General features: G+C 37.1%; 4 protein-coding genes and 1 long non-coding RNA gene across 5 annotated transcripts in view; 2 read left to right on the top strand and 3 right to left on the bottom strand.

Annotated features, from left to right (window-relative positions):
* Nucleotides 1–915, bottom strand: part of LOC115951888 (KH domain-containing protein HEN4-like) — a 2984-nt gene extending 2069 nt beyond the window's left edge. The window contains exon 1 of the mRNA XM_031069015.1: nucleotides 1–915. This exon is cut by the window's left edge and continues 301 nt beyond it. The gene's annotated coding sequence lies outside the window, so the exon portion shown is untranslated.
* A 7691-nt stretch (nucleotides 916–8606) lies between these two features.
* LOC115952812 lies at nucleotides 8607–9101 on the bottom strand. The gene is made up of 3 exons (XR_004083575.1): nucleotides 9064–9101; nucleotides 8925–8995; nucleotides 8607–8670 (listed from the first exon to the last, which is right to left on the bottom strand). It is a non-coding gene; the product is annotated as an uncharacterized LOC115952812 (long non-coding RNA).
* Nucleotides 9102–19984: 10883 nt separating this feature from the next.
* LOC115953879 (protein LURP-one-related 8-like) lies at nucleotides 19985–20846 on the bottom strand. Its single transcript, XM_031071699.1, has 2 exons — nucleotides 20493–20846; nucleotides 19985–20395 (listed from the first exon to the last, which is right to left on the bottom strand). Exons 1-2 carry the CDS (start codon nucleotides 20730–20732, stop codon nucleotides 19985–19987), a joined length of 651 nt encoding a protein of 216 aa, XP_030927559.1. The 5' UTR covers nucleotides 20733–20846.
* A 15525-nt stretch (nucleotides 20847–36371) lies between these two features.
* Nucleotides 36372–41970, top strand: LOC115952859 (probable serine/threonine-protein kinase PBL8). Its single transcript, XM_031070190.1, has 6 exons — nucleotides 36372–36813; nucleotides 37107–37447; nucleotides 37558–37693; nucleotides 40272–40408; nucleotides 40502–40625; nucleotides 41174–41970. Exons 1-6 carry the CDS (start codon nucleotides 36762–36764, stop codon nucleotides 41659–41661), a joined length of 1278 nt encoding a protein of 425 aa, XP_030926050.1. The 5' UTR covers nucleotides 36372–36761; the 3' UTR covers nucleotides 41662–41970.
* A 227-nt stretch (nucleotides 41971–42197) lies between these two features.
* Nucleotides 42198–43190, top strand: LOC115953846. Its single transcript, XM_031071662.1, has 2 exons — nucleotides 42198–42427; nucleotides 42613–43190. The coding sequence occupies exons 1-2, from the start codon at nucleotides 42355–42357 to the stop codon at nucleotides 42891–42893; spliced, it is 354 nt and encodes a 117-aa protein (XP_030927522.1). The 5' UTR covers nucleotides 42198–42354; the 3' UTR covers nucleotides 42894–43190.
* Nucleotides 43191–72089: the final 28899 nt, after the last annotated feature.

Here is a 72089-nt window from a genome sequence, read left to right as displayed (position 1 = left end):
TAATCAACAGGTAAAGCAGTAAAACAAGTTCAGAAGTGTGATATCATTACATGAGCAATAGATATTATTCAATATCCAAATCAAAACATTATTGAAGTTTATATTCACCATATTTTCTGTCCAAACTATGAGACAAAACATGGAATATCATTATTGTCCTCAAGAGCTTCCGACTCAATTAAATCCACAGAGGTTGGGGAGAAGGCATAGGTGATATTAAGTTAAAATGTATTGACTTGCACTGTAATTCTAAAAGGTTCTCAGTACAAAATGGTCACTGTTCAAATTTTTATTAATAAGACATTCTGGCCTCAATACTATACAATGTACATGTTGAATCCTTATCAAATGAATGAAATTTGGATTAGCTACCTTCTGTTGAAGCTAACTAAGACAAGAATTGTTGAAAAAAACCTTTTATCCCTACCCTTGGCCTTGAGGAAATCTTTGACCTTAGCAATTACCTCAAAACTCTAACTTCAGTTGAAGAAGCAAACTAAAAACATCTGATTATCAGTAAATATAGATTAAAATGTTGACCAAAACTAATATTCAGTCAACAAAATTATGTTAAACTATCAAACCTAAGTACTAATAACCAACTCTATTCAAGTTACAGATGTCAAATTGTAGTCCTTTCTAACATATATGATTGAAATGGTCACAAGAGTGTTAACTCATCAAGTCACAAGCTTGGGATTCTTCTTGTGCACAATAAGGACTGCTATTACTAATTGATAATTAAACAGTCCATACAAACAATATTGTATCCAAATATGTACATGGGCAGATTAGTGTATATGATATGCATGACATTGTAGAGGGGCTCTCACATTAATATTTTGGTAGGTTTAAAACATACAATAACACAAGAAATTGAATAATCATCATCAACCAAAGCATCCGATAATTCTAGTCAATAACCTTTGAAACTGCTTTCTGCCTAACTTTTTCAAGCTCAGGTTGAACGTCTTTCAGAGCTTTTGAAGCTTTGACCATAGGATCCACTTCTACAAACTTCAGCTTCTTACTTAGAATCTCAAGAGTTCTCATGTATTCATTATTGACCTGGACAAATTCCACTGCAAGTATGTTAGCAGCAATAAAAGAAATGGAACACAAAAATCTCCCTAATCACTATGTTAACCAGGAAGCAACATGGACCGTACACCATGCACATTCAAGGACGTATGTTGTAGCTCAATTGTGTTATAGATATGTCCTGCATATTAAAAAATCAACTTTAACCTATAATGTGAATATCAGAAGAGCCTAAATCATGTATATAAGCATAAAACATCTAGAAAGTGCTACTCTATGTTGCAATTTAATCAAAAAAAGATGGGCAGCAAATGAAGCAGATGACCAGATCTTTCCACAATCAATCCACAATAACCCCATCATGCAATGATTTTTTTTTTTTTTTTTTGATAAGTAACCCATCATGCAATGATTGAATCACTAATACAATAAGGGAGGGGCGAGAGAGAACATGAGCAACATTTAATCATTTCAAGTAAACACATTTTTCCACACATTAAGTTCTCCCTCAAACCAACCTAGCAAGCCTTACAAGGACATAACAATGATATAAATCAAGCATAAAAGAGCATATGTAAATCCCATTCTGCCATCCAAGGCTTGATGTGATTGGTATCAAGGCAAAAGGGTAAAGCTTGTAGCAAAATATTAAAAAAGGAGCCTTCTTAATTAAGGCAACTGTAAACCAAAATAAATGAAGCACAAATAGACCTCTCTTAGATTAATGTATCAATGCTTTTCTCATAATTCAATTCCCAAACATTAAAGAATAACCAAAGTCCTGATAATCTCATTGGAAGGGTAAATCACTGAAACTCTTCTTCTTCTTTTTAAGTAACGGACATGTAAACGAATGATAAACAAAAACAACTTTTTGGATGAGGACATCAATGAGCAAGTTTGTAAGCCAAGACCATCTGTGAGCAAGTTTGAAAGCTACGACAAACATGTAATAATAGCAATTATGACAGTAACAGTAAAAAAGCAGGCTCTACAAAAATTAGAAATACCTCTCTGTCAACGACTATGTTAACCATCCTTGGAGGGACTATAATGTCTTTGACAAACTTTGCCAATTTTGATTCTGCTGACTGTTTATAGAACATAGAACAATCATATATTGTATAGAACATAAGAAAAACGAAAAGGTTTATAAACAATAATTTAGAGATGTCACTTTGGCATTACTCAAATGGCCCACTTCCAGGAAAATTGTTCAGACAGAAAAACTTCCAAAAAGTTTTTCCCCACATTTTCACACTTTTTTCGGTTGTGTTCTTTTAACTCCAAAAAGAAGTAAAATGTTATCACAGCACAAAAACAAACAGCTCAATAATAATTCAAAAATGGTACCCTTTCTTTTTTGATAAGTAATAAGATTATATAAATCAGAAAAAAGAGTCACCCAAGTATACAGGAGATATACTGGTGTAGACAATCAATTACAAAAACTGCATAAATCTAAAAGAGAAAGAAACTTGTCATTGAAAAAGAAAAGGAATGCAATCCAACTAGGTCATATCACAAATCACCAATTGAAGAATCATTATTCAGCTAGCTTTATCCCCTGCTGAGAAATTGTTGCCACAAAATATCATTGAAAAAGCACATATAACCCCTAAGAGGAACTTCAAACAAATACAAATTTTCTTATGTTTTTGTTTTACTAACTAGCGGTCATTAACATCTAATAGATATACAAGCATGTTTCTGTGGTTCTCAAAATTTAAACTCCAAACAAACACTGAAGCGGAGCTACTCATACAAACAATGATACCTTACGATTCTTAAGCTTCAGGCCCATATCCATCGACTTCTCTTGGAGGACTTTTATGTCTGAACTTATGGAACCAATTTCAACTTGGGACAAAAAGAGGTAAGGAGAAAACCTTCATTGAAAAGTAGAATTCAAACCCTGGGGTTTTACTGAAAGAAGAGGATAAAAAACAAAACAACACAACAACAAATAATTCTGCAAGAATCAATGTAAAAAGAAAGTTAAACAATGAATGCATCTAAAGTTTGTGATTCATATTCTCCTTAGTTACATATAACAGTTGAATTAAAAACACTATCAATTTTGACAAATGGATGTATAGGAGAGGGAAAAAATGACTGCACTAGTTATGACATCCTTAAAGCAGCAGTGATATAAAGCTAATTCCTACAATCTTTTTCAGCTTATAAATAGCGTACTTGCAAAAAGTAACCAGCATTGGGAAAAAGGGAAATTTTACTACCATAGACTAATGGAAAACATGTATAACTTATGGTATTTATGTGAGGTAGTGATTTATATCCAGGAACTGCTACTAAAATCAAGAATGCATATAATCTTGTCCCTATGCAAAAACAATGTATATAATTTTGTCAACATATACAAGAATTTGAAAAAAAAAAATTATGATCATTGCAAAGTGACAAAGATATATGCAACTACATTTTCAGCCAATATGTTTTATTAGAGGGTGATCAATTGTGTATATCCATCAAAATATATTTTATCAAGTAATAAATTTTTTTTTTTAAGGAAAGAATGTTAAAAAGCAAAATAATTTGAAAATGGAACAAAGAGACACCCACCAGACGTGAAAAGGAAAGACCAGAAAGTGCAAAACAGAAAAAACTCAAACAGAAGAAGCACCCACCTTTACCTAACAAACCCCCCCCCCCCAAAAAAAAAAAAAACCTTCAATACAAAGCTTTTAACTTTTAACCTCCCAAAAAAAATTTATTTATAAATAAATAACATAACCCATGATTCTTTGAGATTCAGGAAGCTTATATCCAAATCCTATTACCATGTTTGGATACCAAGAAAAAAAAAAATCAAAATTTTGATCTGGCTCCTGAGAAAATTACAGACTGTACCAACTTTTATGAAACGATCACACCGTTTGGTGATCTCTGAAGATTTTCTGTAAATGAAATTCAGATTGATAAGTCTTCAAAATGTTTAATTAACTAATCAGCACGTTTAAAACAAGAATCTTTAACCACCTGAAGAATTAATTGGCTCAGTTAAGTTCCAAGTAATTTCACAAACCAAGAACCACACCAAAAAGAGAGAGAGAGACCTGGTGGCGAAGATCGGCGTGGTGGACTTAGACTCCGACAGTCTCCAACGAAGCCTGCGAGGCAATTTGGGCGGAGAAAGGGCGAAGAAGAAGAGGAGGACGAAAACGCCGTCGCACCACTGTCATCCAACGGAAAGTCCATTACCATCGCTCCTCCAACAACCACCACTTTCCCTTCCCCTCTTCCCTTAGGTGGCGACGGCGACGGAGACCACGATTCCACTCCCTCGGCCATCATCGATACGCGAAACAGATCACAACGACGTCGTTTCAGTCTCTTAAGACAGTGAGAGAGCTGAGAGGTCGCCGCCGACGAAAGTCTTCTGACGCCGACGGGTTTTCTGCCGCCGATGGTGTGAGGGTTTGGGGTTTGTATGTTTAGGAGTAAGTGAGAGTGAGAGTGAGAGTGAGAATGTGTTCTGGGTAGGTGAGAGTGAGAAGTGAGAGATAATAGTAGGGATAGCAACGGGTCGGGTTCGGGCCGGGTTTTTGCATACCCAGGCCCGACCCGCGGGCCAAGACCCGCAACCCGGATTCGGTCCGAATATTAATCGGGTTTTTTTTTCAGGGCCCAGACTTGCCCCGTCGGGTCCCGCGGGCCCCGTTTAATCTGTTGGGCCCAAATCTAGCCCAACTGATTTTTTTTTTTTTAAAGCCCATTGAGTTGTTTTTTGCCAGATTGAGGCCCATTCATTTGGCAGTCAATTTAAGCCCAATCAAGGCATTATTAGGTAGCCAATTCAAGCCCATTCAAGGCATTATTAGGCTGTCCATTCAAGCCCATTCATTGGGCAGCCAATTTAAGCCCATTCAAGGCATTATTAGGCAGCCAATTCAAGCCCATTCATTGGGCAGCCAATAAATCATAACTATAAATCAATAAATCACCAAACATCAATACATCTATAAATCAATAAATTATAACTAAAATCACCAACTAAACATAAAAATAAAATAAATCCAATAAGTCCAAGAACTAAGTATCAAAAGTCCAACAAGTTCAAGAAATTCAAAAATAAAAAGTTACAAAACAAATCCTACAAGTGTAAGAAATTACAAAATGTCTTATCCTCCACAAACCAACAAATTAAAAAGGCTAAAAAATTACAAAATGCTAAAAAGGCTTAAAATAATTACAAACCAACAAGTTTAAAAAATTAAAAAGGCTACTAAATTAATACAAAATGTCTAATCATCCATAATTGTGACACAACTCCCATCCTCTTCATTAGGCTCCCCATCATCAAGAATTGTTTGAAGGGTACAATCTCCGGACATAGTTGAAGAACCTACAATAACAATGAATTAAAGAATGAAATATCAAATTGTAACTAGCAAATATAAAACTACAATTTTAATTTTATAAATAGAAATTAGACAATTACTAACCGTTGATTTCACTCCATAACCAATTCTGAGCACACATCATTGCCACTGTAGTCTTGGGATGTAGTTTACTACGGTGTGGACTTAAAAGTCTCCCACTAGTGCTAAAGGCCGATTCTGAAGCAACAGGTTGTAACAGGAATGGCTAAAATATCTCTTGCAATCCTTTGTAAAGTAGGATACTTTAAACTATTACTTTTCCACCATCCCAAAATATCAAAATCTTCACTCCTCTTCAACACTCCCTCATCAATGAAATGATCAAATTCCATTCTAGCACTCCCATGTTTCTTTGAACTACTTGAACTATTATTCACAAACTCATCAAAAGATGACATTGCCCCACTCAACCTAAATCTCATTTGTGCCACAGGGCTTGAAGTACTAGCAGGAATATGGGAACTTCCTTCATTATCCACAGAGGACTCATTTATATCTCCATACTCATCAAGTAAATCATAACAAAGATTTTTAATTTTTTCAATCTCCAAATTAGAATTATCACCATAAATGTTAGGATAATAAAATTCTAATAACTTTATCTTATATCTTGGATCTAAGATAGCAGCAATAGCCATAACAACACTAACATTAGCCCAATAAGAATTAAACTTAACAAGCATGCTTTTTGCCATCGTACTTATCATCTCATTTGAATACACACTCCATTCATTCAATGCAATTTTCAACTCACATACTACATTAAAATACATATTAGTTGTGGGGTACTTACGACCAGAAAAAAACTCAGTCGCACTATGAAACAACTCCAACCTCCCACAAATATCTTTGGCTAACTCCCAATCATAATCATATGGTAAACAAGTATAAGATATTTCACGTTTAGCCAAACATGAGAAAACATCTTTATAAATCAATGCAGTAGAAAGTATTAAGTAAGTTGAATTCCAACGAGTTTTACAATCTAAGACTAACTCTTTGGTGCATTGAACACGCAATTGACGTGCATTTTCTTCAAATTTTTGCCTTCTTTTTGGTGATCCAGTCCAATAAATCACACTATCACGAATCCTCTCAATACCATCACCAATAAGAGACAACCTATCTTGAACAATCAAATTCAAAATATGTGCAGCACACCTCATATGCAACATAGACCCACCGAACATAAGAGAACTAGTATCAAGCTTATTCAAAAGAAGTCTAATCATGGCATCATTAGTACTACAATTATCAACAGTAATTGTAGACAACTTCCTATCAATGTTCCACTCTAAAAAACAATCAACAAGGACTTCAGCAAGAACTTCTTTTGTGTGTAGAGAAGGAACATAAACAAACCTAGAAAAATAATATGAATAATTATAACATAATTCAAAAATCATTCTAAATGTAAAGTCTTTAACATTCAATTTATACATAAAAAAAATTACCTTAGAACCCGGCTTTGCAACATCCAAGTATGATCAATGAAATGAGCGGTAATGACCATAAACCCTCTCTTTTTGTTACTTGAAGTCCACATATAGGTTGTAATGGCCATCTTACTTCCATTCTTGTCTGTCATCTTCAAAGCTTTCTCCTCTCATTATCATAGATCTTAAGAATGTCACTCTTCAAAGTATTTCTTGTGACAAGTTTAAACATAGGTTGAAGATCGGCCACAAATTCTTTAAACCCAATATGGTCAACCATTGAAAGAGGATATTCATGTAGGATGACCATACGAGCAAGCTTATTCCTCACTCTAACTTGATCAAATTGATAAGTACTTAAACTCATGGTTCCATCCACCTTATTTTGTTGTTTGATCAAAACTTGTTGTCTCATATCCCTTATATCTTTAAATTTCATCCGTGGACATCTTGCTAAATGATTACGTAAATGAGTTGTACCTTGGCTAGACTCACCCAAGTAAAGTTTGTTACAATGATGGCATTGGGCTTTAACTTTTCCGTCAACTTTCTTCCTTGTAAAGTGAGACCAAACATCTGAGGTAGTCTTTCTTTTTCTACTTGTATCCAAGTCCTCATTTGTAGGCTCTTGCTCTCCCTCTGTCCCTTCTTGTTCCTCTACCTCTAAGTGTTCTCCCACTAAGTCCACCGTAGGAGATTTCGGATTCCTAATTGGTTCAAAAGTTTGGGAGTTAGAATCAAAACAAATTATCACAAATTTATTATTACACATACTCATTGATTAACTACAAATTCAAACACTTACTCGTTTAATGGTGATCCTGAGGGTGAACTGCCAGGTGACAATGGTGAGGGTGATCGTGAAAATGGCGAAGGAGACCGCAAAGTCGGCAAGGGACAACGTCCGGTTCTCAAAGGAGAACCACTTGGCGAGGAAGAACCAGATTTGTTTGTGTCTGTGTTTGTGTCTTCCATCTCCATTTTAGGATCTGCATTCCCAACAAACACAAAAAACAAACAATTTCTTCCATTAAACAAACTATGCAGAAATGAAGAAAACACCAAAGTTATCACATGAAACAAAGTCACAAAACCCTATGGCATTGACCCTTTGAAACATTTTCTTGCTCCTCAAAGCAACAACAATTCATGTAAATTACTAAATTTTAGCTCCAAAAGTAAATAACACCAAAAAGCAACCAAACCCAATCCCAAAACCAAAATATTAATCCAAACCCACACAAGTGGGGATGCATATTCAGAGCTGTGTTAATAACAATATTAATCAAAACAGAAAGAACAAAATAGAACAAAAATTTGATTCGGCTTCCTTACCTTATGCGAAGAAAGAATGGATTTAATTGGAATCCCAAAACCACAAGTAGCCTCAGTCCACACTAACCAACACAAATCTGTACAGAGAAAACAACGGAGACAAGAACCGGTTAGAGAACATGTCTACAATTTCAAATCATCAAAACCCCATTTTTAAAAAATCCAAACCCTATTGAACTCCAAGCTGATTAATAAATAAATATATAAAAAAAAAAAAAAAACCCAGTTCATATTATTATTTGTTTTGAACTCCCATAAACTTAAAATTAAAAATACAAAAACAATGAAGCTGAACTAGATATAAATGTTAGGATAATAACAATATTAATCAAAACAGAATGAACAAAATAAAACAAAATTTTGATTCAGCTTCCTTACCTTATGTGAAGAAAGAATGGATTTAATTGGAATCCCAAAACCACAAGCAGCCTCAGTCCACACTAACCAACACAAATCTGTACAGAGAAAACAACAGAGACAAGAAACGGTTAGCCAACATGTCTACAATTTCAAATCATCAAAACCCCATTTTTAAAAAATCCAAACCCTATTGAACTCCAAGCTGATTAAAAAAATAATAATAAAACCCAGTTCATATTATTATTTATTTTGAACTCCCATAAACTTAAAATTAAAAATACAAAAACAATGAAGCTCAACAACATTACAACAAAAAAAAAAAAAAAAAAAAAGAACCGGTGACACAAACCTGGAGATGAGCTGCGGAGTGAGGGAGAGCCGGTGACTGGAGATGAGCTGCCGAGTGAGGGAGAGCCGGACCTGTGGGTCGACGGTCAGCCACATTACAACAACCAAAAAAAAAAAAAAAAAGAACCGGTGACACAAACCTGGAGATGAGATGCGGAGTGAGGGAGACTGGGAGAGCCAGTGATTGGAGATGGGCTGCGGAGTAAAAGAGAGCCAGTCGGAGTGAGGGAGAGGTGAGTGAGGGAGAGCTGTGTGAGGGAGTGCTGCGTGAGGGAATGAGGGAGAGCTGAGGGAAAGTTGCGTGAGGGTGTGAGGGAGAGCTGCGTGAGGGAGGCTGAGTGATTTCAGATTTGGGGATTACCGGGTTAGGGATTTAGGTTAGAAATTATAGGTTTATATATATAAAGGGCATTTTAGTAATTTAGGGTACCGGGTTTTAAACGGGCCGGGTTTCGGGTTTTTTCAATAAAACCCGGACCCGACCCGGATCCGCTTGGGGTTTTTTTTAAAAAAAATCCATACCTGACCCTATTCTTAATCGGACAGGGTAAAACCCGGCCCATTAGGGTCGGGCCGGACCGGGTACCCGCAGGTCGGGCCGAAATTGCCATCCCTAGATAATAGTGTGTTTTTAGGGCTATGTACCTCACATGTCAGCAGGCCAGTGTGGATTAAAAAAACATGGTACTCGAGCTCACCAAGCTCGAGTACCAGAAAAAGTGGTAGATTCCTATATTGTTCGGAAACAGTGTTTCTGGGCAAATTATTTCCAAAATTGATGGTAATGGGCCATTTTTCCCTTGATATGCGTTTGCTCATTCTTTATGCCTATGTGTAAGGGGACTTAGGATGAATTCATCAGCCATGACAAAGGCCTCATCCTATTTAAGGACAAACTAAGAAACTCGTCTACTTTAATAAATTGAGGCATCAAACTTAGTGAGCTCGTTTACTAGTGGGTTCTTGCAATAAACCCGTTCATTTGGAGGCTTAATTTAACAAACCCCTAAGTTATCCTGAACTCGTCCACTTGTGGACTTAACCATGAATCTGTCCACTTGTGGATTTTATATATATTAACTTATCCTCACGAGATGAACTCGTCCACTTATGGACTAATCATGAATTCGTCCACTTGTGGACTTAATAAATATTAACTCATCCTCATGAGATGAAGTCGTCCACTTATGGACTAATCATGAATCTGTCCACTTGTGGACTTGATTAACTCGTTCACTTGTGAACTTTTATTGAACTCGTCCACTTGTGGATACTCTCAAAGCATCCCCAAAGGATGAACTTGTCCATTTGTGGACTTTATAACTTCAAAGCATCCTTATAGGATGAACTCGTCCACTTGTAGACAATAATTCAAAGCATCCTCATAGGATGAACTCATCCACTTGCGGAAGGAGACAAGCCAAAGATGACCTGTGTGACAAGCAAGCAACCTTACTAATAAAGGGGTGTTTGATTTGGTTATGCCTTTTGGACTCACCAATGCCCCCGCCATGTTATGCACCTTCCACAATGAGCTATTCCATCCTTGATGGAGGAGATTGACCTACCTTTATTGATCCATAACTTTTGTAGGTGAGGGAGGAATTGGGACCAGTAACTTTATTGTTGAAGGAATGCCCAATCTAGAAAATTGGGACGGTGTCGTGTCCTCACGAATGCCAAACTTTGGAGCTAAGCTTAGCTTGGAGTAGGATTTCACACTCGATGAAAGAGAAAGATAAAAACTAATTATTCAACTATTAAGGCATTAAGGAAGATCATAGGGAGTCATAAAGGGAAGTAGTTATATCTCCTAGCTTGGGGAAAAGCCCCATTCTCCTAGCTACGACCGCGTATTGTGTTCCGTTAAATGAATGTAAGGATTGGGCTTTGAGCCTAGAGATAGAGAAAGGGAAAAGGCAAGGGGAGAGCTGATCTTCCAGTTCTATAGTAAAACTATACGTGAGAGTTTCCCTTCATACGGATCGAATCATTCTCAGATGCCTTGAGAGGCATCCTTTCCTTGTTTGCTAGATTGGTTCATGCACGCGCAAATGAGCAAATCTTGCTCCAATCTGACCTAGCTGGCGAGTGATCCCAATTCACGATAGAGAACAAGACAACAAGCGAGCGTACCTTTGTTCGCTTCTTCTCCACCAAGCACAGAAGTTTAAGGATAACTGTAGGTCGGTGGCTACCTATGGAAACTCCGATATTCTCTTAATAGGTGGCAAAGCTGAATAGTAAAGGGGCCGAGTTGACTGATGAGTGCCTTTTTAGCCTTTAGAAAAAGGCTCTCATTTGAAGCTAACAAGGCTGGCTACATACAAGTATATCCAAATCAAGATGAGACGGGATGAACGATTAGAGGCCATAGCGGGATTACTATAGGAAAGCCCGCCCCCGCTAGCTAACATAGAAATCTATTCTCGGATAGCAATAGTATCCAATAATTCAAAGCATCCTCATAGGATGTACTCGTCCAATTGTGGACTTGATAATTTCAAAGGATTCTTATAGAATGAATTTGTCCACTTATGGATTTGATAATTTCAAAGCATCCGTATAGGATGAACTCGTCCATTTGTAGACTTAATAACGAAAGTAGTTTAGTAAAGACAAATATATACATAACTTGTATCTGAATAACTCCTTTTATTTTGGTAAATGCGTGCATAAGTAGAAATTTTTTTTTTTTAAAAAGGGTAAAAAACTTGCCCTTTGGGCTTAAAAAGTACTGTAAGCAAAAATTTAACTAAAAGAAATAAACTGGAAATGAGGAGTATCGCTTTCCCTACTGTGTTTTACTGGTAGTACTTCTTGAGGTGCTCGATGTTCCATGGATGGTGCAACTTCTATCCGTCCAATGTCTCTTTCCCCTGCCAAAAAGTGATTCTATAGGGTCTTTACCAGTTAAGACCGAACTTTCCTTGGGTAGGATCTCTAGTAGCGCCCATTTCCTTTCTTAAAACGAGGTCTCCCACCTTGAAGTCTCTGTGTTTGACTCGGGAGTTGTAGTGCTTAGCCATGAGATCTTGGTATCGTGCGAGTCTTTGTTCAGCTATCGCCCCGACTTCGTCTAGTAGATCGAGTTGTAGATGCATAGCCTCATTGTTCTTTCCTTCATCATGATTGTCCACCCTGTAGCTTGTGAGCTCAACTTTAGCTGGAATAACCACCTCGCTTTCGTATGCTAGCCGAAACGGTGTCTCTCCTATAGGTGTTTTGGCTGTTGTCCTATATGCGCATAGTACGTTTGGCAGTTTTTCAGGCCATATACCCTTTGCCCCCTCGAGCAGAGTCTTGATAATTTTAAGCAAGGATCAGTTTGTGACCTTAACCTATCTATTGGCTTGAGGGTGGGCGGGGGAGGAGTAGTGGCTTTTGATCCCCAACTGTGAGCAAAAATCCCTAAAGGAGTCGTTGTCGAATTGTTTCTCGTTATCTGAGACCAGGACTCTATGGATCCCATATCTACAGATGATGTACCTCCAGACAAAGCTTCGCATGTTTTTTCTGTGATGGTGGCCAAGGCTTCAACTTCCACCCACTTCGTGAAGTAGTTTATGCCTACTATAAGGAACTTTAGCTATTATACTGCTATTAGGAATGGGCCCATGAAGTCTAATCCTCACTGAGCAAATGGCCACGGGGCTGTCATTGGGGTCAATTCTTTCGATGACTGTCTGATGACGTTGTTGAACTTTTGACACTTGTTGCAGGTTTTGACATAAGTCTGGGCATCCTTCTGCATAGTGGGCCAGTAGTATCCAACTTGAGTCAGTTTGTGTACCAACGACTGTGACCCTGAGTGGTTCTCGTAGATCCCTTCGTGGGCTTCTCTCATGACATAGTCTGCTTCCTTAGGGCTCAAACACCTAAGGTATGGGCGAGAGAAGTCTCTTTGGTAATGCATCATTTTTTAAGTAGGAGATTAATGGTGTGGCCCAATTGCTCTCAGAACTTATCTCCTTCACATCGACGAGATCTATTAGTAGTGAAAGCTGAACAAAGGAGAGTACCTTGTTGGGGATGACCATATGTTTTGCCGAAGCAGCTTTGGCAAGATGGTTGGCTTACTCATTCTCTCCTCTAGGGATTTGAACAATCTTGGCTTGTAAGTCATTTACCCTTCTCTTTACTTGCTCTAGGTACTTCTTTATCCTTTCACCCTTACATTCGTAATCCCCGTTTACTTGGTTTGTGACGACCTGAGAGTCGCAATGAATAACCACACTCGTGGTCCTTGCTGCTTTAGTGAGATCAAGTCCTGCCACTAGAGCTTCGTACTTCGCTTCATTGTTAGTGGAAGGGAAGTCGAGGCGAACCATGCATTCAATCTTGTCTCCATCTAGAAAACGAAGCACGATACCCGCTCCACCAGCCTGTTTATTGGATGATCCATCCGTATGTATACTCTATCGAGGATGCTCGTCTGCCCCCTAGCCTTCCCTGTTAGTGAATTCCGCAATGAAGTCAATGACGATTTGTCCCTTGATGGTAGTACGCGGGCAGTACTATATGTCAAACTTACTTAACTCTATTACCTATAGTGCTAATCACCCGATGGCTTCAGGGTTGCTCATTGCACGCCGTAAGGGCTTATCGGTCAAGATGATCACCGTGTGGTCTTGGAAGTATGGCTTGAGCTTGCGGGCCACCGTAACCAAAGCGAAGGCGAGCTTCTCCATTGGTGGGTACCTCTCCTCTGCACCACGAAGTGCCCGGCTGGAGTAGTATATGGGCTTTTGCACTTTGTCTTTTTCCCTGAACAAGGCCACACTAACGGCAACTAGAGAGACGGCCAAATAGAGGAATAGTTCTTCCTTTGGTTATGAAGGACTCAGTAGCAGTGGGGAAGAGAGGTAGGCCTTTAGATCCTCGAATGCCTAATGACACTTGGCCATCCACTCAAAAGACTTCTTCAGCATGTGGAAGAAGGGTAGACACTTATCTGTTGCCCTTGACACGAACCTATTCAAGGCGGCTATCTTGCCGTTAAGAATTTGTTCTTCTTTTACGTTCTTTGGAGGGGCCATCTTTACTATGGCCCTATTCTTGTCCGGGTTGGCCTCGATACCTTTTTGAGATATCATGAATCCTAAGAACTTTCCTGCCGTCATTGCAAATGCATACTTACCTGGGTTGAGCTTCATGTTGTAAGAGCGAAGGGTGTCGAAGGTTTCCTTGAGATCTTCCAAATGGTCATCCTCCCTTCGGTTTTTTACCAGAATGTCATCAACATAAACTTGGACTTGGACATTCCTTCCTATTTGATGTGTGAACATCTTGTTCATGAGCCTCTGATATGTCACGCCTTTGTTCTTGAGGTCGAATGACATCACTTTGTAGCTGAAGAAGCCTTGGCTGGTAATGAACGAAGTTTTCTCCTGATCTGCTTCATCCATTCTAATCTAGTTATATCATGAAAAAGCGTCCATGAAGCTCAGTAGCTGGTGCTGGGCCGTAGAGTCTACTAGGACGTCGACCCATGGGAGAGGGTAGCTATCCTTGGGGCATGCTTTGTTTAGGTCTGTAAACTCCACGCACATTCTCCATTTTTCATTGGCTTTCTTGACCATTACCACGTTCGCTAGCCAATCGAGATAGTACACTTCCCTGATGAAGTTTGCCTTTTGTAATTAGCGGACTTTTTCTCTTACAGCTCGATCTTTTTCCTGAACAAACACCAACTTTTTTTTGACAAATTGGCGGAAAGGAAGGGGACACATTCAACCTGTGCACCATGATTGAAGGGTCGATTCCTGACATGTCTTTATGGCTCTAGACAAATACATCCTAGTTATCTTTAAGAAAAGTTGTAAGCGCTTAGCGGGCCATCGAACTAGCGAGGGTACCGATCCTTGTTGTTTGGTCTAGCCTAGTGCCATCGAGAGGTATTTCCTTAAGACTTTCTACGGGTTCTACCACTGTCCGCTGCTCTTCTATGTTCATTGTCTGTAGATGATTGTCCATCTCCAACATCGCAATATAACACTCACGTGTAGCTACTTGATTTCCTTGTACTTCCCCTACTCTATACTCGGTGGGGAATTTGATCATCAGATGGTAGGTCGAAGTTACGACCTTCCACAAGTTAAGGGTAGGTCATCTTAGGATGGCGTTATAGGCGAATAAGCGATCGACTACAAGGAATGTGATGTCTTTAGTGATTTGTTGCGGATAATCACCAACCGTAATAGGCAACGTGATTGCGCCGAGGGGATATACTTTGGTCCCTCCAAACCCAATGAGCGGGGCATTGGTCGGGATCAACCGTTCTTTGTCAAGTCTCATTTGTTGGAATGCCAGGTAGTAGAGGATGTCGGTAGAGCTTCCATTGTTAATCAAGACCTGGTGCGTGTTGTAGTTTCCTACCCTGATGCTAACGACGAGTGCATCGTCATGTGGGTGGTGGAGATGTCGGGCATCTTCTTTCGAGAATCCGATAATGGGATTGTCGATCCACGCCATCTTTGGGACGAAGCTCGTTAGCTGGACGTTTTGAACCATCCTGAGGTAAGTTTACCAAGCCTTTTTGGACGCTGTGCCTCCCACAATCATCCTTATCTCTCCGAGGGGCAGCCTTAGACGTTCATTATTGAGGAGCTTGTTCTTGAGGTGGGTTTGCTTTCTCTCGGCTGATGAACCTTTGCAACTTTCCTTGCCTGATGAGTGCTTCAATTTGTTGCTTCAAGTTGTAGCAGTCGGTCGTGTCATAACCGTGGTCACGGTGGAAACGACAGTATTTTTCTCTAGACCTTCTATTAGGATCTCCCTTCAGCTTGCCAGGAAAGGTCAGGGCTCTTTCGTTCTTGATTTACATCAAGACTTGGTAGATCGGGGCAGTTAGCGGGGCAAAGCTCGTGAACTTCCCTATGGGGGGCTTGGAGCGCCTGTCTTCCTGCCGTTCTTCGGTTCTAGCCATCTTTCGTCCCTTATCCTACCGTATGTCTTCCTGTCTTTCCCTTTTCTTGGGCTTCTCTTCTCGAGCCAGAAGTGCATCTTCCACGTTCATGTACTTAGTTGCCTTGTAAAGCATATCTGACATAGTCCTTAGGTTGTTCTTATATAGAGAAAATAGGAACTTACCATTCCGCAGCCCATTCGTTAATGCAGCCATAAGTATCTTATCGTCAGCTTCATCGATTGAAAGTGCTTTTTTGTTAAAGCAGGCTATGTAAGACCTCAGCATTTCATCCTCCCGTTGCTTGATTCTCATCAGGCACGCAATGGATTTCTTATACCTGTGCCCCCCGATAAAGTGTGAAGCAAACTGGGTGCTTAACTCCTTAAAGGTACCAATGGAGTTAGACGTCAACTTGCTGAACCAAATCCTGGTAGGACACTTTAGCGTGGTGGGGAAGGCCTTGCACATGATCTCGTTCGCCAACCCTTGAAGGTTCATCAGGGTCTTGAAAGATTCCAAGAGATTTAAGTGGTCATTGGATTCGTCTTAACTTTCCACCTGCGACATGCGAAACTTTGGTGGAAGGGGGAATGAATTGACGGATGTAGTGAATGACGAATCAGTTCAGTGGACCAAGTCATTGGGGTCGCTAGACACCCATTCTCTGAGGGCGTTCATCATAAAGTCCATCCGTTCCTTCATCATCTGTATCTCTGCGACCATGTGAGGTGGAGTCGTATTTGTGACGGACGGACAACTCGTGTCTTGTCGTTCTGGTTTGCTTGGGGCGTTGCTACCCTCTAGCCCTTCTTGGTCCCTTCTCTCAGCGTTGGTCCCTTCTTGGTCTTCCTCTTGAGTGTTAAGCCTTGTGTTCTTTTGGCCCAGCTGCTCTTCTAGATCATGGTTTTGCTTGGTGAGGCGCTCCACAACAGTGGTGAGAGTTTGAACCTGTCTCTCGAGGGCGGTTGTGCGTGGCTTGTCTCCTTGAACATTGTTGGTGGTCGCCATTGAGCGAGTAAGTACCATTCAACTCTTTGTTCAGGAAGCGATAGTATGGCTTACAAGTCGCAAATTCCCCACAAATGGCGCCAACTGATGATGCCGAAAATCACCAATAAGTCACACGATCCTTGCATGCTTGAAATGACACCTGCGCAACATAGAAAAAAGAGAAGACCTTATAGAGAGCACCGGTATGGTACTGGGCAAATACTATTCGAAGGTTAAGTTAAAGAACTTTCACAACTCTAAAGTGCCAGAACTGAGGTAAAATTATGCGTACCTTGGTTTGTGAGGGTTCTGGGATTTTTATAGTAGCATAGGGTTGACACTAGTTCCTTGGCTAAGAAGATGTTTCCTTGTGGGAGAGATTCTCTTTAATTCGTGTATTTTGCGGAATCCTTTCCTTATAGGAGTCTTCTTGATTAGGGTTTATTGTGGGGTGCAAGGTATAGTCGTACGTGGAGCCCAAGTTAAAGACATGCTGGACCCGTCAAGAATTCCTTTCACCCCTATTAGCTTCATCCTATCAATTACTTATTCCGTCTATGCTTTCTGGTTGTCTCGTCCATGCATAAATGATCTTGAGGCACACTCGTCAACCTTGAGATGGACCGTCAACTTTGTGGAGTCATTTATGGGTACATTAAAGTTATTAGATACAACAAGTATGTCACCTTTGCTTAGACTTCAAGAATTACCCTTATCAGTCCTTTACTAGTGAACCTTTGGACGTCAAACCTTGACCTCAATTGGAATCCTTATTGCTAATTTATTTCCCTCTAGCCACATGGCAGCGCTCTATGCATCAACTCTTTGTTCAGGAAGTGATAGTATGGCTTACAAGTCGCAAATTCCCCACAAATGGCGCCAACTGATGATGCCGAAAATCACCAATAAGTCACACGATCCTTGCATGCTTGAAATGACACTTGCGCAACATAGAAAAAAGAGAAGACCTTATAGAGAGCACCGGTATGGTACTGGGCAAATACTATTCGAAGGTTAAGTTAGAGAACTTTCACAACTCTAAAGTGTCAGAGCTGAGGTAAAATTATGCGTACCTTGGTTTGTGAGGGTTTTGGGGTTTTTATAGTAGCATAGGGTTGACACTAGTTCCTTGACTAAGAAGATGTTTCCTTGTGGGAGAGATTCTCTTTAATTCGTGTATTTTGCGGAATCCTTTCCTTATAGGAGTCTTCTTGATTAGGGTTTATTGTGGGGTGCAAGGTATAGTCGTACGTGGAGCCCAAGTTAAAGACATGCTGGACCCGTCAAGAATTCCTTTCACCCCTATTAGCTTCATCCTATCAATTACTTATTCCGTCTATGCTTTCTGGTTGTCTCGTCCATGCATAAATGATCTTGAGGCACACTCGTCAACCTTGAGATGGACCGTCAACTTTGTGGAGTCATTTATGGGTACATTAAAGTTATTAGATACAACAAGTACGTCACCTTTGCTTAGACTTCAAGAATTACCCTTATCAGTCCTTTACTAGTGAACCTTTGGACGTCGGACCTTGACCTCAATTGGAATCCTTATTGCTAATTTATTTCCCTCTAGCCACATGGCAGCGCTCTATGCATCAACTCAAGAACAGGCAGCCTCACATACGAATTGGGCATTCTCAAATTAAAAGCCCAAAGACCCGGCTAGCTGAAAAATGACCATGGCCAATTTTTATCTTTAAATTATTGGGCATTAAAACCAGAAGAAATAAAAATTGGACTAGATGACCCATATTCCTTTTTTTTGCTGCATGGACTAGATGACCCATATTCAGTCGCTTTTTTTTTTGGGACCATGGATCACGTTCTTTCAATTTCTATGGGTTTGACTCCACAACCACAAGGTCAAGGACCACAACCAATAAATTTGCTGGAATTGTAGTATTCAGTCTGTTACCTTAGTTATAACATGAAACTCTCTCTCTCTCTCTCTATATATATATATATATATATTGAATTTTGGCGTCACATTATTAAGTTTTATTATCTGATTTTTAGCTATCATAATAATCGTGGAGTTAAGATAACAATTGGGACTATATAATTATATACTAAATATTTTTTTATAATTAGATAATTACAACAAGGAGAGAGATGATTTTAACCTTGATTTTGCTTGTAAAGACTAAAGAAAAACATACAATTTCATTGAGTTAACGAGTCTTTTATCTAAAAAAAAAAATCATAATTATTGCCTTTTATGTTTGTGTTGACCAGGTTCAGTAGTTTCTGAGATGACTAACTGCTCCACATTCTTATTCTTCTATTTAACTAGGTTGAGTTGAGTGTTGTCTTTTCATTTGTATCAGCTATGATTCTTGATGGGATCTCTCCATATTTTGGTAATACTACTTGATCTTTGATCAGTACTGTGGCCACATGTATCTTGATTCTTGTCTTGAGTACTGCTCTATATTTGATGAATTTTCAAACTAACTACTGTAAGAGGCCTACTGATCAATCAAGAATTTGGATTGGGACAAACAATGACACTAATTAATTGAGAGAAATCATAAATTGATGAGGGAGACATTTCGTTAAATCAGAGAACCCTTCATTGAAAGAGAAGCTCAGAACCATTAGATAATGAAGTACAGAAGTAGAACAAGAACCTCTTAAGCATTTATATTTTGCTTGCCCTTGCTTAATTAATTATGAAAAATACAAATAAAAGTAAACACTAATTAAAAAGAAAAGGAACGTAATTCTTATTACTTGTTTAAGGATTTATTCGTTCTATCAAGGAAACCATACATGGACTGAAAAAGCTGGATTATCCCAGCAATACATCACTCAGGATGAAAAAACTGAAAAATAAAAACTTTGCCTTTTTTTTTTTTTTTTTTTGAATAATTATATACATCCCCACTTTGACCTTGGTTTTTTGTATAAAAGGAAAAAAAACCAAGCTCCTAAGATTCTTAAGGAAAAAAAAAATAAAAAGAAGAAGTTGGGAGTGGGAGAGAATCCAGAAAGAAAAAGAGAAGGATGGGTGAAGCTGTATTATATTCATACATTCAAAAAAAAAAAAAAAAGACAGGAAAATTTGGCTGAGGAGGGTGATGGTGCTCTATAGGGTGATGATCGTTTTGATGTTGATCATCTGGTGCTGGCTTTGATGGGAATTACTTATCATTAATTTAGGTGGAAAGGCGTCTAGAAGAACCGAACATCTGGTCGAGAAGGATGACAAGTGTCATGGCAAGAGCAGCGTCGATTTCAGGCTGTACAATGAGGCGAAAGACGTCGACGCCAAAGCCCACTCCTCCGACTGCCTCTTTCTGCTTGATCTCCGCCACCCGCCTCCTACTTTTGTCTAACACCGCACAGCATCGTTGCGTGTACGATCCTTCTATCTCATACATCACGTTCTTGCTGTTGGGCGATGAATACCCGCCACTTCCTCCTGTTCCTTCGTTAGCCTTGTTGTAATTACTAACGTGAGCCAAACACTTTGTGTTGAGGATGTTCACGTGTTTCCTCGCCGCAAATCGAGGATTCGCCGCCGTCTCTCCGTCGTACACCAGCCAGTTGTCGCCAAAGCTTAACCTCTGATCATATATATACATAGCACACATTAATTAATTGCCATATTAATTCATCATGATAATTTAAAATGGAAGCAATTAAGAATTTAACAGTCTGTACCTTGCGGCGAATGGTGTAGAGAGGCTTGCCGGCAGCGTCCATAAGAACGATCTCGCCCTTATTACTGGCCATATAGTTATCTACTCTAAATATTAAATCCCCTTTGCTGTCGAATACCGTAAATCCATTACAGCTGAACAGAAGTGACTTCTTCCATACGGTTAAGATCGCCGCCGCGTTCCCCTTTCCGTCCGGGGAGGATGTGACTAAGGTTGTCGTGTTGGGATATACTTTTGTCATTACCAGAGCTAAGAATGAGTGATGTGAGCTCAATCCCAAATCTTACAACTCTTTTGCTGAGTTCTGATTTATCAAAAAAGCTCTCTCTCTCTCTCTCTGAGGCAACTTGCCAATATAGCGTCCCCCACAAACCTTATATATTTATATTGGCTGGGTTGGAATTTTAGGTGAGTGGTCTAAATTCAATACGAAAATTAATACCCTACGGCAACACAACACAACAGTACACACGTTAAACGACACTCAAAAAGGCCGCACCAAAAGTTTTAAAAAAAGTCTACCTCCATTAAAGTGAGTGCCCTACCCCCCTCATGATGTCACGCGCATTTTTTTGATTGGACGGAAAGAAATATCACCAAGGAAATTAAGAGAGAGAGAGAGAGATGGGTGGTGGTGGGTGATGGATAATGGTCCTGATGAAACATGACAAGGAATTTGGATTAAGTAACAATGATATGAAATCATTTCGTACGCCTATCTTTACTTTCAAGGCTGACAAAGATAATTACATTAATTAATAAATTATCAATGTAGAATACTAGAACAACATTGTGTGGCTGAGGACCATTTTGCGGTGGTGATATTTCTATTTACAACTTTATTTTATACCTCTTTTTCTGTATATATTATAGCATCATAACTGTTCATATATATTTTAAAATATACTAACTTCGTCATACGCACGAAGCGCGCGTGCAATGAGATTTAAAAAAAAAATTTATAAGTAAATAAAATAATTTAAAAATCAAGAGAATAGTGATTTTATTTATTAGGTAATATTTTACTGGGACATAAAATTATATTTTTATTAAATTGTTCTTTAATTTTGTCTCTATTTATACATAAAAATGTAAGAGTATTTTTAAATAAAAAAATAAATATCTTATTTAAGAAAATTCCTTAAATAATAATATAGATAAGATCATAACACTATCCTGATTGGGTCCTTAAAAAAAACTATCCTGATTGGTTTGGGTGGTTTGTGCGAGTCACTCCCGTCACCTAGGGTCCTATAATATCGATTGACCTCTGACTTTTTCTTTAATTTATACAATATTAAACATTACATCCAGAGAGATAGATAACATAAATTAAAATTTTCAATAAAAAATAATACAGAGTTTGGTTTTCATTGCATGATCATGACTCGTTATAGAAAGAAATCCTATAGCTATATTGTTTTCATTGCATGATCATGACTCGTTTCTTTTATCTATTTGTTTGTTTATTAATTATTGTTCATTACATGTTCTGTTGAGAAGGGAAGAGACAAAACACTTGGGCGGTTTATATGCCTATTTTTTATTGTCTATTTACATGTTCTTTTGTGAAAGGAAAAAAACAAAATAAATGGCCTAATCCAGAGTTAGTCTCCCCTTAACTTGAAGTGATCTCCCATTTACTATCTGATTTATTATTAATTTTTAAGTTTTTCTTGAGTAAAAAATGCAACTTCTATAATATTTTTACAACAAATCGTATGTGGTAAGTTATTATTGGTTCAAATTTAAACTTACCATTGATTTTTTTTTTCACCAATAACAGTCTACCACAAATGATTTGTTGTAAAACTGTTGTGAATATAATATTTCTTTTATTGCATAAATCTACCCTAAATTATGGGTTACTCATGAGTTGCATCATAAACTCTGAGAACAAAAAGACACTCTCATTCTTACTTTCTTTTTTTTTCTTTTTTTCTTTTTTCTTTTTTCTCCTCACCCATTCCCTCGCTATTATTAAGTTAATTATTATGTTTCCCCTAAAAAAAACAGAAAAGAAACTAATTATTATTTATGTAAATATATTTTACTATATATATATACATAAATTACTATTTGATATTGTAAGGACGCGTTTCGTGGCGGACCGTAACAGTGTCGGGTTCGCGCGTGAAAAGGCCCCTAACAATATCATTTGTAGAGCGTGGGTTTGGAAGGCTAGGCCTTGGTTGACAGGCGGTGGGCTTTTCGTGGTGTACATACAAGTTTCGGTTTTCCTTCACCCCTGGAGTCTTTCTCCTGGAGGTGGGTTGGGAGGCTCTGGTTTCTGGCCATTTTTCCCAACCCCCTCCTTAGGTTACTTCTTTTTCCTTTTATATTCGCCTGTGTTCATTGTCCTTCGTCCACGTATAGGGTCAATCTTTCCAAAATTGATACTTGTCCCATCAGCCCATATTCAAAGTCGTTGGGAGTGGTTGTAAAAGCTAAAGACTGCGGCTCTATCAGGTTCAGAGCATTAAATGATAATAACAGCAGCTTTCCCCGGATATTTTAGATCTTTTTTCCGAGTTTCAGTTTTATACCGTTTTTACCCTTCTTTACGAGGGGGAACTTTGGGTCCGCCGAGGACTGAACTACCCTCGGCGGTACCCAAAGTCTATTTTGTTGAACTTGGGCCATAATCCTCCTCGGCTTGGCCCATAAGTCATTTACGCCCTACATTAGCCCCTCAAAACCCGGCTGTCCAACCTCTGGGCTGGACAGGGGGGTTTTGGTGACGCCAAACCTCTTCCTGTGGCCCAATCCACTCGGCCTATTTAAACACGCTGGCGGTTCCTCATATGCCCAAGAGATTCACCGGTCTACGAGATAGTTTTTAATTTCGCGCTTGAAGCGTTCTCATTGTTTGGGGCATCCAAAACGAGCTTTGAATAATTACTATTTACGAGACTACTTTTAATTCGACGGTTTATTTTGATGGGGTGGGGAAGTGGAACCGGCGTGTTTGGGTTTGCTGATTCCTTTGGAGATCTGAACCCATTAAATGCCCCCCGCTCCGCCCTCTGTATAAATAGGACAGGAGGAGGTTATTGTTTTTACCAAAAATCCCTTTTCATCCCCCTGTGACTCTGGAATACTTAGTCTCCCTTAGGATTCGGTTTACTCGCTGGTTTATACACCTAATCGTAAAATACTTTACCATAACAACAAGGGATGCAAAAGCCCCACCCCTCCCAAAAACGCCACGTTCCGATAAAGCTTATCATGGCTCGATCGGGACAAGGATGGCGAAGACTCAAAATCAACCTCATCCTTCTTTCAGTCAAAATCCGAAGCAGGGACTCGTCACGTCAAACTTTCGACGTGACTGAGTCGAGAACACCCAAGATCGTTACCATCCGGCTCCTCACGAGCGTACCTAATATGGCACCGGCGTGTTAGGAGTCAGGGCTGAGACAGGGGCTAAGTGCTTCTGTTTCTCCCTCTTTTGCTCCTTGGTGCCCTCCTCCGCCTTCTTCTTATAGTCTTCCCAGCACCAGTTCCGCCCTGATGCTGTTTCTTTTCTATCTTTTGTTCCTCCCTTTGTCTCTTCATTTCTCTCTCCTCTTCTCCTCCTTCTTTACTCATGTCCTCCATCTTCTTTATTCATTTTCTTTTTTAAAGTGAGTCCCTCTCTCAGTATGAGCATCAATGAGGAGAGATTGGAGAAACTTTGAAGACGAGTTTAAAAGACGCTTGACAGTTTACTTTTCTGTACTACAGATGTAATGGTTGCTTAGGCAGTTCACATTTTGTATAGGCTCGTTTGAGCCCCTTTTTGTATGTTGTAGCAATTTTTCATATTAATAAAGGTTGTTGTCTACCTTATTTCGCATATTTTGTTCATGTTTTTTTTTAGATCTACAAACGCTGCTTGACACGATTATATAGTATCTAAATCAATGACGACTAAGACCAAAAGACTTGATAATAAAAAGACGTCGCCATAACTTTAATAGAAATGCCTGGCCTAATAAGGCCGACCAACGAAGAGTAATACTTACCCCATGCTAGCCGAGGTGAAAAACGAAGGCTTGATGCCGTGCGAGAAATAACCGTCCAAGGATATATCCTCCGCCAAATGAATAGCCCTCTTATATGATTAAATGCTGAGGCGTCCCACCATCTTCCTTACCCCTTTATTGGCCTTAACCTTTTATGGTGTTTAAGCCGTAGACGAAGTGACTTAACGTTTTTATCAAGTAGCCCATCTTACGAAATTCAAGTCTTTACTTACCCAAGTAGTTGGTTTCCCCATAGGCTTGAGTCCGAGGACCACGCAAGACCTAGGTTCTGTCCAAAAACTTGTAATTTCTATAATTCTTTGTACTTGGTTTCCCCACAGGCTTGAGTCCGAGGACCATGCAAGGCCTTGGTTCTGTCCAAAAACTTGTAATTTTTGTAATTCTTTGTACTTGGTTTCCCCACAGGCTTGAGTCCGAGGACCATGCAAGGCCTTGGTTCTGTCCAAAAACTTGTAATTTTTATAATTCTTTGTACTTGGTTTCCCCACAGGCTTGAGTCCGAGGACCATGCAAGGCCTTGGTTCTGTCCCTGGGCCCATATGCTGGATGGGCCTGGGCCGCTGATTTACTGGGCCCACAAATTAAGAGGTGTTACCATACCCTTTAACCACGCGGTACCTTTTGGCGTCCCAATGTTCGAGGTGCACCTTCTCGAGACTCTTTTAATCTCAGGGTTGCAGACGACGTTGGAAATCGAGCCAGAGACGTTTTGTCTGTAGCGTTCCTTGGGACGCTGCGCGAATTAAATGCCACTGGTTCACTTCTGGGTATAAATGGGCTAGGGGATCACCTCACTTGCACATGAACTCTCCCTTTCCCTTCAGAACTATATTTCTTCGATATCCGCGATCCCTCTCCCTAGTGCCACTGCCCCAAAGCAGGATGTCTGAGGCTTGGATAGGGATGAAAGGTCTCCGCGCGCTCCAGAGGCACCGAATCCTCAAGGTGATGTGGTACGGACAAGGATGGCACAGATTCAAGCCAGTCCTCCGTCTTGATGGAGGGAAGATGGTATTCCTCCCTCTTTTAGTCAAAATCCGAAACAGGTTCTGGTCATGCCCGATTTTTGGTATGTCAGAAAAAGGGATTTCCACCATCAGCACTGTCTACTTTGTGGCAGGCAGATTTTTGCGGGGGCTTCCCAACTTCCGGCTCCCTGTACCTTTTCTGTAGATGGTGTTAGCCTGAGGTCAGGTTCTTTTGCTGCCTGAGTTACGGGCGTGCAAAAGCATGGAGGAATGGTTTCCTTAGACAATAACTCGGCGCAGTAGCCAACCTCTCCTCTGAGCTGTCCCCACGGCCTTCTCTCCACTCGCTTGTATTTTCCTTTACTTATGCAGTCAGCTTTAGTGTAAGCTTGTTTCAGCTTTTCATTGTACACTGTACTGTTCCTTTGTCTTAATAAAATATGTGTCTACTTCTCCATACATATCTTTCTTCTCCATAACAACTACTTTATGCATGAACATTAAATGCAAGCCTACCCTTAAGGATATTCCAGGCAGAAAAAATACTTTAACACAGGTTCCTACTAATTTAAACTCACAAATATTATCAAGTACAGCAATGGTAACTTCCAATAAGTTAAATTCTTGGAACTAACCGGGATAAGCGCTGAGTACTACGTGATGCATGCTAGACCAATGTCCGAGAACGATAACCTCTAAATAATTCGTCTGAAAGGGTAACTAGGTAGCGAGGGACTTTGGTTGTGTTTTTGGGGTAATATGTTGCACCGTATCGCACCAACCCCTTTGATACTGGGGGTCCGAGGGTAGGCCGAGGAACCCGCGCAATCAAGGTATTAACCCATCTGCTAACGCGGAGTTCTCTTCGGAGGGATTTCGAGGTTTACAGGCCATAGTTTTTTCTTTAAATAGTTGATTCCTCATCCAAGTAGTTGGTTTCCCCTGAGGCTTGGGTCCGAGGACCATGCAATGCCTTGGTTCTGTCCAAAACCTAGTTTTCATGACATCCAGGTAGTTGGTTTCCCCTGAGGCTTGGGTCCGAGGACCATGCAATGCCTTGGTTCTGTCCAAAACCTAGTTTTCATTACATCCAGGTAGTTGGTTTCCCCTGAGGCTTGGGTCTGAGGACCAACAATGCCTTGGTTCTGTCCAAAACCTAGTTTTCCCACAGTCCGGATGTAGTCCAAAACCTAGTTTTCCACATCCAGGTAGTTGGTTTTCCCATAGGCTTGGGTCCGAGACCATGCAATGCCTTGGTTTCTGTCCAAAACCTAGTTTTCCACATCCAGGTAGTTGGTTTTCCCATAGGCTTGGTCCGAGGACCATGCAATGCCTTGGTTCTGTCCAAAACCTAGTTTTCCACATCCAGGTAGTTGGTTTCCCCTGAGGCTTGGGTCGAGGACCATGCAATGCCTTGGTTCTGTCCAAAACTAGTTTTCACATCCAGGTAGTTGGTTTCCCTGAGGCTTGGGTTCGAGGACCATGCAATGCCTTGGTTCTGTCCAAAACTAGTTTTCATTACATCCAGTAGTGGTTTCCCCTGAGGCTTGGGTCTGAGGACCATACAATGCCTTGGTTCTGTCCAAAACCTAGTTTTCCACATCCAGGTAGTTGGTTTCCCCTAGGCTTGGGTCCGAGGACCATGCAATGCTTGGTTCTGTCCAAAACCTAGTTTTTCCTCCAGGTAGTTTTCCAGGCTAGTTGCAATGCCTTGGTTTGTCCAAAACCTAGTTTTCCACATCCAGGTAGTTGGTTTCCCCTAGGCTTGGTCCGAGGACCATGCAATGCCTTGGTTCTGTCCAAAACCTAGTTTTCCACATCCAGGTAGTTGGTTTCCCCTGAGGCTTGGGTCCGAGGACCATGCAATGCCTTGGTTCTGTCCAAAACCTAGTTTTCCACAGGACCATGCAATGCCTTTGTTCTGTCCAAAACCTAGTTTTCCTCATCCAACTAGTTGGTTTCCCCATAGGCTTGAGTCCGTGGACCATGCAATGCCCTGTTTCTGTCCAAAACCTAGTTTTCCTCATCCAGGTAGTTGGTTTCCCCAAAGGCTTGAGTCCGTGGACTATGCAATGCCTTGGTTCTGTAAAAAACCTAGTTTTCCTCATCCAAGTAGTTGGTTTCCCTGAGGCTGGGTTCTGGCGTCGCAATTTCCTTGGTTCTGTCCAAAAACCTAGTTGTTCCACATCCACTCTCCTCTTCCCCCCTGAGGCTTGGGTGCCGGAGGGACCATTGCAATGCCTGCGTTCTGTCCAAAACCTAGTTTTCCACATCCAGGTAAGCTTCCCGGTTTCCCCTGAGGCTTGGGTCCGAGGACCATGCAATGCCTTGGTTCTGTCCAAAACCTAGTTTTCCACATCCAGGTAGTTGGTTTCCCCAGAGGCTTGAGTCCGGTGGACCATGCAATGCCTTGGTTCTGTCCAAAAACCTAGTTTTCATTACATCCAGGTAGTTGGTTTCCCTTGAGGCTTGGGTCCGAGGACCATGCAATGCCTTGGTTCTGTCCAAAACCTAGTTTTCCACATCCAGGTAGTTGGTTTCCCCAGAGGCTTGAGTCCGGTGGACCATGCAATGCCTTGGTTCTGTCCAAAACCTAGTTTTCATTACATCCAGGTAGTTGGTTTCCCCTGAGGCTTGGGTCTGAGGACCATACAATGCCTTGGTTCTGTCCAAAACCTAGTTTTCTCTTTGTGCGGGATCTTGGCCTTAGGGGAGTTAGCTCCTCAGCCAAGCTCCTAGAGTTTATCCATACAGTTAACGTTACAAAGTGCCTAGTTTGCTCTTTATGGGGGACCTTGGCCTTAAGGGAGTTAGCTTCTCAACCAAGCCCCTAATCAAGAAACGTAGTTCCAAACGGAACTTTATACTAGAATTTTATAACTAACGGTTAGATATAACGAAGAAACTCTACCGACCCACTTCCTATACCAACACACAAGCCCTTCCCACAGACGGCGCCAATTGTAAGGACGCGTTTCGTGGCGGACCGTAACAGTGTCGGGTTCGCGCGTGAAAAGGCCCCTAACAATATCATTTGTAGAGCGTGGGTTTGGAAGGCTAGGCCTTGGTTGACAGGCGGTGGGCTTTTCGTGGTGTACATACAAGTTTCGGTTTTCCTTCACCCCTGGAGTCTTTCTCCTGGAGGTGGGTTGGGAGGCTCTGGTTTCTGGCCATTTTTCCCAACCCCCTCCTTAGGTTACTTCTTTTTCCTTTTATATTCGCCTGTGTTCATTGTCCTTCGTCCACGTATAGGGTCAATCTTTCCAAAATTGATACTTGTCCCATCAGCCCATATTCAAAGTCGTTGGGGGTGGTTGTAAAAGCTAAAGACTGCGGCTCTATCAGGTTCAGAGCATTAAATGATAATAACAGCAGCTTTCCCCGGATATTTTAGATCTTTTTTCCGAGTTTCAGTTTTATACCGTTTTTACCCTTCTTTACGAGGGGGAACTTTGGGTCCGCCGAGGACTGAACTACCCTCGGCGGTACCCAAAGTCTATTTTGTTGAACTTGGGCCATAATCCTCCTCGGCTTGGCCCATAAGTCATTTACGCCCTACAGATATAATATAAACTTTTATTTCAATATGATATAAATTTTGTATAATCTAAAATATGGAATAAATTTCATAAATTGTTAGATATATGTACCAAAATATTCAGTTCCAATTGATACACTTGCTTAAGAGCACTCGCATCAGTATTAATATAATAGAAAAGGTATCACATTTTAGCCAAACTCAAAATTCATCCATACCAGACTATGCAAAGTTGTATATAAATACATAAATGCTAGTTGCTACTAGGGGTGTTCGTGGTGCGGTTTTGGAACATTTTTAGCATCGTACTTTGTGGTGCGGTTTAGCTAAAACAATAATTGCACAACACCTTATTTTTGCGGTTACACGTGTGGTGTGGTGCGATTTAGAGTTTAGTCAAAACTATAACCGCACCGCACTTCATTTTTGCAGTCACATGTGCGTTGCTATGTATAAGATGAGATTTGAAGTTGGTATATTTTTCAAATTTTGGGCTATTCCTACCCACCCCAAAACTAATTTTTCCTTTTTTTTTTTGCCAAGTTTTAAATTATTGAACTAGTTTTTCTTTATTTTGGGTTGGCTTTTCATTTAACACTTGCTAGGGTTATCAAACGTTTTTTTTTTTTTTTTTTGAAAACTAGGGTTATTAAACTATTAATAATATATTTAATATTAAAAATAAATAAATATATTAATATATAGAGAGGGTGCGGTGCGGTGCGGTTTGTGTGGTTTTCTTATTATAAAACCGCAAACTGCATTGTTACTTGTAGTGCAGTGCGGTTATGTCATTTTGCAGGCAGTTTTGATGCGGTTTTTACAGTTTGTGTGGTTTGGTGAACACATCTAGTTGCTACAGTAACTGCGTAAATTTACACTAACACTTCATTTTGCATTTAGTTTTTTTTTATTCTTTCTTTATGTATCTTGAGGATAAAGGAAAAAAGTGGATGATGGTCGTTATGGGTGTAGAAAAATAAAAAATTAAAAAAAATCAAGAAAAATTGATATTTTAATAAAATGTAGTGTACAAAAATAATATGATGTGAAGCGTTTTGAAAATTGAATATGTAAAATAGAAAAAAGAGAGTAGGTTTTTATAATAAGATAGATTAAAAGAAAAATCACAAGCTGATGTGAATGCTGAGGTTATCACAAAAATGCTTATTGGGTTGACCAATGGCCAATGCTATCTTTGGACAGTGACACAACTGGGGCTTCTCACTTACACCTATATTTGTTTAAGACAGGAAGGGAAGAGAAGAGAGAGAGAGAGAGAAAAAAAAAGAAAAAAATGTGTTTGGATGTAAAGGAGAGGAGAGATGAAATATATGTAAAATAGAAAAAAGTTGGTTTTTATAATAAAATAGATTAAAAAAAAAATCACAAGCTGATGTGAATGCTGAGGTTATTACAAAAATGCTTATTGGGCTGACCGATGGCCAATGCTATCTTTGGACAGTGACACAACCGGGACTTCTCACTTACGCCTATATTTGTTTAAGAAAGGAAGGGAAGAGAAGAGAAGAGAAAGAGAGAGAGAGAGAGAAAAAAAAAGAAGGTGTTTGGATGTAAAGGAGAGGAGATGAAATATATTTTACTCCTTTATTCTTTTAATATATAAAGAAATAAGGATATAAATGTAATTTTAATAAAAAAAGTAAAAAATTTTAAGGGTTTTGGATTCCACTTAAAAATGAAAATTATTTCACTATTCAGCTTATTTTTGTTTCTTTTCATGAGCCCCACTGCACTTTTTGGTACTATTTATGGGCTCCATTGTACTATTTCAACTAACTTTTACCTTTATTTATAGTTATTTCAACAATAAATTTTCAGTTTCAACAAAATAAACGATATCCAAACAAACCCTAATTTTATAGATTTGGAAGGAAAATTAAAAAAAAAAAAAAATCAATGGGACCCATAGAAATATTTATCCCCGTGTTTTATTTCTCCTCTCTATTCTCTTCTAATCAAATAAAGGACAATGAGTTATTTCTCTTTCTTTCTCTCTCTTTTCCTCAAACCAAACATATATAGCCTAAGAGTTAAGAAAGTGGAGGTTGCCATAGGCAGTGCTTCAAAGTTTAAGTCATGTTGCTAATGAGACTAGAAAAGGTTGTTACTCACGTGCCACAACTTTGCTGTCTAAGTTCAGCCAGGTCTCTGTATATTTAGTTTATCACTTATTGTTTGATTGTTAATTAAAGGAATGCATACTATGAGTTGAACACTTATTGTTTAATTGTTAATCAACTATTTCTTAAAGGATGTTTATGTACAAACTTTTTATTTTGTGGAGAGAATTTACAACCATTATAAACATATACCATGAGTTGAAATCTGTTTTGTCATAAATATATTATTGTTTACTCAAAAATAAAATAAAATTGGTCAATAATAAAAATTATCAAATCCAAAGGTTAGCAAATCTCCATATTAGTGATTAATTAAATCTAAGATGTAAATGAAAATTTTATATGTTTCTTTTTATTATAAAAAAAAAATCTAAAAAATGCAAGAAAACATTTTGAAATTAATAAAGAACGTGGATGACTTTAGAGATGGCAATAGGATGGAGGCAGTGGCAGAGCCACGCACAAGGGTGGGGGGGCCAAGGCCCCCCCAAAGTTTTTAAAAATTATTTTATAATACTTATATTATTTACATTTTAAAAAATGTAGCATGTAAAAATTGAAGTTGGCCCCTCCAAATTTTGAGTTATTTCAATGGTGCTCTTAAAAGAAAGAGAAATTATATTAAAATCATATAATTTAAGAGGTTTAACAAATTAAACTATGTAAAAAATGATAATTTATTGTACATGTCTAATAGAAGAAATACATAACTTTTGTATGCTCATTAAAATTTAGAAGATGATAAATTCTCTTAGTAAATTAATTTTTATGTGCGAGTGTAGAGTTTTGTCTTAACTAATATATTAACATCACAACTTGGCCCTCCAAACCAAAATTTTTGGCTCCACCCTTGGATGGAGGGTCAGATTATGAGTATGCATTGTTTCTTCTTCAAGGTGGGGTAGGAAAAACCTTGTATGGAACAAAATGAGACAAATGCTAAACGAAATAGGATAGCAGCAAGTCCTAGAAGGTGAAAGTGGTGTTTGGTATGATTAGGGTATATAATTGTGAGATTTGTAATCCGCAAAGCATTTTTTTTTGGTTTGAGGATGAAATTTCCTAATAACTAGGACTGAGAGATTTATACAACGGAATTTTTGTAAACATAAAATTATTTTTTTACCCCTAGACTTTAAAAGGTGAAAAATAATGAAAATAAAGCGTTGCAAAAATAACAATCCCCTCACATGGAAATATACAATACATAAGTAGTGTTTATTACACACATTCTGTTACATACACATTTACACACACATGAAAAGGCAATTGTAACTATGAATGCGTAAATTTGCATGAAGCATCATTCTTTAGTCCATCTCATATAAGAGTGTTGTTGCATGCAAATGTGATAGAAAATAATATATCCATGTGCGTGTAAACGGGGGGAGGTTTTATGTCTCTTTAACACCTATAATATTTTGGTAAAATGGGTAGTTGCTTTTGCCATCCCAACTTGATCTCATATTCTAATGGCGACATGCAGCATAAAGTAGGGACAAGTGGCTAGTGCCAACTGAAAGTGGGATCGAGAGCCCACCAAATTCCAATTCCCACACCCAGGAACTCGTCTCCAACACAGATATAAAGGCGATGATTCTATTTCCATTAGTTCCCGTTCACAAATCAAAAATTCCCAATCCAACATCTAATATCTCTTGTTTCTTTAATTAATTATATATACCATTTCATCATCCATATCCCTTTCTCTCTCTTCGCTTTGTCAACTGTCCATGTGCGGGGGTGTCTATATTAATGAGTTTTATAGGTCGGAGAGGGAAGATACCCAAACCAATTAATGAACATGGTCTCTTTTTATTTAAGCTTTCACTTCAACTATTTTACTTTTATTAGAGCGTTCTTTGAGACCAGAAGATAAAAGAAGAGTTTTTTTTTTTTGGCGGCTATAACTTGCCAATCGCATTTTATTGATGCTCTTTCATTTTCAACTTTCTCACTTCGTGTCTTTGTTGTGTACGTACGTAAACAAGTGTTTTTGCGGCTATAACTTTATTTTTTTTTGAGAAGGTTGCGGCTATAACTTGTCAAAAGCAATTTCACTTATTCAGAATAATCTAGCTTCGTTCCATACCACGTGTTTATCCTACTAGTGGTTTTGTAAAATGTCGAATCTCATAACATTCCTTTTTCTCACTTTAAATTTGTAAAGATGAATGTTCATTTTGCAAAGATTGATTTTGATTCTCCAATTTGTAAAGATTAAAAATACTCTGAATGTTTTTTTTAAGCAAATAGTTTGTTTATTAGGAATCATATCACCTTTAAAGATTAGACGCTTTCCACTTCGTAAGATCAATAAACCCAAAATGCTTATTGGGAGATACAACATACAACTATACAAGCGGATAACTGAAGCTTATGAGAGAAAAATAAATCAACTTAGTTCTTCTGGTAACCATTATTGTGAAATTCATAGCAAGGCCTTCAAAATTCATAATCAACTAAATAAGATAGATGGGTCTAAATAAAAGGTGAACAATAAAACTTTTGCAGATATTTATCAATGATATAGAATTTATGCACTGAGGAATAACGGGTATTAAACTTTCAAATGAGTACAAAAATCACTTTGAGTCATTTGTTACCGTTGAAAACTAGAAATCACTGGGAATTCAAGGAAAAACTGGCATCTACAATTCAATACCGAAGTGAAAAGGGAAGTTGACATACTACTCTTAGACGTGATTTTCATTCTATAAGTATTTATGAGGTGTAGAGGAGGTTCAAGTATTCAAGAAAAAGCTTCATACACATATACTTAAGATTAAATTAGCACCCATTAATTAGACCCATAAAAAAAAGATTTTTCCTACAACTTAAAAAATATAAAAGGATGAAGTTTGTGTGCAGTATTTTTTTTGCCGACACATGTTTAACACTTTCTTTAATTATTAAAATTTAAATTCAGATAATTTTAACTCTTGGTGACAGCTCGTAGAGGTCTAATGTTGTCATCACTCATCAGTCAATATTGTAGCCCACCAGTTAGGTAAATGGACATTGCTTTATTAGCTCCTCTCGTAGTCTCTATCGTCTGAAGTTTGAATTAGCCTTCACAAGTTTTGGATGCTTTTGCCTATTGTGAAGGATCTCTTTATATGTTGGTTGGTCTCCTTTGTAAATGAATCTTGTTCCAGCTATAAAAAGTACCTAACCCAGCGCAATTCCTCATATAAATTCATAATTCCTTGCATTGATTCCCATACTTTGAATTTGTTCTGCCTACTTCTTATACTTATATTTGGAGTTCCTAATTTAAATTAACCAATATCCACCATCTTAAAAACTTTTTTCAAAAGTTCATACAAGGTAAAAGTAAAGCACTCCATGATTATCAATATAATACATATCAGTATATCACTCCTCCACGATCAGCCAAATAATATAATATAATACACTCCTTTCCAGATCATAACGATGACCCAAGTTTAAATCCCAATATACTCTCTAACTGCCATCCATCAAAATGTCAATTATGCCTTGAATAATAATCACAACAAACCTTCCAGCATCTAACAATCTTACAGACGCCCTGTGTCGTCTGTGTGAGTGAATAGAAATGATGTGAAGTCTATGGCCATGGTTTCTAGTTCTAGCTACAATCTCACAATGCTAAAAGAACCCCTAAATATTCTTGATATTTTATTCCCACATCAAATCCTGCACGTGCATATTAGCTTAAAAGAAACAAAATACTACTATTTATCAAATGGCAAGTGCCACGTGATTTTTGCTAGGTATGAGTGGAACATGTACATGCTGATGACAAGAGCTTTCATAAGGCAAAGCTGAATGCCAATATATAGTTCAGGAGAGTTAAAAATCTTTTGAATTATAAATCTATATATATACCCCTTTCCTCAATTGGAAAACATAGCCGAAATGAGGAATTACATATGGAGTGATAGGACTATGAAGAGATGTGCAAAACCCGTTGGGATCAATCTGTAAAAAACATGAAATTGAGACGGTCTGAATTTTTTGGGCTTGGCTTGGGGGTTGAGATGGGTACACCATTTTTTAGGTTCTAGTCTTTTTAATGAAAAAGAAAGAAGGAAAAAAAAGAAGAAGAAGCATATAATTCACATTAGAAAAGTTAGGAGGAAAGAGAGGACTAACATTAATAATGAAACTGTGAAAGAAAACATGCTCTTCTATGACTCGTAACAACTAAGGATAGAGCAAATTAAAACGTAAAAACCACTTTATATTTCCAAACATTGTTTTTTGAAGTTGTACGCTTCCTACTATCTACATATGGAATAAGAAGGAACTAAAGCAAATGGTGGGTGTGGGTGTGGGTGTAATCCATGTCCATAGTCATTTTTGTTAGCTCAAAGTATGGATATGTATTAATATTTTTAATGCATTACAATTGCGAATTACAATGGGGAATAATCCAAAAGTGGAAAAAAGGAAAAGGAAAACTGAAAAATATGGGAGACCAAAGCAGGGTTTTGCGTAAAGATGGAAATAGCCAAATAGGATAGGATAACCCAATTCTATAGAAGGAGAGGATGTAGAGGGAGAGAGAGAGCCGTGTAAGAAAGAAAGAAAAGAAAGTCCCAACTCCAGTCCAGGTTCGTTTGTTGGGTTTCTGACTTTCTGACCAGATCTGCCTCAGCTTCTCATTGTTTTTGCTGAAAAGAGAAAGGCTTCTGTTGGGCCTCCAGCTCAACTCCGATATTGATCCATTACTTCCATTTTGGGCCTCTTATTAAATTCTATCCACTACCAATGCAATGCAGCCTTCTTTTCTTTTCTCTCTTCAAAATATTAAATTTACTTAGCCCATGTCCACGCCCAACCAAGAAAAGAAAAAAGTAGGAGAAAAGATCCAAGTCCAACAAATAAATTTATAACTCTCAAAAAAAAAAAAAAAAAATAAATTTATCCCGGAAATTCAGTCCTTTCGTCTCGTGAGTACTGAAATTGATGCCACGGACAGAGACAGAGAGTGACATTTGGGGAACGGTAACAGAAACATAATTTGTTGCTGAGTTTTATTTATTTCAAATAATATAATTATTATTTGTTTGTAGTGTATTCTGCAATTATATATACTTTAGATTTTAGAAAAACAAAAATGTATTGTATTGTTTAATTTTATGGAGTACTGAAAAAAAAAAAAAAGTCTTAGGAGAGAGAATTTTATATTATTAGTGATAGAAAATTAGCAATACGTCTTTTTATTTAATTTATTATTAAGCTGGGGAAAAATAAGGGGAGTGAAAGAGAGAGAAGGCAGCGAAGAATGAAACCCTGGGTCTGGGCCATTAGGAGTACATCGACCACAACCACAACCACAACCACAACAACCACTCCGACTCCGAGCGCTACTCTTGTTTGTTGTACAACAACCACACTACTCTCACTCCCATTGCTACTGCCACTAGTTTTAGTACCATCCTTACTGATTCGTCGTTATAAAAAGTCAGCTTCAGCTCAGCAGCTGCTGCTGCTATTGCTATTGCGGCTACAGCTACAGCTAAAGCTAAAGCTAAGCAGCATCACAAAAGCACGTCACATTTTGCACAAACAGCCACAGCCACAGCCATAGCCACAGCCACTATGGGCAATTGCGGCACTAGAGAGGAATCTGCCGTTGTTTCTCATGCTCAAGGTTACTTACTTACTTGCTCCTCTCTCTCTCTCTCTCTCTCTCTTTGCTTTATTAATTATTACTGCTTTTCCTCACAATTTCTCACTGAGTTCAGATCTACTCCTTGCTCTCTTTCATTTCTACTCTCTCTAAGCTCAATTTTCATAATCTCTCCTTTTTTTTTTGCCCTCAAAAATGTTGCATATTAGTATTAATTCAAGTAATTATAAAACAGTAGCACTTGTTATAAAAATTGTTCAATTCAAAGTGCATTATTGAGTGTTGACCTTTGAGAGATGTAAAATTGGAAGCAGTTCCTCAGCTCCACATGTTACCAACAACTCACGGTCACACCGACAAGGACAAGAAGTACAATCGGTCCATATCAGATCTGAGTGATCCTTCTTCAACCCCTCGCAACTTCGAGGACTCCAGAAAGAATGCTCTCCTCTACACTCACGTTATTGCCTTCACATTGTACGAGCTCGAGACTATCACCAAGAGTTTTCGCTCCGATTACATTCTAGGTGAAGGTGGTTTCGGCACTGTCTACAAGGGTTACATCGACGAGAATGTCAGAGTTGGCCTCAAATCCCTCCCCGTTGCTGTTAAGGTTCTCAACAAAGAGGGCCTTCAGGGACACCGAGAGTGGCTTGTATGTCAATGTCTCACAGACTCTCTTCTCCTATTATGATTATGATTATTATTTACATACATGTATCTTTCATTCATATTATTATCATCACCTGCTGCCTGCTATCACAGACCGAAGTTAATTTTCTCGGCCAGCTTAGGCATCCCAATCTGGTGAAGTTGATTGGATATTGTTGCGAGGATGACCACAGGTTACTCGTTTACGAGTTCATGTTCCGGGGCAGCCTTGAGAATCACCTCTTTCGAAGTATGCAACATCTTCTTTCTTTCATTCTCTTTGCAGATTTCTATACTACTCTCATAGGCAGTAAACCATAGTTAGCTGTTATTGTAAATGTAACTTTATCAAACGCAGTGTTCTTGCAACTGTGAAAACATGTTCTGTGCCCCTAATTCTTACTCTCTGTTTCTCTTCTAAATACAGTTCTAGGATTTCTACTTTTGTTTTGCTACGTTTCTGTTCACCTTCTAGACTGAGTTAGAGCGTAACAAAGATAATAATAATGTGTGGCGGCTACTTCTTTTTATGACTGCATTGTCAATATTGCTATAAATTTGCTTGCTTCAATGCACTCAACTTGATGTAAACACCTGCACTTGAAGGAGAAGGTGCATTATAAGAAGCTAGATGACATGGTTGATAGCTGAAGTTTGAGAGGAGACTGGAGAGTGAGGTAATACTGTGGGGGAAGAAGACTAATTTATAGATATCTTGTTCTCATTCCCTTCTTTAGGAGACCTTAATTGAGTTCATTCAATTCAACCCTTTCTTTTGCCTTGGGGAGCGTTTTTGTGAGTTTGGGAGGGCATAGCTAATGACATTCTGTCATGCTATGATCCTGTTATCGTGAATCATTTAGAGCATGGGCAACCTATAAGAGGATATTTTAGTGGGAATTGTGGTAAGGCAGCAATTGTCCTAGTAAAAAAAGAGCAACATGTGTCTTGCACGATTTGTGTGTGAGAATGATGCCTCGTGGTCCATAAGAGGTCTGATCATAATTGTCAAAGAGATTATTGTATATTCATTTTGGAAGGAAGGAGTTGTCAATTTATTCTTTTATTACATTATAAGATAAGAACTTTATTGTTGTTGTTAAAATCAGTCCTTGAAAACCAAGTGGCAGTTGTGAGATAGGTTATATAATAGGGAGATATCACTGACCCAATTTGCCCAAAGAGCCTGTCTGTATTGATGAAATGTAGCCTTTTCAATATCAATTGAATCAAGCAGGATAGGCACAACAATGAATAAGACAGGATAAAACATAACTAACTAAAAAAAAAAAGAAGCAAGTAAAAAATAATAATACTTTTCAAAAACAAAAAACAAAAAAAGTAAAAAGAGTAGATTGGGTTTGTTGGATTTTGGGTTTGATCTTTTCAAGTTTCATACATTCCTCACTTGACAGAGAATCAGACCACATGTAATTCATTGAGTTGAAATTTATTAGAGCCTCAAAATGCTTAATTTTCAAAGGAAGACTCTAATTCCTAAACCTGAAAGACTTGTATGATAGTAAAGGCTCAAGACTGTGGTTCTAGGTCTTGGACCAGTGAACTAATGGGCCTTGTTTCTCATTTGTGGAAAAATGATGCAATGTGTGTGAGATGTATATATTTGAGTTCTCTAAGCAATTGAAAACTCCATAAAAGTTTGTGCATTTGATCAAGCTATTCCAAAACACTTTTAGGGACCACCAAAATTTCCATATTTGGTAGCAAAGTCATGAACTGCCTCTGTGATTAAGTGTTTTAAAAGGGGGTTTCCACAAGATGAGCATTATGTACTCTCAAAGGTAGCAGGTGCATGGCCATGGCCCAAGGGGTTGGTACAATTTGTCAGTCTCCAAAATTTAACCTCATCTCAGGGCACCGAGCCAAGGCCCTCAACATTTCTAAAGAGTGATGATGAACTGAACCCTCACTGTGTTTTACTTGTTTCATAAGGTTTCTTTGTTAGCTATCCAAAGTCCTTGTGAACAGTGTTAGATATATTCCCACTACACTTCCCTTCTTATGTAATATGATCTAGCAACATTTGGGTGCTACTTCAGTACTTCTTAGTGTAACTGATGAAAAGTTTGATAGACATATGAGCCTGATCCTTATTTTCTGCTTGATCTTTGTGAAATTTATGAGGGAAAAAATGCAAAAAAGTTCGCTTGGAATTTGGGTCAATTGCTAATTGATCCTTGTACTATCAAATTTGTATTGTTGACCCTTGAGGTTTAAGAATTGTCCAAATTGACCCCTACATCTCAATTCTGTTAACTATAATTGACAAAAAATATTCATGTGTTGCGCACATATTTTTGTCAAAATGATTTTTTTTTTTTTTTTAATAGTAAAGTGGTCATGTGCACACCATGTAACCATTTTCTGTCAGTTATAGCACAAGGGTTGGTTTGCAACTAACCCAAACCCAAAGGATTCTTTTTGCATTTTGGCCAATTTATGAAGTACATAATATGAGAGAGCATCAAAAGCCAACCAGGTTAATCTAATATGTGAATTTTTATGAAAGGGCTCAGTCTACTAATAAATATGTTAAAATATTAACCTTTTGGTGCACTTAAATAGATTATTGGTGACACTGCTGCTGGCATTTGGTGACTAAATCTTTTTATATTTATGAAAATAGTTATATTTGCTGTGTTGATTCTGCCTGTTTTGGTTCATGAGTTTTTGATGATTTATTGGGGGGACGATAGTGCTAATCAAGATTTGTCATATACTTTTCTGACAACATTATGACATTTTACTTGGTTTCTGGCAATAATTTCATTAACTAAAGTTGATATGATTTTTCCTGAGGGCTTCAGAGGCTGCTGTATCATTATCATGGGCCACAAGAATGATGATTGCTCTTGGAGCTGCAAAAGGGCTTGCTTTTCTTCATAATGCTGAAAGGCCGGTCATCTACAGGGACTTCAAAACCTCTAATATATTATTGGACTCTGTAAGTGGTGTTTCTTTTTTTCCCTCCCTCCTTAGTGGTTCATGAATGTAGGAATTCTCTTATTACCATCTTTCTTGGCCTTTGCATCTACAGGATTATACAGCAAAGCTTTCTGATTTTGGGCTTGCTAAAGCTGGACCACAAGGTGATGAGACCCATGTGTCAACTCGAGTAATGGGAACCTATGGTTATGCTGCCCCTGAATATGTGATGACCGGTAAGGTTTCTGCACATCTCAAAAAAGCTTGATTTGTCAGAAACTAATTGATCTAGGAATAAGAAGTTAGAAAAACTTTTTCTATGATTGAAAGATTAATCAACTGCAAATTGAAGCCAACGAGCTCTAGCTCAAACAGCATCTCCTCCTCCCATAAAAATGGGTGGAGGGTAAGGTAGCAGGTTCAAAACCTATTGGGTGCATATATGAGCTTCCCAATAAAAAAAGTTAGAAACTGGGAATTGGATTTGGATTTGGATCTGTCTTTTATATTCAATGGTGGAATGACATTTTGTTGCAACAGTTCTAAGAAATGACTGACAGCAAGGTTATTTGGAGTGGGGTGGCTGGTGGGTGCCATATTGTTATTAGTACTATTTAAGGCTTGTATTGGATCAATACAATTCTTTTTTCTTTTCATTGCTCTTATTGAATTACAACAGCAATGATTTTGTATGTTGTGTGTCTAGTTTTCATGAATTCTATGCTTCAGGAGTATTATTTGTGTTTGCGGGCTTTTCTGAATGAAGTCTATATGAAATGAGCAGGGCATCTGACTGCCAGGAGTGATGTGTACAGCTTTGGAGTCGTTCTTCTCGAGCTTTTGACAGGAAGAAAGTCTGTTGATAAGACAAGACCGAGCAAAGAGCAGAATCTGGTAGATTGGGCCCGGCCAAAACTGAATGACAAGAGAAAGTTGCTTCAAATAATCGACCCAAGATTGGAGAATCAGTATTCAGTAAGGGCAGCACAGAAAGCCTGCAGCTTGGCATACTATTGTTTGAGCCAGAATCCCAAAGCAAGGCCCTTGATGAGTGATGTAGTTGAAACTTTGGAACCTCTACAAAGCTGTGGTGATAGTGTGAATGAATACTCATCATCATCGACTGTTGGTGGCGGTGCATTTGCCATGGGTGGAATCCCAGATTACCGGATGCATCACAGGTTTGTCAATAATGTTGGTCCAGGTGCTAGTTGCCGATCTCCCAACCCAAATTGTTCCCCTGGGGGACCTGCAGCATGCAGGGTTAGATGAGAAATCTGACCTATCTGTATACTTGTTTGGTGTGCTTTTCCTCCCAACCCCCGTATTGAGATGACAATATGGCTTTGTTTGCGTCTTTGTAATTCATGTACATCTTATCCTGGTGACCCCAAGCCTTTGTTGATTATTTTTCTTCGGCTTGGTGCTGTATCAGTTTGTTGTCGCATTTGCTTACCAAACGGGAATTGCCATGTGAAAAGCTATTTTACCGTGTAAACATTAGTTGCAGAATTGCGAGGTGAATGCCAAAAAATGTATTGTGCCACATCCTTATCATCATTGTCATGATTATTGTTTTTATTTTTTGGGTAAATGTCATTATTATTGTTATTATTATATTTGTGAGCTCATGCTAGTATGGGCTCAGGTGAACCGATAGATATTGACGCTTTTTGAGTGGGCTTATCCTGACAATTTAGTAGAATAGAACTTGGTTAACTTTTTAAATTATTGGGCATTGGCCATCAGCATTTGAAAAGGAGGTGCCCATATAAAGCCTGAAAACTTGAGTTGTCTGGTCTGGTGGTTGATTCCCCTTGTCCCCGGAGACAAAAATATCAATTTCATTGCCCCACTTCCCCAACAAGCCTATTCTCCACTACTCTCCACCGCACAATTCTATTAAAACACTGTTATCTGTCTCTCTTGTGCACTTGTGCATCCCTGTGTGTTCATCCGTAAGCCATGGACAGCTTCGCAATTAATTACAAGTTATTATTGTCACTATTCATCTTGGTTCAGTTCATCATCATTCCAGGTTAGTATTAGTTGTGATTTCTGAGCAAGGCTCCAATTCAATCTCTCTCTCTCTCTGTGATTTCTGAGCAAGGCTGCTGCAATTCAATCTCTCTCTCTCTCTGATTTCTGAGCAAGTCTCGAATTCAATCTCTCTTGACCCAAACATAGAGTCAAGGTTAGTTAAAATAAATTATATGCCTGCAGGATCCTACGCGGAGCTGATGCCAAATGAGCAATCAACCGCAATATTACAGCCCATGGGTCCAACCAAGTACCAGCTGTTCGAGGCTAGTTCTCATGATGCACGACGAAGGCTAGCACCCTTTCAGCTTTGTTTGCCATGCAAGTGTTGCGCTGCTGCCACCAATACCAGCTGCACCACCTTGCCTTGCTGCTTTGGTATCGACTGCCAGCTTCCCAACAAGCCTTACGGAGTTTGTGCTTTTGTGCCCAAGAAATGCGACTGTATCTCTTGTGCTGTCTAACCTTTCCGTCTTCACCTTCCATTCCATCCTCTTATCACCTCAACTCTCCCACGTAAGCCCAACTAGTCTTGGAACCCCTAAAAAAAAAACAGTTCTAATATCAAATCTGCTATGTGCCGGCAGACAAACCATTTCACAAACTGTACAAGTTTTTTCAGTTTTTATATACTCAAACATATCTGTTACCAAAATTTAACTTGAACATCTGTTCTTGGTGCTATTGCTAAATATAATCACCCTTGTATACTTGTTATTGTTGTTATTTATTAATACTATGTTGTTTTGCGTACGATCATCCATTACATTGTCATCTCTCATTTCTATGTACATGTTTACTAAAATCACTACGAAGCCTTTGGAGTTTGAATAAGTTGTTCCATTACTTTATAGATGCAATTGACATATAATATAGCTTTATGCTCTATAGCAATTCTTATGGTATTGTATTTTTCGTTTTAATATGTAGCTGTAGTTCACAAGCAAAATATATGTTCGCATCTCCTATAATATATATATATATATATATATATATTAGGCAAACTTTTATTTTCTAATTAGGTTGTTTTATAAATGTTGGTTGGATTAGATCAATTTAATTAATTAATTATTGTACGAGCATTAGGTATGGGCCCAACTCATTAGCCTTTGTATGCCTGAGAACTATGGGCCCAGTAGCAGATTGTGGGTTATATCAATTTGGAAATCAATGGCAGGTCGGAAATTGAATTGATTAGTAACGATAGTGCCTTGGGGGAAATTGCCTGCCGAGCACCGTTTGGCAGCGGTTGCAAGTTTCAAGATAAGTCAAATTTGTTGCGAGAAGTGAGTCTCATCTGGTTAGGAATATATCCCAAAAGGGCCCTACCAAGATAAAAAGCCTCTCCCATCATCATGACAACTCCACTAAGGGAAGTTTATAAATAGGAGCCAAAGGGGTGAAAAGGGGGGTTGGAAAATTTGGAGAGAGAGATATTGATACACTAGAAGAAAGAAGAGAGATATAGCTAAAGGGGAGGGAGCTCAATATGCAGTCCGAGACTTCACGAGAAACACACAGAGGGGGATAATATTTTAGTTGGGCCTCAAACTCCATCACTTGGGCTATTAGGTTGGCCTCAAAAGGTTTTACCATTGTAAAAAACTCTTCACCCCCTTAAACAAATAAATTGAGAGCCCGACTTCAGAGTTCATCAGGCATTTTGGGCTAGGCTACCATAATTATTTTTTTAATTGACGGGAGGATCAGTGTTTGTTGAACCCAATAAATAATACATGTTGATTTCATGTTCATGAAAATGTCCAAAGGAAAAGTTCAAAATTTTTACTTCGTTATCTATGCCGGAAAGAGTTGGTGGTCGTGTCACTCTTTTGTCAGGTGCTGCACTTGTGCGGCGGTGTGCCACTATTTTGAAAGCAGAAGCTAGCCACAGATAAAAAAAACGCTACATTTAAGGATGATTATGTTTACTTTCATGAAGATGAGGATGATTATGTTTGCTTTTCATGAAGACGGATTTCATCGGTAGATAATTACACTTGAAAAGGAAATATTTATCATCCAAGGAGTCTATGACAAATTGGTTGACTGGAAACAATTGTCATCAAAGGAGTCTTTTCCTCATATAGTGAGTTAGAGGACATGGGTTATAGAAAATTATGCTTGGATTTGAGATGGAAAGGAGTAGTTTAAAAATAACGATAGCGTAACCGAGATATTATGAGGAAAAGTAGTTGGATGTCTTAATGTTTGTCTTTTGTTTAGAGGGTGCACACTATTCTTTTCTCTATGAGGAAGTGATGCTTGTATAAATTTTTAGCTGTGCATTTAGAGTAGCCTTGAAGAATAATACCTTAAAAGGTGATGGCTAGCCTATACATACTTCTCTTGAGAAACATGGTTCTACTCAATCTAGCCCTCCATAGGAATCTGAATGGTTATCTCATTTATTGCTAGTAAATGAAAGAGATTTATGGAATGTCTTATGGTCGAAAGAATGGGCTTGTTGATCAAAGCCAAAATCATAATAGGAGTTGTTTTTTTTGGGGTGGGAATTAATTAGCGCGTTTTGGTATTTCCTTATTAATAGAGTCTCTTCAACTATTAAAGCGAACTAGAGCATTCACAATGGGAATGCTAAATGTCATATGTTGCCTCTATTTAGCATTTGTCTCTCAAAAACCTCCACCATCCGGAATTGTAAAAACTTAGAATTGTAACATTTTTTTCAATACTGCTACAATGCCATCCTACTTTTATGATGGCACTGTAAACTATTGTATTTGTTTTATAATCTGTTTTATTCTTTCTCTCTCCTCTATGCCAGACACATTTTCTTTCTCAAGTCTCTCTCTTTCCTCATCTCAGTATTTCGTCTCCCTCTCTCTTTGTGAATTGCTCTCAACTCTCACTCTCTCTCTTTGTGCTGGTGGTTAGGCCTCCACGCCGGTGTGTGGGTTGTGGGTTAGTGGATCAGTGGGTTTGGAGTTCTGGGTTCTGTGGGTTTTTTTTTTTTTTTGGCTATGATCGGTGCTTAAAGGAAGAGGTGGGTATGGTTGAATTAGGTATGGCTAAAGTGGGTCGTGGGTTGTGGGTCTCTCAAGCCGGCGTGGGTTTGATGAGTTTGTGGGTCTCTCAAGTCCGGTTGTGTTGGTTGGGTTTTGAATCGATGTGGATCGTGGCAAGTTGTGGTGGGTTGTGTGGCTCTGGGGTAGAGGATCGTGGTGGATCAGTGGGTTTGGAGTTCTGGGTTTTGTGGTTTTTTTTTTTTTTGGCTGTGGCCGGTGCTTAAAGGAAGAGGTGGGTATGGTTGAATTGGGTATGGAATTTTGCTATTGGTTTGATTTGATTTTGGGATGGATTTTTTTTTTTTTGGGTTCATGGTGGTGGAGTTGGGGGTTGCCGTGTTGGTGGTGGAAGTGGGTGGGGTTTTTATTATGGGTCATATGTGGATTCATGGTGGTGAAGGGGGGGTTGCCATGGTGATGGTGGTGGCGTGGCCATGGGCTTTGGTGGCTGAGGTTTCTGGGTTTTGTTTTCTCTATGGGTTTCTAGGTTTCAATGGCCATGAGTTTGTGGTTGGGGTTTCAGGGGTTTCAAGAAAACAACATTATGGATGGGTATACTTAGAGGGAGCTTCTTTATGTGCTTGAAGATGACTTTGGTTTTCAACTGATAAAAATCAATTTGGGTACTGAGTTTTGGAGATAAAAACCAGTTTGGGTATGTTCTTTGTGGTGGTGGTGGTAGCAGGTGGTTGCAGAGGTGATTTGGGTTTTTGTTTTTATTTGGGTTTTGAGTTATATTATTTTATTGTGTAGAAATATCATTTTAATGTGTTGTATTATAAACAAAAGTTGGGATGCTAGAGTATTGTAAAATGGTATGGTATGGTATGGTATAATTGATAAAGTAGCTTTTTGAGATGGTAAAATAGGATAGGATACAATTTTCAGATGGGGATGCTTAGAAGAGTAGTTTCAAATTCTACTTGAATATTTAACGAGCCGTGAACAATGTAAGTTTTGTCATAGTTTGTAATTTGCTTTGATTCCTCCTCGATTCTTGCTTCAATTGCAATTGTTGATTCCTGATCAACAATATATCAAGTTATCATGATAGTCTCTAACAACGCTTAGTGCTCCCAAAGTTTTATGCAGTTGTACTTGAAAATTACACTACCTATTTGCCAGGTATGAACAATGTCAGCAGTTGATGTGAGGAATGTCTAGTTGTTTTGTGCTCACAACGCATAAGTGGGAGATGTTAGAACTTAGAAATATTGTGCAAGACCAAGCCCAAATAAAAGTGGGCCCATAGTGGGCCTAATTCAACCAATTGCCAAAATGTTGTGCCTTTTGCCAAAAAAGCACATCTTTGGTTTTGTACCCTTTGGTTGTCTATATAAAGGAGTGAGGGCTCATTTGTGCAGCTGTTGAATAGATTACTAATGAGTGATGTTGTAGAGCAATGCACAAAGTAACATTCTCTTATATTTCATTAGAGCATTTAGGCTATGGATACCACGTGTTTTGTTCTTGTAACAAACACCATCATTTAAATCTCAATTCATGTGAGATATTAATTTCATTTTTCAACTATATTGCAGGTGGATGCTAAAAATGTTTAGGTCATATCCTCATAGTCATTATCAGGCTAAAATGGGAAATTAACCCTGATTTTCAAACATTATAATTAGTAGACCACGTTTTCAAACTATATTTTTTACTAGCATCTCGAGGCTAAGAGGCTCGATTTTGGACTATAAATCGAGTCTTTGAGGGTCGGTTTTCATGTTCTGATCTAGTCCGAGGTGGCAGTTTGTCCACTTGGAAATCGAGTCTTAAAAACTCGATTTATATATCGACGCTCAAAGACTCGATTTGTTCTTGAAATTTCAGCAAGTGTTGGAGTACAAAACACAAACACAGATCAGCCAGTACAAAACATCCAACCAAATCTACCCCTAACAACCACCTAAAATCCAGATTAAAAAAAAAAAAAAAAAAAAAAAAAAAAAAAAAAAAAAAAAAAAAACCCATTAGATCAAAGAAAGAAAGAACCCATCAGATCAGAGAGAGAAAGACCCAGATCGTGCGGGGTAGCGCGGCCTGGGTCGACTTGAGCTTGCATCTCCATTTCTTCTTCTTCTTCTTCTCTCTCTCTCTCTCTCTCTCTCTCTCTCTCTCTCTCTCTTTTTTCTTTCCACGTTTTTGCTATTTTTGCATTTTGGGTCTTCTGAGTATGAATGTTTGTAATTATTTTTGGGTTATAAATCAAGTCTTAGAGACTGGATTTCCAGGTAGACGCCACGTGGAAAAAAAATACCATATCAGACGTGATCAACCCATGAAAATTGAGTTTCAAAGACTCGATTTATAGGCCTTAAATCGAGTCTCTTAAACTCGAGATGCTATTAAAAAATATAGTTTGAAAACGTAGCCTACTAATTATAATGTTTGAAAATCAAGGTTAATTTCCCATTTTGGCCTCATTATCATGATTATTGTTATTACTAGCCTATGTCTTGCCCATAACATGTATTCATTTACCTTGTGATAAGAGTGATCTCTTTTGTATTCATTTATAACATTTTTTTTGGATTTCTAATATTTTGGATAATGGAGAAATGCTATTTAATTATAGTGGCTATGTATTATCACATTAATCATTAATGCAATGTAAGCGACTTGTTGTCTCTAAGAACCTAAATTCAAATCCTCTCTCCCAAGTTATTATGGTGAAATAAAGACCATATAGATTCCCTATTGATATTAATAATTGGTGCACCACCTTTTTTTATTTATTTAAAAAACCTTAGAAATGAATGCATGCACCTCACTTAACACATGACAATAGGTTGATATTTTTCCATAAAAGAAAACACTATTATGTTTTGCCGAATAGAAAAAGAATACTAAATAATAATTAAAATTTTCGATGTGGTAGAAGGCTAAATGAAAAGTATTATATTTTCTTCTCTGGAAATAGGTAACATGGAAAAACCTTAGATTATTGCTGTTTGGAATAAAATTTGTGGAACTAAATTATTAGTTAAGAACTTGCAATAATATCTATTAGACACCTTTTATTTTGAAGATTTATAATCCCATTCATTAGTTTACATACTTTGCATTTATACAAATACAACGTATTTATAGTGCACAATACCACTATTTATTTTGAAAATTTTCTACGATATATATCATTTGAAAAATAAATGTAGTCTTCGGTGGTGGATCACTTACAAGATCAATTTGGAGTGGCTTTGATTCATTTAGAAAATATGATTAGGGGAACTATAGGTGGAGCAATTAGGCATTAATTGATATCAACTACTCAAAATTTGGTAACTTCAAATTCATTAATGACCACCTATGAATAGTTTTTTGGATTATACACCCACCATTTCAAGTTTTAAATCAAACTAATCAATTTACACAAATAGTACATGGGAGAAAATTGAGTAATTTGGGCCCTAGAGGATTGATAAGAGGAACTCCAAGTTTTCTAATATATATCCTCCCAAGTGGTTGCCAAATATTTTTATTAAATGTTAGATACTAAGGAGATAAAAAAAAAATATTTTTGAATGCAAATAAATAATAAAAATTAAGTAATTCATTAAAGAGTTTGTTTGAGTGGAAGGTTAATTGCTTAAATAATTAACTGGAAGGTTATATGAATCAACTAATTCATTAAAACCTTTACTTAAGTGGAAGGTTAAATGAATCAATACATTAAAACCTTTCAAAAAGAGTGGCATGTGGTTCCAATTAAAAGATGAGGTGGAAGATAAAATGAAAGAATATTCAAAGAATATATCACATGATAGAATCTCATGTTCTCATACAAAATAAAAATCAATTAATGTTAAGGAAATAAAATTATTATTATTATTATTATTTTTAGAGTTTCAGCCTATGGTGTCCGCTTTCGATGATTGTGCTCTATATCATCAGACCAAGACACCAATCGGGACTTTACTAATTAAGCAAATTGGAACCCACTATTTATTGTTGAATATAAATAATAATAACTAAATAATTAACTTCCTAAAATCTTTGTATAGGTGGCAGGTTAAAATAAATGAATTGATCCAATAAAATCTTTTCTTAAATGGAAGGTAATTACATAGGTTGAAGGTTCAATGAATCAATTAATTACAAGAATTCCTTAAAATGAAGGAGGCAAAAATATCCATTAATTGCCTCACTTCCCTATTAAACCTCTTCTCCACTTATCCTATTTTATATAGGACAAAATTTAGGTACAGTACCTTATGTGTTATTCCTTAAGTTCCCATTTTAAGATTTAGCCATGTGGCTATTTAACTAAAAATTATACTTCTATCCCATGAGAGAAAATCCACATGGCAGAATCTTAAGAAGAAAACCTAAGGAATAGCACCTAAGTACTATACCTAAGTCTTGCTCTTCTATATAAACAATCATATCTCTCTCTCTCTCTCTTTGTATGTCCACGAGTAAACGTGTGTGCATGCCTGTGTGTTCATCTATAAGCCATGGACAGCATCACAATTAACAAGAAGTTATTAGTGTCACTATTATTCTTCATTCAATTCATCATCGTCATTACTCCAGGTAAGTTTAATTTAGTTGTGATATCTTAGCTAGCAAGGCTCCAATTTAATATCTCTCTCTTGCATGTTAATTAGTTGTGTGATATCTGACCGAGCGAGTCTCCAATTCAAACTCTCTTGAGTTGAGTACCTTGTCATTGTAAATTATAAAATAAAATTAACCACACACACAGAGTAAATTAACGTGAATTATTATTAAATATTTACATGGCTGCTGCTGCAGGATCCTAGTCTGAGCTGATGCCAGTTGAGACATCAACCGAAACACTGTGGCCCATAGGTCCAATTAAGTACCTAACAACGTTCAAGGCTGTTACAGACTCTCAATCTCATGAAGATGCTCTACGTCGGAGGCTAGCACCAGCACCCTTTCAGACGTGTAACCAGTGCACCTGCTGCAGTGGTCCTAACAACTAGACCTGCACCACCAAGCCTTGCTGCCATGGCATCAAGTGCAACCTTCCCGGCAAGCCTTTCGGAACTTGTGCTTTTGTACCAAAGAAATGTGACTGTAACCCTTGTAATTAAACCTTTCCTTACATCTTCAGTCGAACCAAATTAAAAATAAAATCTCCCTCTCTTTTGCATTTACATCTTTTATATATGTAAGTGCCACTCCAAAAAAACAAGGCTATCCCAGCGTTTTGAAAAGCGCTGGGATAGCCCCAAAAAGCGCTGGGACAGGGTCAAAATTTCTATCCCGGTGTTTTTTTTCCTGGCGCTTCAAACCGCCGCGGTTTAAATGTCGGAATAGGGTCACCGGACCTGTACCAGTGCTTTTCATACCCTGTTCCGGCGTTTTTACTTGTGTTGGGACAGCCTTTACGAAAATGTGAATATAACCTATACCAGTGCTTTTAAAAGCGCTGGCATAGGTCTTGAACGAATAAAATTTAAAAAGCCTATACCAGTGCTTTTAAAAGCGCTGGAATAGGTACTACCTATGCCAACGCTTTCTACTAGCAATACCAGCGCTTTTGAAGCGCTGGCATAGGTCTTGAATGAATAAAATCTAAAAGGCCTATACCATCGCTTTCAGGTCTTGAATCAATATAATTTAAAAGGACCTATGCCAGCGCTTTCAAAAGCGCTGGTATAGGTCCTTTTAAAAAAAAAAATTTTAAATTTTTTTTTTTTTAGCACCTGTAATGTACCTAAAAAACATATTTTCCAATACCTATTTTATAGCAACTGTAATGAATTACAGTTCATATTTTCCAATAGCAAATATCATACCACATTAAACCAAGAAACTAAATATATATATTTAATTACACCATATCAATAATTACATCCCAAATGTCTAGAATTTTATACACAAAATAATACATCCCAAGTGTCTAGAATGTTATGAACAAAATAATACATTCTAAACAACTATGTACAATGTCCTACACAAAAGAATACATTCTAACTATATAGAATGTCTTGCATAAAAGAATACATTCTAATTGTCTAGAATGTTATAATAAAGTTTCCAACTATGATGTGTACATATGTATCAAAGTTTGAAACTTTATTATAAATATCAAAATATCATAATAACTACTCCAAAATAGGTGCCAAAAGTATCGTCTACTGCGTATCATTAAATGATAAGTGTTGAGTACCAAGAGACTGGATATCCACTGTAGAATCACCATCACCATCCTACAAATTAAGAAATACACAATGGATTAGTGTACTAAACAACAGAGTTAGTAGCTAAATCACACAATATCACTAGTATTACTACCAATTGCCACATTAGCAATTAAAAGACACTCAAAATGATTGATCTTAGTTAAGGATATCAATTAGGTATTAGTCTCAATAAATTTCTCAAAAAGAGATTAGTAAGCAATTTATGCAAAAAATTCAATAAGTGATTACTTACAAATAACTTTAAAACAACCATCAATACAAAGAAAAGGAAAATGTTTTCCAAGCTCCCAGTCACAAAACCACAATACAGTTAATAAGTAAAGTAAGTTAAAATGAGGATTTAATAAACAACATAAAAAAATACTTATGGGGTGACTTTAAATTCAAGGTAACTTCTAAAAACCCATAAATTTACCTTATTGTATTAATAAGCCTAAGTCTAAACTCTAAACAAGCTTAATTTCATTTTTGGAATGAATGAGTTTACCTCACTTTGCTGCTTGCAATAATTCAAGGAGAAATAATTTTATTTTTCCTCTATTTGAGGTGGCTGTAATAATCAAGCGCTGTAAGACCGCCTGAATGATCAGTTGATTACTTTGCTGTTAAATCTTTTTTATTATTTTTTAAAATTTTATACTTATAAACATGGGGTAATTACAAGAGAGTTTTGTTTTGGGATGATTTAAAGTGTCGGTTAAAAGACTTAAACTCAGGACATTAGATCATATGAACCTGAAAATTACTAGATTAACTCAATGGGTAACTTAGCTATTTCTACCTGCTACACATATATATTTTCTCTTTAAAAGTTCTTGTCAAATTCTGGGCCACTACTTGAGCATATTGTCCTCTCTCTAATCACTCATTTACTTACAACCTTGGTATATTCCTACACCTCATTACAGCACTTGATTCTCATCTTCAATCACACTACTAATCAGTCCAGAAAAGTCATAACACACCAAGCAAAATGCAACCTGACCTGACATGACACCCTCCCACTAATAAATAAATAAACACTAATACAATCTAAATTAGACAGTAAAAGAAGTAATTATAAATGATAAACAAAAAGAATCTTTATTACTATTATTTTTTGGTAAAATAACTAAAAAGAATCTTTATTTGGATAGAGCAGATGACTAACAATATTTAGCAAACAGAGAAAGTTCTCCAAAGACATAGCCACCCAATTAAGCCATTTCACAGCACAATTCATTAGATCAAAACTCACCAATCACCTACACACTCAGACACACAAAAAAGCATCATATACTATCCAATAACCCATTAACTTCATAAATTACCCATAAACCATTTCCAAACAAAATTTCATCTGATTATTTTGCATCACAGAAACTTCTTGACAACCCACCAATCACTATACAAACATGAACAAAAATGCACATACTTTGTATTCAAACTTCTTACCGTAGACAGACTGGGAAACGATGGGTACAGTGAAGTCAACATCCTTTGAATTAACCTCATTTTAGCATCATAATGCGCACATTTCTCCTTCATTTCAGCATCATAACACGCGCATTTCTCCTTCATTTCTTCTACTTCAGCAGACAACTCGATAACCTTTTGTTCAGTTGCAGTAGATGTTGGAAGTGGCGTACTATTATCCATTGACCTCACATGATTTCCAGAGGGGGTTGGACCAAAGCCTACCCCTCTAACATGACCACTTCTCTCTGCACCGAGGACCTATGCAAATGCATCGTCGGGCTGCCAAAGTATGCCTGCCTCAATGTCATTTCCCCGCAACTGTGACCCCTCTGTCATAAGATGTTTCATCTTTGCCTAGTAATCACAAATAAACAAAACAACATATTAGCAACGAGGGCAATAATACACATGCCAACATGAGTAATATGCTTATATATATATATATATATATATATATAAGTTGGGTTGGAGTTATTATAAAAGAAAAAAAAAGTTGGGTTAGAGTTATACCATGTGTACTTAGAACCCAAATCATATATATTGTGTCCTTAAGAGTTTCCATCAAATATCTAAGCATATCAGAAATTAAACCAACATGTGAAGAACTACAATGTTTTGAACCTAGAAGTTTCCTAGTTCATATACAAACACATTTAAGAAACAGTTGTATAAACCCATAGACTTCATAGATTCATTTTGTTATTGTTCATAAGTTTTGTAATTCTTTTAGGTTACAAAAGTGCTCATCATTGTAAGCTTGCGTAACCGTTTTACAAGCATAGCTTGAGATACCTGAACTCCACCCCAATTTGCTTGTAAATTAGGCTTGCATGGGGAGGATTATAAATAGGTAAGGTTCAAATAACACAATATTTGCCAAGACAAAATTCACAATAACATTGAAGAAGGACCAGAGTTGTCTAGTTTGATTCCTTAAATAGATCAGTATGAAAATCTGTTCAAATTGTCACAACATTTTATTTCAGATATCACAAGATATTATATACCCAAACAATATGTCATGTGCCCTTGATACCCAAACAATATGTCAACCTCAAAGCCCCTTTCACCATAATATCTAGAAATAATGAAGTATCAAGGCATCATATTATAAGTTGCAACAAAGTTAAACATGTGACTCTAGGCTTATGAAGCTTGGTAAGGCACTTCCCAAATCCAACAACATTAAATTATTGCCTCCAGTCTTTAAGATTGCTTACTGTAATCATTAAACTTTAAGTCAAAATTGCAGGACAAACTACATTTCCAATCCTAAAGAAATATTATAACCGCAACATCAAACTATTCAAACATTAGATACTAAGTCAAGAAATATTCACCATGAAAACGAAAACCTGCAATTTTAATCATAAAAATGATCTGTTAGGTAAAGTATTCAAACCTGTAACTCTCTTTTTCTCTTAATCATAAAAGAGTAAAGGATCTTTTAATAAATAAAAATAATAATGTTATAAACAAAAGTTTCCTAACATTGTACGACCCTAATCTAATCTAATCTATTGATGCCAACAATATAATCTAATCTATTCAAGTCCCTACCATGTGACGTTAATCAAAGAACTTCTTTCCAACTCAAAACACAATACATTCAAATTACTAATATAATTTGTTACAAACTTACAATGTTCGCTTCCGCAATGGCATTCACAGCAACACCATCGCGGTGAGAATACACCACTGCGTACATCTCACTTCTCTCTAGTTGCTTGCCTTTCTTTTTTGCCTACAACATGGTCAGTACATTTGGCATATTAAAGCGAGGGTGTTGATTCGATGGTGTCGAATCACATTTATTCCTACTTTAGAATGCAAAATAATATAAGCTTTGTAATTGTAAGCATGTTATTAATATATATAATATTGTTCTTACAATGATATCCGCCATCTGGGCCATGCTTCTGGATCCAAGCGTGTGCAGCTCCGTCTGCTTGCCACGCCGCACTTTGTTATCTTCCGACAGCTCCTACAAACATTTCAAGAGCATGCAAGGAACATGTGACTAAATCCATCCAAAACCTTGACTGAGAGGAAGGCATGAACTTTTATGCACATTCGATAACATTCGAATTGATGAATTCAATATTTTCCTCATTCACTAAGTTAAGTGGAAAACATTTTCAAAGGCTACTACTACAGAAGGCAGATGAATATCCATCTCTTGAAAGAACTTGGAAGCATAAGTATAAAAAAGAAAGTGCCTGAGCTTTGAATGTAACTTTTCAAAAATATCAATGCAACAATATTAAATACTTTTAGTAGGTTAGTAAAAGCATGTTGCTTAATGGAATCCTTGTACAGCTCAAGAGCAAGGAGGCTAGCAGCTTGTGTGATAGTGTGACCCAAGCATGACTTTGAATCACTGCACACATTTTCATAACTACAGACTGAAGTTATTATGATTAAGTTGAGAGAGAGAGAGGTACTGGCAATATTTTCCAATAGATTCCAGTCCCAAAGTTCTGATAAGTTGGCACCCATTAATTTTGAGACGTGTAAGCTCCTTGCAACCAGTTGCAATTGCTTCCAAACCCTTGTCACTCAGGAAATAGCAATCATTGCCAATAGGACCTAGACCCCTCAAATGTGTACATCAAAGAAAATAAGGAAAGAGATTCTAAGTGGGAGTAAAGGAATAGACAGCACAATGAGGCCAATTAGAACTGATGATACAACAAAGACTCGCTCAACTTCATCAATAATTCCAACTACTATAAAAGATAAATGTGTCCAAGAATAATAGAAAACACACATCAAAGTCTTATGATAACTCAGATGAAGGGCCCCACCAAAAAAAAACTACAAACAACTATTGGCAGAACTGAGTTCCATCATAAGCTTATAAAGTAACTTTTACCATGATAGTATCACATGTATTTAGAAATTCATGGTCAACTTATTAGTTAGAGTTCGCTTAAATCTTTCATAGCACCAAAAGGTGCATAAAAAAAATAAATTATTGAAATTAAAAAAGAAATCACTCATTGGCACAGCTGCCAACAGGATACTTTTTCCAGTGTACTTAGCTAGTCGGAAAATTTATTTAAAGATAAAACAATAACCAGATATTTCTTACCACTTCACTAATATTCTTAAGGAGTCGAAATGAAATACTGAAAGTTACTGATTCACAATATAGAAACCATACCTGCTCATGTGCATATTTGAAATCCTCCAACCAATTCTTTGATGATGAAACCACCACAACAAATAGAATGCAACTAAAAAAACAAATCATATGAAATTCGCAGGTTTAGCTATGAACGATTTAGGTATAAAAAAACAGAGAATCTCTCTCTAATAAGAGAATAAAAACTCACCTTGCGTTAAATACCCTACCTTTGGTTTTTCAGAAACGGCAACAACTGAAAGGATCTAAACATCGACGATAGTAGAAGACACAAAAAAAACCTATGACGAAAAATAAAACTAAAATTGAATAAAACTTTCCTAAGAAACAAACAAAGACCTACACAGAACAAAACCCACAATTAAAAAATCGAAGGTTTAGGAAAACTAAGCTACTTATGTGGAATATTATGATGAGGCTTCGTGAAGAAGAAGATGGAAGAAAAGGAGAGTTGATCGGCGTTGAAAAATCTTAGAGAGAGGAAGGAGACCAAGGATAGCCGCAGTGGCTGTGTTGTTGTAGGTGGTGGTGTCGGTGGCAGAAGGCAAGGCCGACAGAGTGTGAGGGAGAGTGAGGGAGGTTGTCCCTTTCTAGATCAGAGGACTGTTGGATTGGCAGCGGGGAGGACGGTGGTGGCTCTGCAGTTTGAGCGGCGAGGGAACAGAGACAAGAGTGAGGGTAGAGAATTTTTGGGAAATATGTTTTGATCTGAGTGAGAGTATAGTGTCAAAATTTTGGTGGGAACCAAAGTGTTTTAGAGGGAATTTAGCAGATTTTTATTCTGACAACATTTTGATCTATTATATCAGATTTAAAGTTGCTGCAATAAAGAAAGAGTAGGCTAAGGTTTATTATGACGGTAATATAACTTCTTGTGGCGAAAATCAAGCCGCCTTAATAGCTCTTTACGTTTTTTTTTAAAATAAAATAATATTTAATACTTCAAATTAAAAAAATATAATTTAATCCTACAAATTAACAAATATTATAATTTAATACTTCAAATTACTAAAATTAAATTTAATACTACAATTTTCAATAAAATATAATTTAGTAATAAATAACAATATAATTAATACTTCCAATTATGTAAATATATTTTAATACTACAAATTAATTGAGTATAATTTAATAATTAATAAGATTTAATATAATACTTCAAATTAATAAAATATAATTTAACAGTAGAAATTAATAAAATAAATTATATTTTTTAATAATTCAATTTAACAAAATTTAATTTAATTTAATACTTCAAACTAATTTAATATATTTTAATTTAATACTTCAAATTAATAAAATATAATTCCTCACTACAAATTAGTAAAATATAATGTAATAGCTAAAAAAATTATAAAACCTATTTAACTAATTATTTCTAACTCAAACCCAACCCAACCCAATTATCATGGGTAACCCCAACCCACCCATTTACCCAATTATCAAAATGCCCCTAAAGTGTAAATGATTAAAGTACTCTAAAATCTAAAAAAATGACCAAAATACCCCAAAATCTCAAAATAACCACGAAACCTACAAAATGACCAAAATACCCCCCAAAACCTAAAAATTACCAAAATACCCCTGAAACCCATAAAATGATCAAAATACCCCCCGAAACCTAAAATTACCAGAATACACCAAAAACCCAAAAAAGACCAAAATACCCCAAAAACCTGAAAATGACCAAAAAAAACCCCCAAAACCCAAAAGCAAATAAGCAAAATACCATTGAAACCTACAAATTACCAAAATACCCCTAAAATATAGAAAATGACCAAAACACCCACGAAGCCCAAAAAAATAACTAAAATACCTCCAAAACCTAAAAGTAACCAAAATACCCCCAAAAGCCAAAAAAAAAAAAAAGTTCAAAATACCTCCGAAACTTAAAAAATGGCCAAAATAACATCGAAGCCTAAAAATTAACCAAAATAACCCCGAAATCTAAAAATTACCCCTGAAACATAAAAAATGACCAAAATACCCCGAAACCTACAAAATGACAAAAATGCCCCTTAAACCTGTATGTCAATAAAAATATCACCAAAACCTAAAAATTGGCCAAAATAACTTCGAAGTCTAAAAATTAACCAAAATAACCCCTAAAACCTACATATGACCAAAATACCCCCGAAACCTTAAAAATGGCTAAAATAACCCCGAAGCCTGAAAATTAACCAAAATAACCTAGAAACCTAAAAATGATCGAAATATCTTCGAAACCTAAAAAATGATCGAAATACCCTGAACCTTAAAATGACCAAAGTACCCCTGAAACCTGCATATGACCAAAATAACCCCTAAACCTTAAAATGACCAAAATACCCCGAAACCTACAAAATGACAAAAATGCCCCTTAAACCTGTAAGTCGATAAAAATACCACCAAAACCTAAAAATTGGCCAAAATAACCTCGAAGCCTAAAACTTAACCAAAATAACCCCTAAAACCTACATATGACCAAAATACCCCCAAAACCTTAAAAATGGCTAAAATAACCCCGAAGTCTGAAAATTAACCAAAATAACCTAGAAACCTAAAAATGATCAGAATACCTTCGAAACCTAAAAAATGATCGAAATACCCTGAAAACCTAAAAATTAACTGAAATACCCCTTGAAACCTAAAAAATGACCAAAGTACCCTTGAAACTTACATATGACCAAAATAACCCCTAAACCTTAAAATGACCAAAATATCCTCGAAACCTAAAAAATGACCAAAATACCTTGAAACCTATAAAATGACAAAAATGCCTCTTAAACCTGTAAGTCAATAAAAATACCACCAAAACCTAAAAATTGGCCAAAATAACCTCGAAGCCAAAAAATTAACCAAAATAACCCCGAAATCTAAAAATTACCAAAATACCCCTGAAACCTTAAAAATGGCCAAAATAACCCCGAAGCCTGAAAATTACCAAAATAACCTAGAAACCTAAAAATGATCAAAATACCTTCTGATGAACCCTGGGATATCAGTGGACTGAAAATGCCGGGCCTTGATAAACTTGCGACTGGATCCTGAGAAAACAAGCAAAAACTCAGAGGAGACCAGTGGAAGCCGCCCAAGAACCCTCCAATGGTGAAGTTAGTCTCTGACTGAAAATGTAAACGGAGTCTCCCAAAAACAGAGTGCCTTACTCTTTCATTGGTGTGTGCTTATATAGTATGCGGGAAGCGGTTACTTGTTTGGTAACCGTTCCTACAGTTGAGGAATCCAACAGGCTCAGAAGTAACTTCCGTAACTGACATAGAAGTTTGCATTTCACAACGGTTGGGCTTGACTGGCAACGGTACGCTCTTCCACTCAGTGGAGACGTAGTAACCCCCCTTATCCTTTATGGACGAGGGGATGGTAGCAAGCTCGTCCGTCCTTTACGAACGGACGAACAGTAGAAAGCCCGTTTGTCCTCAAGGACAGACAGACGACAGTGAGCTCGTTTGTCCTTAAGGACAGACAGACGAGTTGGCAAAGATTTACCTCTTGTCTATCCTTTGGACGACGCATATGGACGGGAGATGACTTAGCGAATTTTCGTTGCACATCAGTTGCCCCCTCATTCATATGGGTCGTCTAAGAAGGCGAACAACCAGGCGTTGTACCTAGAAAGCTCATACGTCGAGATGCCACGTGTCACATTTTCATTGGTGATAAGTCTCGTCGATTCATTTTTCGAGATGAATGCCACTGTCATGTCCTGATTGGTTGTGTCATTTTGTATGCCCAGGTCAATTCTCTATAGATAGGGGAATTCCTCCGTTGCCCTCTGCATCTCTAAGATTTTCGTTCTTTGACATTCCTCGTCTAAAGCCTCGTCTAGGAATTTCCTTGCGTCCGTAGCCTTCACTCGTCTTAGAGCCAGCTATTCCCTCTTCTCTCGTCTTTTAGGTTTTTTGATCTTTTCTTAAAAAATGTCATCTAGCGACAGTCTAGAAAAGGCCATAGACGAGTACCAATCCGTGTCCAGTACTAGTTCTAGTGGTTCTGGTAGTAGTGATGGGGGGAACTCTACGGATGAGGAATATGTTTCTGGCGTCTCTGGGTTTCCCTTAGAGGCTATACAACAAGAAATTAGGAAGGCCTCAGGGTCCCAGGCAGGTACCTCGTCCAGGATTTCCCCGTCCGTCCCTCCGTCTATCCCTTTAGATGAGGAGGAGGTAACTGTGTTTAGTTGTGCAATAGACATACCTTCTAAAACAGACGAACAAAGGTTAGATAATTTGACTGATGAACCCTGGGATATCAGTGGACTGAAAATGCCGAGCCTTGATAAACTTGCGACTGGATCTTGAGAAAACAAGCAAAAACTCAGAGGAGACCGGTGGAAGCCGGCCAAGAACCCTCCGATGGTGAAGTTAGTCTCTGACTGAAAATGTAAACGGAGTCTCCCAAAAACAGAGTGCCTTACTCTTTCATTGGTGTGTGCTTATATAGTATGCTTGAAGCGGTTACTTGTTTGGTAACCGTTCCTACAGTTGAGGAATCCAACAGGCTCAGAAGTAACTTCCGTAACTGACATAGAAGTTTGCATTTCACAATGGTTGGGCTTGACTGGCGACGGTACGCTCTTCCACTCGGCGGAGACGTAGTAACCCCCCTTGTCCTTTATGGATGAGGGGATGGTAGCAAGCTCGTCCGTCCTTTACGGACGGACGAACGGTAGAAAGCCCGTCTGTCCTCAAGGACAGACAGATGACAGTGAGCTCGTCTGTCCTTAAGGACAAACAGAAGAGTTGGCAAAGATTTACCTCTTGTCTATCCTTTGGATGACGCATATGGACGGGAGATGACTTAGCGAATTTTCGTTGCACATCACCTTCGAAACCTAAAAAATGATCCAAATACCCTGAAAACCTAAAAATTAACTTAAATACCCCTTGAAATCTAAAAAATGACCAAAGTACCCCTTAAATAACCCCTAAACATTAAAATGACCATAATATCCTCGAAACCTAAAAAATGACCAAAATACCCCGAAACCTATAAAATGACAAAAATGCCCCTTAAACCTGTAAGTCGATAAAAATACACCCTAAACCTAAAAAATTACCAAAATCCCCCTTAAAACTAAGAAATGACCAAAATACTCCCTAAACATAACAAATGACCAAAATACCCCCTAAACCCCTATTTTGGTAATTTTAGAGGCTTTGTGTGTATTTTGTTCATCTTATAGGATTAGTGGTATGTAGGTCATTTTAGATATTTTGAGGGGTACTATTTTGGTCGTTTTAGGGGTTTCAGGGTATTTTTGGTAATTTTAGAGGTTTCAGGTAGTTTGTGGCCATTTTTGAGGTTTTGGGTTTATTTGGGTGATTTCAAAGGTTTACGGATATTTTTGTCACTTTTTAGGTTTCAGGGGTATTCTAGTTATTTTTTTGGTTTAGGGGGATATTTTGGTCATTTTATAATTTTAGGGGGGTATTTTGGTCATTTTATAATTTTAGGGGGGGTATTTTGGTCATTTTTAGGTTTCGAGATTATTTTTGTTAATTTTTACGCTTCGGGGTTATTTTGGTCGTTTTTAGGTTTCAAGGTTATTTTGATCAATTTTTAGGCTTCAGGGTTATTTTGGCCATTTTTTAGGTTTCAAGGATATTTTGGTCATTTTTAGGTTTTGGGTGGTATTTAGGTCATTTTTTGGATTTCAGGGGTATTTTGGTAATTATTAAGTTTCAAGGGTATTTTGGTCATTTTTTTGGGTTTTGGGAGTATTTTGGTAATTTTGAGATTTTGGTCAAAATACCTAAAAATGACTAAAACCAAAAAATTACAAAAATACACTATAGGTGACCTATCCCAGCGCTTCTAGAGCGTTGGAATAGGTTAACCCTATTCCAGCGCTTCCAAAAGCGCTGGGATAGACCTCTTTTCATAAGGGAATAGAGGGACCTGTCCCAACGCTTTCTGATTTCCCTTATGGGTAAAGACCTATCCTGGCGCTTTTAAAAGCGCTGGGATAGGTCTTTCTCCATAAGTGAATGTATGGACCTATCCCAACGCTTTTGAAAAGCGCTAGAATAGAGGGACCTATGCCAGCGCTGGGATAGACCTCTTTTCATAAGGGAATAGAGGGACCTGTCCCAGCGCTTTTAAAAGCGCTGGAACAGGTCCTTACATTCACTTATGGAGAAAGACCTACCCCAGCGCTTTTAAAAGTGCCGGGATAGGTCTTTCCCCATAAGGGAAATCGATAACCCTATACCAGCATTTTTTGGCTTCCTATACCAGTGTTTTTGAAAAACGCCGTAATAGGATTTCCTATACCAGCGTTTTCAAAAAGCGCTGGTACAGGCTTATCTATTACGGCAGTTTGTAAAAACGCTGGGACAGGATAATTTTTTTGTAGTGTGCTGGCAAAGACACCATTTTAAAGAGTACTCACTGTACAACTACAATATATTAAGGTGCTATTGCTAAATATCATCGCCCTAGCTGGTATACTTGTGCTGTATTAATTGCTATAATAAATAAGAACGAAGATGAATACTAGTCTGCTATCTGCTTGTCTTGCGCTCGATCATCTATTACATTGTCATCTTTCCTTTCTGTGTATGTGTTTAAACTGTTTACTAAAATCACTATTAGACCCTTGGAGTTTGAATAAGTTGTTCCCATTACTTTATAGATCAATTGACATCCCAGCCAAGAAATACAAGTCACCTTATTAAAAAATGCTCATGTCAACCTACTTGTCAGCACATCATAATAATTGATTCCTTTTAACATCTGTTACCGTGAAGCCAAATTCAAATTTTGCACGTATGCCTCATAAAGCTCAGTCAAAACATTTGGGCCCACATCAATAAAATAAGTGATAATAAAAATATAGAGTTCTCAACTTAAAAGCCAAAAAGAATATAGACAGCAAAACAAAACACTCAGTAGAAGACATGTGGCAAAACAAAGGAACAAACAAGTTACTATTTTTTTGGTTTCAAGTAAAAGCATGGTAGAATTAATGGACTCGGAAAGTGATAAAGATATATTTTGTTTTGTCTTGTTTTGATTTAATTTATGTTTTGAAAGAATGTTTAATAATTGTGGTGATATACTTGCTCTCAAATAAACTATATAAAATGTATTGCTTTATTATTATTATTATTTTTGCTCTTTACAATATTTATTGTTATTAATTATATTTTTTTTTCATTGAGTATCCATAATTGACCCAAAAAATTTAAGACTAAAATTTTGTTGTTATTGTTGTTGTTATCCATAGTCAATCCAATATATATATATATATATATATATTAAAAATTTTGGTATTAAAAATTTGTTGTTATTGTTGTGCCTAAACATAAGAGTTTGTGATCAAGTGTACCATAGGCCTTTAAGAAGACATACAAAATTGTAAACATGGTGCATATTGATTAAAATTTTTTTTTCTAAACATGATATAATTATTGTATTGTAATTTCCTTAGTATTTTGTTTCTAATATTTACATTTGTCATAAAAATTGTTGTAGTTATTTGCAAACCAAGTGATATTTAAGAAATTGAAGGGAATTGCATGTTTGTAGCAAGACTAGAAAATAGTGATGAAAATTTATTGAAGAAGGTGGTCAATAGTGCAAATGAAGCATATGCTTTATATAATGATTATGCATTGTGAATGGGTTTTAGTATTCGGAAAGGAAAGCCTAGATATTATAATGGGACGAAGACATAAAGCAACGTGAATTTCTATGTTCTAAGGAGGGTTTTAAACTAGAAGAAGATTTTGTAAAGAGAAATATTCGAAGAGACTAGAGACTAGAACTGGTTGTAAAGCATTTGTTCATTTCATAGTTAAAAATGGTGTTTGGAGGGTTAGTGCATTTAATCCAAAGCATAATCATGAACTTGCACTAAATCAGAGAGGCATTTGTTAAGATCTGGTAGTCGTATTTCAAAACTTAAGGCAAATGTAATTGATACCATGGTGAATGCAGGTATAAGTACAAAGAATGCTTATTCATATCTAACAAAAGAAGTTGGAGGGAGTGAAAATGTGGGCTTTACCGAAAGAGATTGTTATAATTATGTGAATGTGCAAAAGACGACAATGATTAGTGTTGGAGATGCTCAAAACTTATTGAGTCATTTTAAGTCTAAGCATGCAGAAGATCCCATGTTTTTTAACATAGTTCAAGTAGATCAAGAAAATCGCATAACAAATTTTTTCTGGAGAGAAAGGAGATCAAGAGTTGATTATGATTGTTTTGGAGATGTAGTGGTATTTGACACTACATACCATACCAACAAATATAATTTGATTTGTGCTCCATTTGTAGGTGTTAATCACCATTGGCAAAATATGATCTTTGGATGTGCATTCCTTTTGGATGAGACCACTGATTTATTTAAATGGTTGTTTAAGTCATTCTTGGACTCAATGGGGCATCGATTACCTATAATAATTTTTACTGACCAGGAACAAGCTATGTCAAATGCCATTGAGGAAGTGTTTCCAAATACACATCGTCGGCTATGTTTGTGGCATATTTCAAAAAATGTTCCTTCCTGCTTAGGAGACCTAAACTCTAACTCAAAGTTCATGTACTTGTTCAACAAGGGCCAAAAATACTGTGATTCAAAATTGGAATTTCAACGCACATGGAATCAAATGACACAAAAATTTGATATTGAGATTCATCGCTGGCTTAATATGATGTACAAAATTCGACATAAGTGGAGCACTGCATTCACTAAGGATTTTTTCACAGCTGAATTTAAATCTTCCTTGAGGAGTGAGAGCATAAACCATGTTTTGAATGGTATAGCAAATAAAACAATTAGCCTCACTAGTTTGTAATCAAATATGAAAATGTATTGGTAGATATACGTTCCTCGGAGTTGGATGAAGATTTTTGATGCAAGTAAGGTGCCCCAATAAAAGCAGTTAAGAAGAGTGACATTTTGTGTCATGCAGCTTAAGTTTACACTTGTAAGATATTCAGTTAATTAGAAAATCAATTTCTTAATACCCTTGCAATGGTTTGGGATCGAGTTGATTTCCAAAATACAATTGGTGTTTTTGAGGTCAAAGAAAAAAATAGTGAAAGAGTACGTATTGTCTGGTTTAATCATCTCAATAGCAATATTTCTTGTTCTTGTTAGAAATTTGAGTCATTGGGCAATCTTTGTTGTCATGCATTGTGGGTTTTTAGTATAAAAAATTTAACTAGAATTTCAAGTCAATACATTTTGAAACGTTGGACAAAAGAGGCTAAGAAGGAGATGATGACTTATGAACAAGACAACCATTCACTTAGCAATGAAAAGGAGGCAAAGATAGTATGGTGTAATAGCATGATACGTATAGTTAACACAATCATATGTAAAAGTCAAGGGGAGGATAGTCTTAAGAGAATTTGCCAAAAAATGCTATTGGAACTTGATGAAAAAATTGAATGGGAGTTATCAATAGGGGTCTGTCGGTTCGGTTTCAGTCAGTTTTCTAAGTGTTGGCCAACCGAAACTGAAATTTTCAGTTCATGAAATTCTCAACCGAAACCGACCGAAATAATTGGAAATCAATCGGTTTCGGTGGTATTTCGGTTTCTGTCGGTTTTTGGTTAAGCACATGGGCCTATCGATTTGTCCAAAACTCTAAGTCAACATCATAGTCACAAAAAGAAAATAACAACTCAACATCACATTGGTTTATCGATTTTTCAATAAGAAAATAACAACTCAACATTAGAGTCACAGATTCACAAAAAATGGCATTGATTCAGTATTAATCAAAACCCAAAATACAAAAAAGAGAGAGGGTTATCAAGAAATTAAAAAGAGAGAAAGTCACCGTGAGAATGAAAAGATCAAGCCGCGTGGGGAGGCCGGCGTGTGAAGGCCGGCATGTGGAGGCGGTAGCAGAGGCAGATTGGTGTGGAGTGGAGGTGTGAGGCGTGACAGTGAATACATGTGGGTTGTGGGGTATGTGGAGTAGCTGTGGAGGCCAGCGTATGGAGGCCGGAGTGTGGAGGCCGGTGGCAGATGTCGACTAATGAAAGCTGGTGTGTGTGAGAGGGAGTGATGGAGGCTTTGTGTGAGAGAGAGTGATGGAGCCGTGAGGGAGATGGAGGCGTGTAAGTTAAAATGGGGTAGATAGGGTTTTATTTTCTTTATTTTTAATTAGTTTCTGTTTAACTAAATTAATTTAAGTTAATTAGTTTAATTTTAGTTAGTTAATCTAACTTATCTAATGGGTAGCGGGCTTCTTTCAAAAAAAAAAAAAAAGGGTAGTGGGCTTGAGTAATTTTTGCAAGGCCAAGCCCACGTTTACAGATTTTATATTATATATTTAATATATAATACAATATAATAATATATTTCGGTTCGGTTTAGTTGGTTCGGTACATTCAAATTTGCCATTGAAAACCGAATTGAAATTTTCGGTTTTTATATAATAAAATTGAAACAGAACCGAAACCGAACCTAATCGAAATTTTTGTAACAGTTCGGTCGGTTTGAAGCGGTTTTTTCGGTTCGTCGGTTTTTTGCACACCCCTAGTTATCAAGATTCAAGTTTGGTGCAGATGCAAATGTCAAAGAAAATGAAGTCATACAATGTGACATCATTGATGAAATACTTTGCTTGCCAAATGAGATGTCAGTTTTAAATCCCCCGTGTGTGAGATCAAAAGGTTTAAGAAATACTAAACTTAAAAGGCACATTGAGAAGTGCAAGGCAAACACATCTAAAAATGCATCTTCATCAAGTGAGTAAGTTTTTTTTATAAAAAAAAAAAAATTAAATTAAATATGTGCCACATTTTTATCATCAATAAATATTTTTTGTATATTAAATTTTTAATTTATATGTGATTTTATTAATGTACAATTTCCTAGGAAAAAGAAAACAACACAGTGGAAGAGCATTCAAATGTCTCATTTGGTGGCGCATACAATACACCAATTTGTCAACCACCTAATCCTTACTCTTATACAAGCTTTACAAGTGCTGACTTATATAGTTAATCTTACTCGTCTTGGATAATACATTCTTAGGCATTAAGTATACCTATGATATAAAAAATATCATATTTATAATGTATAGTCATAGTTGTGGCCATACTTGATACCTAATTATGAGCTATTTTCTATTTAGGACATGAGCTATGTAAATGCACTATTTACATCTATGTTGCAAGGTACCGATGTTATAGCCCAATTTAGTCAGGTAAATTGACACAATTCATTTATTCAATACTATGTGAAACTGTGTGCAAAGCTTTGTTTTGATATAATGTGTTCTTATACTTTATCCTTATAGAATTCATTTGCTTCCCAAAAAAGCTCATTGATTTATAATTCCAAACAATCAGATTACACATATAGCCAAGAGGTAAATTTGTAAATTCTTGTGGCATACTTGTTTTATCAAGGAAATTATTTTGTAGTCCCAGAGTATAAGCTCAGTAGGCTGACCTTGTATTCCCGGCCAATAAATATAATACACCTCATTAAAAAAATGCTCACGTCAACCTACCTGCCAACTCAACACATGCTCTGCTAACATCTACTAACAACGTTAGGGTCTATGAAAATTCAAAATTCAAATTTAAACAAATTTTTGCTCACAATCATAATAGATAAGCTCTGTAGTTGCACGATTTTCCTGGCCCAAACCCTATTGATCAGGCATTGGCCCAAGGCGCAACCCACAATAAATATTTATAGAGGATGGGTCAAAGAACTTAGCCTCAGTGAGCTTACTCGGTCTAATGCATGGACAATATTATTGCAGGAACAAGAACACAAGGATGGATATCTAACAGAAGATTCTATTTCTTTAGTTCCAAATACATTTCTCCGTCCCCCTTCTTTGAGGGACTCCACTACATTATATAGCTCTATCATTCTTATCTGAACCTTACACTTGTTGATCATCTAAGCCTCCACTTGAGCACCTGTCCCATTAGACACCCCTATCACTCCCTTGTGAGTTGCAGTGGCCAAGGTAGTACTGTTCAGGGGTCTTTTCCTCATTAATGCGGCCAAAAGGGTGGTTGTGGCACATTTAATGTGGTGGTGGCAGCTTTCCATGAGATATTTTGGGTTTTATTCTTTTTATATGCTGGGAGGATGAACTGCAATGGTTGGGGCGGGATCCTTGACCGGACTTCGTAATGTCCGAGGAGGAGTTACTCCTCGGACAGCTTTCTTTTACCGCAATTGGGCTTGAATAATACTTTATCTGTGACTTCTCCTCGGACAGGATGCTTCTCGGACGGGCCTGTCGTTTAGACTAGCCCGTAATTTTGGGCCGGGCCCCACAAGCTCCATCTCCTCACCTACGACTGCGAGTTACTCTCTTCCTCTCTCATGAACGGTGGCTCAAGCACCATGGACTTTTCATCTCTCCTTCTCTCATCTCCTTTAACATTATGTTTGTTCAGCACCTTGCAATTGCCGTTGTTGATTCTATTCCTGTTTCGGTTATCATTAAAAACAAAAACTGATCTAGCCCATGGTCGCACGGTAACATCTCACTTTCTGGTCTGACTCGAGAACTCTCCAGACTTCTCTCTATGCATCTTTTCCTCTTCTAATCCATTGATCCAGGGTCCAATCCTGTTGGAGTGATCAGCCATCCATAAATGGTGAGTGCACCTAAAAAAAATCATCTTTTGTGGAAATTTGTTCTTTTCCTGCACCTTATGTTGTTTTTATGAAAAATAATGTCATGATATTTAAGTAATGAAATCCAACTATCGTAGCTGATTGTGATAGTTTTATTCTTTTATATTGGTTTTTTTTTTTTTTTTTTGGCTTTCTACCAAGAAGAAAATCGTATTTATCTTTAATTTTTATGATATTCACTTAATTTTTTAATCTTTAATTTGTAATAGGTACTTTTCAACAATACAAGAACCTAATAATATAGTTTTTATTTGGTTTTGAAGCATGTTATATAATTTCCAAAATCTATGGGATTTATGACTTGTTTTGATACCCTACCCAAATTTCATTAGCATAGTGTAGTCTTTATGTTTTTGGCTTTCTGCTATTGCAACAATGATTAGAAAAAAGAAGCAAGTATTTGTTCATTAGTTAGGTGTATCTTGTTTTAACCTTTTGAGTATTTCTTTGATGAGAAAATTTGAAGTATAATTGATTTTGATAGAGGTTAAAAAGGAAATCTTGAAGTTGATAACTATCCATAAAGAAGTTATGTAGCATTGACCTCTAAATTAATAGACAATTGATTCTAAAAAAGTTAGCGTTTTAGATATACTGATTATGTTTATGTTTGCTTCATTTCTATAATTTTACTATTTTTTCTTATTATATGGTATTCTGTATTCATGAGGTTGTTAGAAATTCTTGTCTCATTACTTGGTTTGTTGGACTTTAGCTCTGAGTTTGTGTGGTGGGGATTGACATTCTAAAATTGGTAGTCAATTACTATTTTCGGTTCAATGAAATTGATGCTCAATTGCAAAACCCTAATATCAAATTTTAAGGACTGATTCTTTCATTCTTTTATGTTTTGCTTATTTTCACTCCTCTGTTGTGCAGCAATGGAGTGAGCCAACTAATGAAGCTATTCAAGGGCTTGGAAGGTTCTCTTGTGCTAGTCAAGAACTTGGCTTACAGGATTTTAGTATTGAATGTATTTGGCTATTGGTGTGCATTCAATTCTACTCAACCAAATTCAATACTTCCAGCTTTGCTCATCTATTACAAAATGTCAAAGATGAGATAACCTTTTTGCAGTGTTGAGTTTAAACTTGTACATAAGACAAGCAATACAAGTGCTTAATATTCTCAACATCGTTATAGGTAGAGCCTTTGGACAATAGTCACGCCACTTGAGATCGACAAAGCAATTAATCTTGAAGCCCACATTTTTCCTTTTTTTTGGCGGGAATTATGTATTATAATGGTGGGAAAAATTGGCCTTGTAATCAAATTCAACATTTCAATTGAATTTGTACATAGACCATTGCTGGACATACCTTATTATGTTGAACATGACATTTGATTAATCATTCCCTATATTTGTCATTAGTTAATATACATCATTAAGATCTTTAACTAATGACTTAATCAAAGCTATTATGCTAAACATATTATTTATTTATTTCAACCATTATCACGATTTTTAGACTTTGGGTTTTATCTATTTTGTATGCTTAAAAATGCACAGAAAGCCACTGGTCTGTGCGGCCTAATGTTGAGTTCCTGATTGAACTCCCCAAAACAAATTTGAACCTAGCAAAGTCACCCCTCCAACAGAAGACACGTGGCTACGTGCGAAAACGGTCCCCGTCAAATATAATATAGGTAGGTGGGTCAGGATGACAGATTAGAAATAACTCAACGCGCTATTTATCTTGACCGCTATTTTACCTGTCTAACCCTTTATTCTTACCATTTAAGCAATTGAGATAAAATATAAAACAAATCATCAATATCTTTTCCTTTGTCTTTATATCTTCCCGCCAAAATAACATAAACGGAATAGACAACTCTGTTGATATATTTATTAACAAAGTTCTATTGAGCTTTCACGTGTTTTAAAAAAAAAAAAAAAAAAGTTTGAAGGGGACCCTCCACTGTTGCCAAGTATTCACTTTTATTGTTGTGTGTGTTGCTCAACAAATTATTAATGGATTTATTTTCATGGAAATTTGTTAATGTATCTATTCGTATCTCAAATCCTAGTTTTGTTTCGTTGCTAGAAATATAGATCTGGATTGGTGGCTTCATCTAGTTTTTTTGTTTTTAGATTAATGGCTTTGTTTCTACAATTTTAATAATTTGTATCCTATCTGGTGCTTTTGATATTTATTGTACAATGATACTAAATACTTAGATTTTTAATTTTTAACAACCCATCATATTTGTATACGCGTTTTTGGATTTGTCATAATTTATAGTTTATATTTTGTTTTTCATTATTTATTTAGAGGAAAATTTAAAAAAAAATAATAAAAAAACTTATATAGGATTTACAAATCTAAGGATAGAATAAGAAAAATAAATAATTCAATTAAAATTCCTAGGAATCTTATTAGATTTTCAATTAAACCAAACATATGAATAGTTACATTTTTAGGCATCCAGATTACAAGGCATCACATTCCCAATAATCTGAATGTCAGGAGTAATGTGGATTTCCTTGTACCAAATGCCACCTTAAAGTTAAACCAACACAAATAATCAAACCAAATAATTTTATTTACTCTCCCTGCCATATGAAAATTCTAAGTAATAGCACTACCATACATAAATTATCAAACCAAATAACATTACATTTAGTTAGTAAGATATCAAACAGTTTTATCTAAACTTAGTTGGGAAACAAAATCAACATAAATTGGTTTTACTATTTTATAGTTAGTAGGATATTACATAGTTCAATCCTAACTCAATTCATAAACAAAAGAGTAAATAATAAAATTATATAATATATATTTTTAAATAATATAAATATAAGTGGGTCAGGTCAAGTTAGGCGGATTTGTGAATCTACAACCTGCACCTAGCCTGACCCATCGTACAAATTTTGTTGGCAATCAAACCCAAATCTCCAACCCCTAAAAACCAACCCAACTCGATGGGTTGGGTTGGATTGGGTCGGTTTTAGTGGATCAATGAGTTGGCTACACACCTCCATTTGTATGCTTGGTTCAAGTTGAAGCCAAGTTTGAACCTCAATACTCAACAAGGCTTGGTTCATTTACATCCCTATTTATTACATCACATGTATTGTTTCCAAACTAGTGAGAGGTACAATTTCCTTTCTTCTTTTTTTTTTTTTTTTTTTTTTGAAGATCCCATTGTTTCGGATGCTAGAAAAATTGGTAGTAACAAACCTTTCTTCAATTAGTGTAAATGTACCA

Source organism: Quercus lobata, chromosome 7 (assembly GCF_001633185.2).
Source record: "Quercus lobata isolate SW786 chromosome 7, ValleyOak3.0 Primary Assembly, whole genome shotgun sequence".
Classification (NCBI taxonomy): Eukaryota; Viridiplantae; Streptophyta; class Magnoliopsida; order Fagales; family Fagaceae; genus Quercus; species Quercus lobata.
The sequence above is the reverse complement of the archived record's forward strand: the minus strand, read 5'-3'. Positions and strand labels throughout refer to the sequence as shown.

Coding starts and splice junctions, on each gene's coding strand:
- LOC115953879 (XM_031071699.1), bottom strand. CDS start 20,732: ATGACAAAAGTATATCCCAACACGACAACCTTAGTCACATCCTCCCCG. Junction 20,396..20,492: donor TCTACACCATTCGCCGCAAG/GTACAGACTGTT, acceptor ATATATGATCAG/AGGTTAAGCTTTGGCGACAA.
- LOC115952859 (XM_031070190.1), top strand. CDS start 36,762: ATGGGCAATTGCGGCACTAGAGAGGAATCTGCCGTTGTTTCTCATGCT. Junction 36,814..37,106: donor CGTTGTTTCTCATGCTCAAG/GTTACTTACTTA, acceptor AATTGGAAGCAG/TTCCTCAGCTCCACATGTTA. Junction 37,694..40,271: donor TGAGAATCACCTCTTTCGAA/GTATGCAACATC, acceptor TGAGGGCTTCAG/AGGCTGCTGTATCATTATCA.
- LOC115953846 (XM_031071662.1), top strand. CDS start 42,355: ATGGACAGCTTCGCAATTAATTACAAGTTATTATTGTCACTATTCATC. Junction 42,428..42,612: donor TCAGTTCATCATCATTCCAG/GTTAGTATTAGT, acceptor ATATGCCTGCAG/GATCCTACGCGGAGCTGATG.